Raw genomic sequence first — 60803 nt, forward strand, 5'->3', positions numbered from 1 at the left:
AATTCTAATTTTATAAGCCTTAGGATATAACAGCCGATGTGGCTTGTCTGTTCATGAGCTGAGCTTTAGGAAAAAAAGGTAATAATATGAAAAGTCACCTTAAAAATAGGCAGCATATAGCTGCCTTATACTGCAGATTAATAGGAACGTAGGTGCCTGTTTAAAAAAAGTGATGTTTTAAACTTATTTGTTTCAAAAAAAAAAATTTATACACGAGATATTTTATTCATGTACAATTTTAACTTCACCTTCGTTGACTGTAGTCGGTCCCAAACCTGAGAAAAGGAGGAGGATTGTAACTTTTATTTAATTTATAATTTGTATAAATTGCATAATTTTTAAATTCTTTGAAAACATGTTAGAATTGTCAAAAATTTAAATAAAAAACCTCGAACTAGATCAACCCAAAAGCTCGGGTCAAGCCTAGATTCAATCTGCTTGGTTCATAGCTCGAACCAATTTTATTTGAGTTGAGCTCCAGCCTTAATTTTCGGTTCGAGAGCCAGCTCGGCTCCACTCGTTGACATCTCTATATAAGCCTTTAATCTTCCTTTCAAACACTCTAAAGACGTTGATGAAAGATTTTGTGATTCTTTAATAGCCACCAATACATGATCTACTTGGGAGAAAAAAAATGTTTCTTGAAGAGCTGGGTTTCTCCCATGAAAAAAAAAACTTTTATTAAATCTTGAGTTTTGATATCTTATACACTTGAACTCCGGACTTGAAATCTTCTTGAATTGTATCGAAAGCACCTTGAATGTTGTCGAAGGACAATAATGTTGTCTGCATTTGTCAGCATCATCTTTTTGAAATAATGTCTTTACTTTTATAAAGCTTCTTTAATAAAGCTGATGGAATCTTCTTTATTAAAGTTACTTCATTAAAGTTCATATATTATTGGTTTTGATTGACTGTAATGCTAGTAAGAATAATTTTTGAGGTGCCAAACATAATTGAAAGAAAATATTTGTTGAGCTTTGAACCTAGTACCTCTGATATTCATTCAAATGGCTAGGTTCATATAATCATTTTGAATTTCTTTGATTTTCTTGATCAATGAGTTCATCATTGTATATTCTATAAAAGTCATCTTCATTACTCTGGGTATAATCAGTGTCTAAACCAGCTTGAGAGGAGCTTCCTTAAATTGATTTTGATTTCTTTGAAGTTGATTCTATTAAAAAAAGCAATTTTTTCCAAAATAATTGCCAATTTTTCTGGCATCTTACATTAATTGAACATGGCCGTAAGTCTTGATTTTTTAGCAAGAAAGTCAGTGTGTTTCTCTTAATCCTTCTTTGAGATTTTTGAAACGTCAATATTCCTTTGCTCTTGAATCCTAAATTAAATATCTTGAGGCAACAATTTGTTTCATGGAATTTTGACCACCATTTTACCTTGAGTCTTCAAATTATCTTTTTTACATTAAATTTGGAGTCTAGTTTTCTAATAATATTGAAGTCCAATAGAAAATCCATGAGATCTCGAGATTGAAGGCGGACTGGAACAAAATATTTTCTTCAGGCTTTAAAAATTGTTTTGCCTCTGTTTTGAAGTGTTCGAATCCTCAATGAGTAAGACTGTGTAAAATCGTCTCATCAATTCCAAAATATTCAAATCATGTTTGAAGCCATTTTGGAAAATTCGAAAGACATACTTGATTAAAAATTATAAATTAGGAAGGAGTTATTGATCTAAAGTGGAAGATATTGAACCAAGCGTCCTTATAATCAAAATAATTAAAATGGGACTCGAATGTTTCATCTTTTTATAAACGCGTCCGTTTTTCTTCCCATGGATTTTGTCCCCAGTCTTTGTATGACAAAATACTAATTCAAATAATAATAATAATAATTTTGGATTTTGAGTATATATTATGATAGCTGATCCTGATTTAATAAGAAAAGCATAAAAAAAAAAGGCTCTAGATTTTTTGATATTTCTAGGCATGAATTGAGATTGAAGGGAAATTAAATCTTGAGACGTTCATTTAGAGATGAATATCTATGTATCCATGAAGCTTTCATTTCGAAAATAGGTAATTGAATAGGTTTTGTAAAATAATGAAAGACTTTGAAAGGATTATATCTGGTAATTTTCCAGAATTGGTTTGAACAGGGTTTTTGAAATTGAATGGTTTTAATTCTTTTGGGATGGCCTTATTTTGAGTAGATTTTTCGAAAAATGTTTTTTAATTTTAAGAGGTTGAAGAACTTAGTTCTTCTTTCCTTAAATCTTGAAGATATTCATCAATTGAAAAGAGAGGAACTGAAGTCATTTTCTTATTCTTCCTTTGAGAAGAAAAAGCTATTGACATTCTTGCTATTCACTCAAGAGGAGATTTCCTTTGTATAAATTCTCTTGTAAGGAAATCTGCAAGAACATTTGATTTCCTTGTGTATATAAGATTTCAAAATTAAAATAGGACAAAATAGCATGCCATCTTGCAAATATTTATTTTGAAAAATGATTTTTGACATCTTTTTGTAGAATATCTTTTGAAGCTTTGCAATCAATTTTCAAATTAAAAATTTGTTAATTAAATAATCTTGAAACTTCAAAATACATAAAACCATTAATAAAATTTCTTTCTTGATTGTTGAATAATTCTTTTGAGGACCAGTCCTAACTCTTGAATGGAAACTAATCAACTGTTCTTGACTAGAGTCTTTTGGAACCTGCTTTAACACCCCTACCATACCCTATGTCTGAAGCATCTATCTCGACAATGATGGAGGTAAAAGGGTCTATAATTGAAAGGCATGGAATGCTTTTGACAACATCTTTTACTTTTTGAAAAGATAGAGTGTGCTCATGACTCCAAGATAGTGAATGCTTTCGTAGCTTTTAAAAAAGAGGAGCACATAATAGTCTTATAATTTTGACAAAATAAGCCACATAATTGACAATGCCTAAAAAGTGTTGCAAACTTGTTTTATCTTGAATTTCATTGGGAAATTTGTCAGTAAATTGAAGATTTCTTTGAATTGGTGTAAGTGTTTCTAGATGTATGTAATTCCCTAAGAACCTTATACATGTTTGACAAAGAACAAACTTTTTCGCTGAGATAGCTAAACCATTGTTCTCGATAACATGAATGAATGTATAAAGATGTTTGAAATCTTGTTCTAAACTTTCAAAATAGATTAAAACACCATCTATGTAACTTTGATAAAATTTTAAGAAGGATTAAAAATGACATTCATAATTTTTTGAAATTAAGAGGGAGAAATTTTGAGACCAAATGGTATGACATTCTATTCATATTGCCCAAATTGAACATTGAAAGCGCTTTTATATTTATCTTCTTCATTGATTTGAATATGCCAAAAGCCAGATTTCATATTAAATTTGGAGCAGATAATGGTTTTGAGTAATCTATTTAACAGATCTTTCTTTCGAGATAATGGATATCTAATCTATTGAAGAGCCTTATTGAAATGCTAATAATTAATAACGAGTCTGGGAGCACCTCATTCACTTTCGACAAAATTATTAACATAGAATGCAGAGCAACTTTATGGTGATTTACTTGGGGGGTAAGTCATTTTTCAAGTAAATCATTGATTTTCTTATTACAATGACCAGTAATTCTTCATTCATTTGAATAAGACGAGATTCTGTAAGAATCAAACTCCTAGGAATTAGAATTGTAAGGAAAAGAAACGACATGTTTCTTCACGTTCCATAAAGCATTTTGAATAGTAGAAAAAATTTCATTCTCAATTCTATTTTGAAATGATAAAATCTTCTCAATAATTCAGGGATTTTGTAATTGTTCCTCAATCGTTTGAAATATACTCTCTTCTTTAAGATATTGAATATGTCTTTTCTTTAAATTAACATTATTGATAATTTTCGAAATAGATGCTTCTTTTAAAGTATTAACATCTTTATAAGAAGGAGGACTTGTAAATTTGAAAAATATTTCTTGACTAAAAATATTCGTAGTAAGACCTTTTTTTTCTACTTGAAATGGATAAATTTAAATGAGGAAAGGGATACCAAGTATAACCTTTTGGTCTAAATGTTGACTAAGTAAAATATATTTGAACTGCAAACATAAGCTTTTGAAAGTTTATATTGAATATTGAGCTTCTTACTTTTAGCTTCCTAAAGGCGCTCAGTAGATTTTTCAAAATATATTGTAGGAATTAATACTTCCCTAATGCTATTTTGATCAACTTCAAATTGATTAAGGCTCTAGAAGTAAATTTGAATTCTTTATTAACTACAATGGTCAAATTACAGTACCATTTTTATAGTTGAATACGATTGGTGACATTGATCTTTTCTTCATCAGCTTGAGAGGTATCTTCTTCTAAAGAAGAGAAAGAGGAAGAGTCATGATTTGAAATATAATATTGTTCTAAATTTTTAGCTTCCAAGAAAACAATTTCTATATGAATCTCTTTCATTTGTCATATAAGAATAGAAATTTGAGGTTTCTTCTTATTAACTTCTAATCTTAATTTAGAACTAGACGTTTTTGAAGAATTGGGTATTTTGTTAAACTGATTTAATATATCTTTCATATTAAATGGTGCAACTGAAGATTTTGAAGGAGGAGGTAGAAGATGAGAACTTTTTCTTTAATTGAGGATATTCAATCTTTTCAATTGTATCTTGAATAATTTTTTCTTAGAAAATTTATGGTTTTATAACCACAAAATTCTTTTCCTTGACTTGAAGAGAGAGAAGAATTTGAACTTGTTTCAACATTAGAATTTTCTTGATATTTATAAATTTGTTCGAGTTCAAATCAAATTCTTCATCTGAATTGGAATTAAGTAAATTGAGAAGCTCAAGTTTAACATCATCTCTCATTAATCTTTCCCTTCGATAAATTTGTTCAAGTTCAAAATCAAACTCTTCAAATTTGAACTTGTTTCAACATTAGAATTTTCTTGATATTTATAAATTTGTTCGAGTTCAAATCAAATTCTTCATCTGAATTGGAATTAAGTAAATTGAGAAGCTCAAGTTTAACATCATCTCTCCTTAATCTTTCCCTTCGATAAATTTGTTCAAGTTCAGAATCAAACTCTTCATTTGAATTGGAATGAAGTAAATTTAAAAGCTCAAGTTTAACATCATCTCTTATATATTAATCTTTCCCTTCATAGGAATTTATTGGAGTAGTGACAAGTTTGTTTACATTTCAACAGGCAATATTTGAAGTTTTAGAAACTCGTTTCTTTGAAAAATTTTGTTTTTGAAAATATCTTTTCTCTGAGAAGAAAGAAATTTTTTTTTTCAATTTTGAAGATGGAAAAATGATTTTTTCAAATCCATATCGATTACAGAATGATCCGAATTCTTTGCAGCCTTCAGATCTCTTAGATTTCAGTTTTGCTTTAAGTTTGAGATCATTACATAATGCTAATCCTTTTTTATATACTAAATTGATAATTTCGCCATAAATAAGAAGGGCATATAGAATTGTATCATTATGTTTTAGTTTGATAGAATCCCTAACGCTTTTTGCAAAGAGTTTTGGAAGTCCAAAAATAAATTTTTCTTTCCAAAAAGATAGATTACAATCTTCTCGAAATAAGACTCTAGTAGAGAACATATCCTCATACCAGCAAAAGTCACGAAGTTTTGGACAAGTGAGATTTAATAAAATTTCAGATGTTTTATCTTGAAGAAGATCTGGGGTTCCAATAAAAATGTTTGAGAATGGAATATACAAGAGTATTGAAACTATCAAGTTGTTTTTGACCATCTACAGCTAGACTGATGATATTGCAATCTTCATCATTTAGATGGGTATTCCACCAACTTTTAATTTGTCTAGTGAAACCACAAACTAAATTTTCGAAAGCTACATCATGATGTATATCGCAACCCATATAGGCTACGTGACATAAAGCCATATTTTCAAGTAATTGTATTAATTAATATTATTTCAATTCATCAATATTCCATCCCATGATTTCATTACCGTTATAGAAAACTCATGATTTCCTCTTTTCCTCTTATAACATATCAGGATGAGAAGGACGAGAATAATAATTTGGAAGTTTTGAATTTTGACTTTTCAAATTTATTGATGTGAGATGGTGGTCCATTTCCAATAAATTGATTTTCGAGTTCATCTATAATATTAATAGTATTATTATTCTTTGATGATCCAAGTTTGGAAATCTGTTTAGCAAGTTATTGTAAAATACTGGATTCTTTAGTTAAAGTGTCTCTACACACCTTAGGAATTAATTTTGAATTAAGGGGTTTAAAAATTAAAGTCTCATTTGGTTTGGATGAGGAGACCTCATAATCAAAATTGGCTTCAATTCTAGATAATTGAGAACACATAGATTGAAGACCAATACCTGTATAATTGTTTTGTGATTGTTTTTGATATCCTTAGCTATATCATATTCTTGAGATCTATCAACAATAATTTCTTGACAGGTGATGTAATAATATTAGTGCTTCCATGAGAAACAACTATTTCTTGCATCAGAGGATGTTTAGATTGAAAACTTTGACTAGATGGAGTTTTTCATGTTTTCTTATTGACATGACTATTTTGAATGGATTTTGTTTTAGCAATTTTCTTGTTAAGAACTTTGAATTGTGCCCATTCATAAAAACTAAAATCTTTAGAAGAATCGTAAAATTCTTCCCATAAAGATTCAATTTTTTTTTTTTTTTTTAGAATGTGTCTAAAGTTTTTGACAGAAGGAGTTTGATCAGTCTATTAATTGTAGAAGAAATGACATTATATTGTTGATCTAATCTTTTAGATGGATTTGGCAACATGTCAGATAAAGTAGGAAAACTAGACTGTCTTGATTCATTTTCTTTATCAGAAGTGTATTGAATCTTTGGAATATTTGAGATAAAATAAACTCTTTTCAACTTATCTGAAGAAGTTGAAAATCTAGATGATTGAAAATAATTTTCAGATGTACTTTCAAATCTAGATGAAAAGGACCTTCGAAGATTTTTTGATGTAGAAGCTCTATCCAAAATCACCTTAACTTGTCCATCAGGAAATGAAATAATTTGATTTGGAGTAGTTTGGATAGGAGTGGGAATTGGGTTTTAAGCATTTTCAAAATTCAATTCAAGTCCTCTAGATTGAACATTCCATGGTATCCTTTTAGGAATCATGGTGTTTGAATGAAGAGGGTTAACTTCCACTAGAATGCTCTCTACTTTAGGAGACGAGCGAATAGCTCGAATATTGAGTTGAGTATTCACAAGCTTTGGAGCATTAGCAATAGTTGCATCATTAAGATTGATAGTAAATTTGGAAAACAATTTAGAAAATTGGATTGCTTTCAAATTTTGATTCTAAGACGGATAATAATGAATTTTCAAATTTGAGAAGCCTATTATCTCTAAATGTTAACCTAATTGGAATGTCTATACCCAGTCTAAACAAATGTTTAACTGCAATTTGAATAAATCCCACATGATGATATTTAAATTTCTTTCTATGGGATTGAATAGTATCTTTTGAAAATATATTTATTTGAGTTGTTTGATTTTTGATCGCTGGAGTTTTTTCAAGAGTTTTGATAACATAATCTTGACGGAAATCAAACTTTCCTATTTCACAGATAAAATATTTGTCTATACCTTAGAAATAGTCTAGTTATGAAATTTTTGTTCAATTTAAGCAATTTGAAGTTCATGAGAATGGAAAGTATCTATTGCAGATGCATCTTCTTGATCTAATCCTTCTTCATCATGAAAAGTGTTTGAAAAATTCTCAGTATTACATTTGATCTCCTAAACCAATTAGAGATTAAAGATAATTGATAAAATGAAATTATAATGATATATTACTGTATATGCAATGCTTAAAGGTTAGATTCAATCCAACCCAACCTACAACAGGGACATCCTTTGCTCACTTGACTTTACCGGCTGACCAACGTTATTCAACAAGCTCCAAGGCAACCAGTTTCTCCCTTGACCCTGTTCCTAGAACTATGTATTAATCATAAGGTATCTTTCTCATAAGGCATTTCCGCAACATGCTAGATGCAAAAATATTTATTAAACACGGACATGTAACTTTAATCAAATTTTAAGTGCAGATCATAAAAATGGTGCAAGTAATTATAATTTACACCGAATATTAATGATTCGCTTACCGTATCTATTAAAAAAAAAATGTGAGCACTATAAGTGCCACAATTTAAATAGTGGTAGCATAGACTTCTGTTCAAGTATAAAAAACTTAAAATCAAAGAGAACTAAGAATTGTATTATATCTAATTGAGGAATATACGATTGTATATTGGCACAAATAGTACAAAACTAGGCATACATCTTAATAACCGACTATTCAAATCTTTTCCAATTTTGTTCCGTTATTTGTTTTATTGAAAATGTGCACGATTTTTAAAAGTACACGTGTTTTCAGAAATGATATTCCTTGCAAATTAAGAAAATTGGCAACCTAAAACATTTCCAAAGTTTCTTTTATAATGTCTCCGTATAGCAGAAATGCAAACCATAAACATACATTTCCACAAAACTCACAGAAATACTTGTTGTGTTGACTAACTTCCATATTCTTGATCTGCTTCCTTAAACTAGCACCATAAAACAGCTAAAGTGATACAGAAAATGTAGAACTCAATTTTGAAAGAATCCCAAGTTATCTACCATGTAAATTCATTTAACTAAATTGTTGTACAACAACTGCTCAACGGCAAACTTGAAACTTGGGATCATACTGAACAACAATTAATTAATAATTGAAAGAGCAAAATCATTTTCTTTAATTAATCAATCAAATTAATGGAAGGTAGGAAAATTACCTAAAATTCCGAAGGCCAAGCTATTTAAATTTAAAGATGTTCAATTTTAAGAATTAAAAAAAAAAACCCCAGAAATAAAATAAAAATCATTTTCCTTTTCCTTATTTGTGTCATCGCACCTTTGAACCATATGAGGCTGGACCAAGATACCAAAGGCTTGCAAGACCTGATAGAATTCCAAAATAAAGGGAAGCCAGGCCAACAGTATCTCATCTCACAAACAAGCCATTTGTATCAAGTTTTTGGCCTATAAATAAAATAAGAATATCTTTCTATTATTATTATTTTATATCTAAATAATAGAAAGATATAAATAAAAAAAAGATTCGATGTGCTTTTCTTTTAGCTCCCCTTCTCGCAGGTGAGGGCAGTAAACTGAAGTGTGAAAAGTAAATAGCGCGGGAATTTATATATATATAATGGAGAGCTTGACTCAGCAAGAAAAACCATAGTAGGCGCTCGCTCCGAGATGCTTTTTAAAAGCTATATGAACGAGGTCGGGCATGGGAAAGAAAGGCGGTAGACAACCGACTGAACAGGGGAGCCTAAACGGCATTGAGGATGAGTCCAGTTGAAGTAACTAACAACTTTGAATTGAAGTAATAATATTATTGAATCATCAGAACTATTTTGATATCTCTCTTTTTCGTTTATGCTAAGAATATTCGAAAAAACTTGTCCAATAAACAAATGAATATTAAAACCATCGAAATTCCCATTCTATACAGACAATGTACATAAACAACAGTACGAACACGAACAAAATCTATAGCCGAAAAATAGAAAATAATAAAAAAATCCCTTGTCGTTTAATCCTAAATTTTCTTATGTACCAAAACAAGTAGATTTCCATGTGCATAAAAGAAGGTGCCATTGTAGGCATGGGAACCAAGAGGCAGAGATATGTAGAGCGAGAAACAAAGACCTTAGATTTGGCACTGCCAATGCTTCGGGCCTCCGAGAACAGCATTTTTGTTTTTGGCTTATTAAAACAAGCTGGCAAGTGCAGCATTGTCAAGTTGCAAGGCAAATTTCCCCACAAAAAGCTTAAGGTGAGGTGATAATCTGGGCTCCTCTGGGCTAGAAAAATCAAAGCCATCATTTTCTTCTCTCACTTGTTCTTCCAACTCGTCGAACGAACGCAGAAGACACATCAACTTTTCTTTTGGGAATGAGTAAGCCGTGTTTGAGGGATGAGTGAGATTACTAGAGACTACTGAGAGGTGAAGACAGTGGCAGTAATTAAAAATCAACACCTCATTCACATACTGCTGTCGTCGATGTCAACCGAACAATGCCCATACAATGTGGAGAAGAAGTAACTATTTTGTCAAGGCTAATGTATTAAACCTCGTTTTGATCGGTTTTTCTTTTGGGTCAGGTCGAATCCACTTGATGAGAGATTTACAACATACAACAAACATTGCGATAGAGAATATTTCCGCAACAATGAATGAATGTTCCAAAAAAGTCATATTAATAGTTCTACAAACATGCAACAAACATTGCTAAATATGATCATTGTAAAAGGTTTTAACAACAAGCAGAGTACGTTGTTAAAGAGTTTGTTTCCGCAATAGTCAAGAACGTTACAAAAGAACCTCATATTAATTGTTCAGCAAAAGAAATAGTGCTAAAGGATGAAGTTTCAAAAATTGCAAAAAATGCAAAATATTTAAAACTTTTAGCAACAATCAAGGAACGTTGCAAACGGAAGCATTAGCAACATGCATTTAGAAAATGTTCCCAAATCTCAATTATGTTAACCAATTGTAACATAAACTTATTAAAATGTTGCAATAGATTCCTTTAACAATACTCAATTAACAAATGTTGTCTTTTGTGTGTTATAAAAGGTCATTTTTGTTGTAGTGACTCAAGAGAGATAATTAAACGAATTGGTATGTTGTTGTATTAAAATGGATTAATAAAGGAAGATTCAAAATCTTAGTGCATGTTTTGACCGATTTTACAAAAGCTTTCCTAAATTGCACATTAGTTTCGTTAGATAACTAGTTGTAGAAATTCATAATTAAAACTTGGACATTCGATTGGAATTCATATTAATTAAAACTAGATTAAGTACATATACTCCATGGAATGATACTTGACTCACTATTTTATCATGTATATATGATACCATACACTTGCAAGATTTCATCAATCATGCATAATGTGAAACATACTCCATTATATATGTTCTTTTATCAATAAGGATAAAGGACGTGTTGTATTCTCTTCCATTGTCAATAATAATTTTCTGATCCATCAAAAAATATAATTGTCAGTAATATAGCTATGGAATGGGCTACAGAGAACATGAAGCTAGAGAAAAAATGCTAGTGACACAAGGATGCTACTCATGATATTGAATATCCAAATCGATCCATCAACGATCTGGCCTAAAAACTAGCTATTCACCTAGTGAACCAAACCAAGTTGCATTATTAGATGTGGAAATTACACCCCACCCTATGTTTGAAGATCAATATTCTAAAATTAAGTAGGAGCTTTCACTTTCAAAAATCAGATGTTTTATTTTAATTAATATTTTTACTAAATATATATACTTAATACACACTTAACAAACCCTAATTATCTCTATCACATTTCTCCATTCTCTCTCTATCCCTCAAGACAACATCACCATCGTTGTCATTGTGAAGACGCCACAATCAGAACGACACGACTGTGTAGCAGCTGGCAAGCTCAAATCATCTTTGAGCATTGATGATCTGAGTCGCGACTCTCAGTTCATATGGCGATCTAGCGTCCCTACTCTTAGCCGCGATGCTCAGTTCGCCGCTACAACAGTTGTGAACTGAGTGTCGTCGCAGTGGCAAACCGACTGTGAACTATGAGTTTTGGAGCAACAACCAAAAAGCATAGATTGTCAATGATGTGAGTCATGGCACTCTGAGTGCCCCTGATCTTTGATGCAATGATCAGTTCGTCGTTGCAAAGGTTGTGAACTGAGCAATGCTGTAGTTTTAAATCGGCAGCGATTTGTATTGTTTTGTGGTAGCTTGTGCTAATTAGTGGTGGCTTTTGTAGTAGTTTTTGAGGTGGGTTTTTGGTGGTGTCTAGCGGTGTTTTGTGATGGTTTTGCATTGTTGTGGTGTGTAGTAGTGATTTTGTGCTATCTCATGATGGTGGTCATGGCGGTGGTGTTGCTGTTGGAGGTGGTGGCGATGGTTCTAGTGAAGACAATGGTGGTTATAGTGGTGGTAGTGATTCAGTGGTGGGTTAGGGTGGTTGTTAATGGTGGTGGCACATGTATTTTGGTTCTAGTATGTTGGAGTGTCAATGTTGGCGGTAGTTTATTGGGGTTGGGCGAATTTTTTTTTTTAAATTTTTTTGGTTATGATTTTGTTGTTATTTTGGCGGTGATTGTGGTTTTGCGAGGTTTGATGGTGCTAATTGTGATACTGATGGTGGGATGAGATGGGGTTGAATTCTTGTGACCTATTATTTGGTTCATTGTAACTAATAATTGGTTAATTTATAATATGTGAACAAAAAATTATGACTGTGACTCACAATTGATTAAGTTGTAATCGAAAATTAATCGTGATCAATTTATCTAATAATTTGCAATGAATAAATAAGTTGTGACCAATAAGAGTTTTGATTCTGTGATTAATGAATAATTAGTGACATATAAAATTTTTGATTTGTGACCAAAAAATAATCTGTAACCTATAACATTTTTTATTTGTGATAGAGAAATAAGTTGATCAATAATTTGATAAGTTGTAATTAGTTATAGATAACAGTAATCAAATTATATAGAATTGTGACTTCAATTTATTTAATTAGTAAAATATATGTTTAATAAATTAATTTATAAATAAAATTTTAAAATATCCGATTTTTGAAATTTGAAAATTTGCTTCTTAATTTTGAATTGTGCCATACCTAATCTTTTATTTATGAATTTTTTAGTTATTAGATAGATCACAGTCTGGACCATATATTAACTACCAACTAGCGGACTAGACTAAGCTAGATTGCAATTTAGCAATGTTTTCAATAGGCGTAGATTTTAAGAGAAGAAAAGAGAGAAAACTTGGATAGAATTTTACAAGATTGAGGTTGTTCATTTTGGGTATAAATTCAAAGTTATTTTCTTTCTTGGGGATTAACTTGAGGCTTGTTCAAGTAATCCAAACACATTGTTCTCCATTTATCCATTGAAATCATTTCTTCCCCATTTTCTTGTTCTTGAAGTGGTTTGGATTTTTTCACATTGTCAACTTTGTTTGATCTTGGGCAATCTTTGGGAGGTGTTTTCCCAACAATTTGGTATCAGAGCTTCTTCCTAAATCAAGGTGGTTAAGCTTCAATTTTGGTGAGTTGCTTGAACTTTGTTGTGCACACAAGGTGTTTGTGAAAATTTCCAAGTGAACTTTGGTGGTTTATTTTTGGTAAACAAGTGGGTAAATCATGTCTACTAGAGGAATGGTGAAGATTGGGAAGTATGAGATAGAGAAATTCAATGGGAAGAATGATTTTTCATATTGGAGAATGCAAATGAAAAATTTGTTGATTTCTCAAAAGTTGCACAAGGCATTGGCGGGAAGGGAGAAGAAGCACGTTGATATGTCGGACGAGGATTGGGAAGAGCTAGATCTTGAGGCACGAGCGTCTATCATTCTTTGCCTTGAAAGAGATGTTGCTTTCTTGGTTGATAGTGAGGTAACGGCGGCGGAGGTGTGGACAAAGTTGGAGGCGAACTTTATGATGAAGACTCTAACAAATCGGATCTATTTGAAGTCCAAATTGTATACTTGCAAGATGGATGAAAGTACACCAATCCGAGAGTACGTAAACAAGTTTGATAGGATCATATCAGACTTGAAGGACATTGATGTGGAAGTAGATGATGAGGATCAAGCACTTCTACTACTTTTTTCACTGCCAAAGTCTTACGAGAACCTAGTACAAACATTGATGCTTGTGGGTGATAAATTTGTGATGGAAGACACTAGAACGTCACTTCTAGCGGATGATCTTCGAAAGATTGCAACTAGTGGCATGTCTACCATTGGTAACAAGGAGCAAGCTCAAGGATTGTTTGTGAGGGGTAGAAGCAATGTGCGACTAAAGGGTAAGGGAGAAAAATCTAGATCGAGTTCTAGACCTCTTGTGGAAAGGTCTTGTTTCAAATGCGACGAGCTTGGACATTTCAAGGCGAACTGTCCTAACAAAAAGGGTTGGAAGAAGAACAATAAGAACAACAACAACGGGAAGGTGCAAGTCAAGCAAGAGGTAAGCTATGCCTCGGAAGGAGGGGAAATCGATGAGTGCTACACCATCTCTTGTGATGAAGAAACCTCCGGTAAGTGGATTCTTGACTCTGGATGCTCTTACCATATGTGTCCAAATAAGAAGTGGTTTACTACCTATAGAAGCACTGATGGTGGAACCGTATTGATGGGTAATAACCATTCCTGTAAAACGGTGGGGCTCGGTTCAATTAGAATCAAGATGCATGATGGAGTGGTTAGAACATTGATGGATGTTAGACATGTTCCTGATTTGCGAAAGAACCTTATCTCTGTTGGTGCCTTAGACTCCGGTGGTTGCAAGATTGTAACATGGAATGGAGTAAAGAAGGTTGTTCGTGGTTCTTTGATTGTGATGAAGGGTATTCGTGAAGGAAATCTCTATGCTCTTCAGGGTACTACAGTTACTGAAAATGTAGCAGTTGGAACAAGTGGAAGTGGTGGAGACCCATGTGAGTGCACTCGGCTATGGCATAGGAGGCTTGGGCGTATGACTGAAAAGGGGCTAGATTTGCTAGTCAAGAAAGGTTTGCTAAAGAACTTGAAGAAGCCTTGCATGGATTTTTGCGAGCATTGCGTGTACGGTAAAGCATGCCAAGTTCAGTTCTAGCCAAGCAAACATAGAAGCAGAGGCATTCTTGACTATGTGCACACGGATGTATGGGGTCCGGCTTCTGTCACTTCCAAAGGCGGTTTCAGGTATTTTGTTACATTTGTTGATGATTATTCTAGATATGCTTGGATTTATTTTTTGAAGCATAAGAATGAGGTATTCGACACTTTCAAGAAGTGAAAAGCAATGGTTGAAAACAGAACAGGAAAGAAATTGAAGACACTGCAATCTGATAACGGTACTGAGTATACATATGGTGCTTTCAAGGAGTTCTGTGGTAAGGAAGGCATTGTGAGACACTGGACAGTTAGAAATACACCGCAACAGAATGGGGTCGCGGAAAGATTGAATCGCACATTTCGAGAGAAATCGATGTGTATGCGATCCTATGCTGGTTTGGGCAGAGAATGGTGGGCAGAGTCGGTTGCAAATGCTTGCTACATAGTGAACCGGTCTCCACATTCAAGGTTAGATGGAGATGTACCTTATAGGGTATTGACAGGAGAACATGCAGATTATGAGAAACTCAGAACATTCGAATGCACAGCCTACTATCATGTTAACGAGGGAAAGCTCGATGCGAGGGCCAAAAAGGCTATATTCTTGGGGTAGGCAGCAGGTGTTAAAGGCTTTCGCCTTTGGTGTGTAGAGGATTCTAAGTTCATAATCAGCAGAGACGTTACTTTTAATGAGAACTCCATGATAGCTTCGTTGAAAGCTACAGTGCCCGGTGGTGATGATGTTGAGACTACAATGTCTCAAGTTGTTGACATAAAATCTAGAGACCAACCTGATTCTAGGCATGTTCAAGAGGAGCATCAAATAGACACTCAAGATGAAAATGATGATGCACTTGAACAAGAGGCGATTCAGCAAGAGAATGTACAGGCACAGCAACAGCAGCAGCTTGCAGATAACTTGGCTTCCTCTAGGCCACGCCGTACTTACAAGCAAGTTCTAAAGTTGGGGTCAAACGAGCCTTTGAGGCACTATGGGCAGACAAATTTGGTTGAGTATGCACTCTAGGTGGAGGATGATGAGCCTACCACTTTCAAGGAAGCTATTTTAAACAACAATAGTGAGAGTTGGTTGGCAGCAATGGAATAAGAGATGGAATCACTTCACAAGAACCAAACATGGGAGGTTGTCCCATTGCCCATAGATAAGAAAGCTATTGGTTGCAAGTGGTTGTACAAAAAGAAAGAGGATCCTACCAAGCTCGGTGGTACAAGATTTAAAGCAAGGTTAGTGGCTAAGGGGTTTGCACAAAGAGAAGGAGTTGACTACAATGAGATCTTTCTCCTGTGGTCAAGCACACTTCCATTCAGGTGCTATTGAGTATTGTTGCTCATCATGATCTTGAGCTGGAACAACTCGATGTCAAAATCGCCTTCTTGCACGAGGACTTGGATGAGGAGATCTATATGCATCAACCTGAGGGCTACAAGGTTGAGGATAAGGAACGTCAGGTATATCGCTTGAGAAAAGCACTATATGGATTGAAGCAATCTCCTCGGCAGTGGTACAAGCGATTTGACTTCTTCATGCTAAAGCATAGTTTCTCCAGAAGTGAGTATGACTGTTGTGTTTATATTCGGAAACTTCGGGGAGGTAACAATATCTATCTTCTATTGTATGTGGATGACATGCTTATCGCTTCGAAAAGCAAGGTGGAGATAGATAGGTTGAAATCTCAACTTGGTAAAGAGTTTGAGATGAAGAATATGGGGGCTGCTAGGAAAATACTGGGTATGGAGATTAGAAGAGAGAGGATGAACTGGCAAATGTTCTTGATTCAGAAAGGCTACATTGAGCGGGTTATTGCTAGGTTCGGGTTGCAAGGTGCAAAGTCGGTGGTGACTCCATTGGCTCCACATTTCAGGCTCTCTGGTAAACAGTCTCCTACTACAGCGGAAGAAAAGGTACGCATGGATCGTGTGCCTTATGCTAGTGCAGTTGACAGTTTGATGTATGCTATGGTGTGTACACGCCCAGATATTTCACAGGCGGTTAGTGTGGTCAGTAGATTCATGGCGAATCCGGGGAAGGCACACTAGGAAGCTGTGAAGTGGATCCTGAGGTACTTAAAAGGTACTGCGGATACGGGTTTATGTTTTGGTGGAGATGCATGTCATATAAGTGGGTTTGTCGACTCGGATTATGCAGGTGATCTAGATAGACGACGATCTACTACTGGATATGTGTTTTGCATACATGGTGCCCCAGTTAGTTGGCGATTGATGTTACAGGCTACAGTTGCTCTTTCTACTACAGAGGCCGAGTATATGGCCATGGCAGAGGGAGTGAAGGAAGCATTGTGGTTATGGGGTCTTCTAGATGACTTGGGGATTGAGCAGGATTGTGAGGACTTGTGGTGTGATAGCCAGAGTGCAATTCACTTGGCTAAGAATCAGGTTCATCATGCTCGAACCAAGCATATCGACGTCAGGTATCATTTTGTGTGTGATGTCATAGAGAAAGGTGATATTTCACTCTCGAAGGTACACACAAATGAGAACCCAGCTGACATGTTAACCAAAGTGGTAACGGGTAGCAAGTTTCAACATTGCTTGGACTTGCTTCACATTAGTCCATGTTGATATGCCCGAGTGGGCATGGCCCTTTGAGGCGGGGTTGAAATGAGGTGGAGAGTTTATGAAGGTGGAGGTGAACTACGAAGGCTTGATCCCGAGTTTTGGGTACGTATTCAATCATGGTTTGAATGGTGCAGTCGAGTTTTTTGGTGCTTGCTACTTCTTCTTGTGGTCTTCCAAAATTTGAGGTCTATCAAATGATGTACGAGGTGGAGAATTGTGAGAAAAGAGAAAAGTAGAAGAAGGAGGAATAGAAGAGGGAAGAGAAGAGAAGTGGCATGGCACCTAGGCGCCACTCAAGTGGTGCCTAGGCGCCCCAAGTGCTGGAGCAAATCAGAAACATGGCGCCTAGGCGCCACTCTTGGGCGCCTTGGCGCCTCGATAGGTATATATATGGCCAGTTTTTTTTCCCTCCTTGATAAACACAAGACCTAGAGCCCGATTTTAAGAGAAGAAAAGAGAGAAAACTTGGATAGAATTTTACAAGATTGAGGTTGATCATCTTGGGTATAAATTCAAAGTTATTTTCTTTCTTGGGGATTAACTTGAGGCTTGTTCAAGTAATCCAAACACATTGTTCTCCATTTATCCATTGAAATCATTTCTTCCCCATTTTCTTGTTCTTGAAGTAGTTTGAATTTTTTCACATTGTCAACTTTGTTTGATCTTGGGCAATCTTTGGGAGGTGTTTTCCCAACAGTCGTGATATATGAAACCTTGGTAATTTCAATCGCTTGAATCCTCTTTCTAATTATTTACGTTGATTTCATTTACTCATTGTCTTTTTCTTTAGTTATTTCAAAAACAAACTCGAATGTTTTCAACTAGACTAGAGTTATAAATAATTTAGATTAAATTAGGCTTTCAATACAATCTTTATGGGTTCGACGTCATTGCTTACTTTTCCATATTCTAAAATAGATTTGTATGCTTCCAAGTATTTAGATTTTATATTTCATTTACTTAAATATTTATCGTGCGAAATATTGGAATATACTTTGCTTTCTCTCTAGTTTGGAACATATGTTGCTGTCCTCCCAAGTATGGAACATATGTTGCTGTCTTCCCAAGTATGGAACATATGTTGCTGTCATCCCAAGTTCAGAATATCTTTAATATTATATATATATATATATATATATATATATATATATATATATATATGGTGACAAAGAGATTGATTGGTGAAACATTAGTAGTATATAAAATGGAAAAGCATGAAGGGACTACACGCTCCAAGGTGCAATCGAGTGAAATGATACCTGTTCCAATTCTTGAGAAAGGAGTTTTTCGTTTTGACTGTTCAGTGGAAGATAGAAATAATACATTACCGAGCTTATCTTTCAAAAATCCAAAATGCAGGGATACACCAATTACTAGCAGTGACGTAGATCCCACCTACACTCCTACATTTGAGCTTGTTAATAAAAAACAAAGAGTCAATATTGAGGTAATACTATTTATCATCGCTCTTTCAGACTTTTACATACTTGGATGTCGTTAAAACATATTGATTCCATAGTTTTTATAAATTAGATATCATAATATAATGGATCGAACTTTTCTGCGTTTTAGTTGCCGCCTGGCACCTCTTTTTATGGAACTGGAGAAGTTAGTGGGCAGCTGGAGCGAACCGGAAAGACAGTAAGCAACTCGATCCAGCTTTCAAGTAACTAAGTATAGCTGTATACTGTTCTTCAAGTGCGTTCTACCTTTATTATAAACAGATTGTTACTTGGAATACTGATGCGCACGGCTATGATGAGAAGACAACTTCCTTGTATCAATCACATCCTTGGGTACTAGCGGTTCTCAGTGATGGAAAAGCACTAGGGGTTCTTGCAGATACTACAAGACGATGTAAGGTACTTGTGAGTTTCTCGGTTATTTTGTGAGATTAATTATTAGTCAAATAGCTTTTTAAAAGTCAGGTTGTTGCTTGAGCAGATTGACTTGAGTAAGGAATCCAATATAAAGATCGTAGCTCCAATATCATATCCTTTGATCACATTTGGTCCATTTGATTCACCAGAAGATGTTCTTATGTCTTTCTCCCGTGCCGTTGGTAATTACGATCTTTACTTTCAATTTCCATTCGTTCCAAATATTTTTTACGTCTCTACTTAGGGGTATTTGGGACTGTATAGAGCATAATCTTACTGATCACTAGGGGTTTATTCACATTCATAATGTTTCCTTTTCTGCTCCCTTTGTTACAGAAATTCATAAATTCTGACTTTTATCTGTTGTTACATAATTTTAAACCAAGAGTACGCTTTTGCTTGTGCTCTAGTCTTCTTGTAATCTTCCCCTTCCAACTAGCCACAAGTTGAGTTGCAGGTAAAAATAAAAAATAATGTTGCGTTCTTACTTTCCATATTATTTGAGTTATACAAAAAGTCTAATGTGTCAATACTTTCCATATTATCTTTCGTCATATGCTATTATTGTTTTGCTCTGTCTACGTACCTTCCCTGCTGCTTTTATTTGATTGAGGAATTTTGCTACCAGGTACTGTTTTTATGCCTCCCAAATGGTCATTGGGCTATCATCAATCTCGTTTCAGCTATGATTCTGATCAACGAGTTCGTGAGGTTGACTATATATGGTGTTCAGATTTCTTATTTGCACATACTCTTACTTCTTTCTCCATCATTTAATTCTTCTTTCCGTTTTTGAATATGTTAGTTTTCTTAGTCTTAAATTTGTTGTCCTCTTTAAATGCTATGAACTTTCTTGTGTAACACGAACAATTTGAACTTGGAATTTTGTTATGAGGAAGCTCATTTGTTATTACTGTCGTTAAATTTCAACTAGTTTCTTCAAGCATGTTTACATTTAACGTTAAGCTCATTTTTCACTTGCCCAATGCAGATTGCAAGTACATTTCGTGAAAAAAAAATACCTTGTGATGTCATATGGATGGACATAGATTACATGGATGGTTCTCGATGTTTCACATTTCATAAGGCATGTTCCATCTACTTAAAAAGTTGATTTGTTCTAGAGATGAATTACAAAACATACTTTTGTTGTTTATATCTATCTTAGGACCGGTTCTCGGATCCAAAATCTCTTGCAAACTATCTTCATCAAAATGATTTCAAAGCAGTCTGGCTGCTTCACCCATGGATCAAACATGAAGATGGCTATATCATCTACAACAGTGGTTCTAAAGAAGATATCTGGATTCAAACTGCTGGTGGGGAGCCTTTTGTAGGTACTTGAAATACCTCCATCCCTTCTCACCACATTGCACAAAACTGCGAAAAAAAAAAAAAAAGGAAGAAGAAGTAAACTGGAAAAATGCACGAACTCGTGGTCAGAGGAAATATTTTGTTTGTTTGAACTTTTACTTCTTTTTGTTCGATAATATTAATTTTATTTGCTTCTATTTAGGGGAGGGGTGGGTATTTCCAGATTTCACAAAATCAGAAGCCCGTTCATGGTGGGCTAGTCATGTCAAGGACTTCGTTACTAATGGTGTGGATGGTATATGGATTGATCTGAATGAACCGAGAGTTTCGGAGGTGAAGTTCAAAATTTTTTAGAAGTGCATTTCTTTAATTTCTGGTTTTGTGTAACATATTTTCTTGCAGACGACAATGCCTGATAGCATTATTCATAGGGGAGATCCAGAATACGGTGGCAAACAGGACCATTCACACTATCACAATGTACTACTTGGCCCTTACTCATGAAATTGATAAGCGTAGCTGAAGCTTTTTAGTTTGCCTAGTACGAAAAAATGAAAAATAATGTAATAATTAATGATTTTCTTTCACATTATGTATAATATTATGAGTTTTGATTCACTGATATCAGTTCCTTATTTCAGGTTTATGGTATGCTGATGGCAAGATCAACATATGAAGGCATGAAACTAGCTAATGACAAAAAACGCCCATTTATGCTTACTCGAGCTGGGTTTGTGGGAAGCCAAAGGTATGCTGCTACTTGGACAGGAGCTAACAGGTCTAATTGGGAGCACCTTCGTATGAGTATCCCTATGGTTCTTAATCTGGTAAGTGGAAGATATTACGAAATATATATTTGGAAACTGTAAATTAAGGAGACACCATAGTATCCTTTTTTTTCTTTTTTTTTTTTTGTTTTTCAGTGTTCCAGACTCAAAAACTTTTTTACATTTTGGTGTCGTCGGTAGTTAAAACTTGGGCTCATTCACCTCCAACAACACATTACCAAACCTAACAATGGATTATTTTGTGGAATTCTTTTCTTTAGCTTACATAATATTAATCCTCCATATGGACCTTTGCAATTACCCTTAATGTTAAGAGCTAATAGAGATATATAACACAGTATCGCCTCAAAAAAGCTTGAGAATGGACAAAATGAGTAAGAAATGCACCTCAGATAGTTATATCATTTGTCGTTTATTCACGTAGTTAAGGGATGTGAAAGAACAAATTAACATCTACAGTAATTAAAAGATGAATAATTCACAACTTTGGAGGAATATTTTAACAGGTTCATTTCAGCTTCCCTTACAGTATTTGTATGCTATCAGTAACTGAGAAATACTTTTGCTGTCAATGGTAGCAAGATACCAAATTATTGGAGGAGATCACCTGAGGGAGATCGTAGGATATCTCTCATGGGCACAGGATGTTAGATTTGTTGCTTGTGTTATTTATCGATGTCAAATGTGCATACTTCAAGCCCACGAGGAGGGATTTGGAAGCATGTTTCTGCAACTGACAAGCCTCATGAGGGACTTGAAAGCATATGCTAATACTCGTGTATGCATGCACGTGTGAGAATGAATTTATGTGCATGTGCTAAGAATCTATAATCGTAAAATATGTGCTTTTATTCGAGTATTATTTTGATGGAAGAGGGAGATAAAAAGTGAGTCCGGTACTTATCCTTTCTTCCTATGATATAATGATATTTCTATTTTATTCTCCAACTTTTATCGTCTCGGCACAGATGCTTGGGAGAGTCTGCCTTACTGAATTTTTCATTGAATTGAAAAAATGCTGCCAATTTTAATTTTTTCCCCTCCCGATAGTTGCTCACATTAATGAAATTGTGTCCAGGGGCTTAGTGGACAACCATATTCAGGATCAGATATTGGTGGATATATTGGGAATGCAGAATCAAAGCTGTTTAGAAGGTGGATGGGTGTGGGTGCTATGTTTCCATTTTGTCGTGGGCATTCTCTGAAAAATAGCGCTAATCACGAGCCTTGGTCCTTTGATGAAGAGGTTGGTCCTCTGTTCACAAATTAGTGAAGTTCATATGTGAGTTTTTTGTTAAATGAATTTTACAAGAATTTCACGTAGTTAGGATAAACTGACTCATGCTGTAAGGTTCATACGGTGCATTAACTATGCAAAACTCGTGCATTTTGTTAGCGTCCACATTGTCAATAGGTCTCTTTACAATGATATAGTATATGTAAGTGCATAATTCATTCAGCCCCTGTTTGGTGGCGATTAAAATCATGTTAAAATTTCAAAACAACTTTTCAACTAAACATTTCACCAACTTTTATCAAAATTTACTAAAAATCGTTTAATAAAAAATTTCAAACGTGATAGAGGGTGTTATGGCTATTTGAATTCTTTTTATAAGCATCAATTCTTTTAAAAGGCAGTGACTTATATGTAAAAAGTATCTTACGAAATTAAATGATGGAGTGTGATATACATTCATTTTAGGCAGCCCTTCAACTACTGAGTTCCATCTCATCTTTTATCTGAATTTTTTAACATGTCAGAGTTAGGTCATTCCAGGTGGTTAACTCTGTTTGGGTTCTCAATTATGTCTTCATTTAATTTTTTGAAGTTGAAAAATCCATGTAGATAATTTCTCGTATTTTAAAGGAGCATAACAGAATTTAGTGGAAGAAGAAACTGAATGCCAAAACTTCTTTGTTTATTATTTGTTCTCTGGAATTTAGCACAAACTCAAATCCTAGCAATACCAAGTATGGAAAAGCCACCTGAAGTGGCAAATCAGTGATTTAGTTTTACCTGAAACGTTATATCTTGTGCATTGTACTTCTATTCTCTATGTTTGATCGAAGCTATCTTCTTGTACTGGGATAGAAATAATATTATGCTATTTCAACTGAATTTCTATTGATACATCCTAATTTTACTAGTCGTGACATTGTCATTGACTTAGCGGAAATATTATAGGAAAGATGAACAATCACAAATTGAAAAAATTCTTAAGGAAGATTTTATTGAATTCTAGAACTGCTGCCTCTAAGGGCTTACAACTGATTAAATAGAAGAAAAACCTAGGAGAATCCAGAAAATAAAATAAAATAAAATAAAAGATATTTTTTTCCAAAAATGGAAAATATGAGATAATTATTAAGATGGAAAATACTTATTTTCAGGACCATCCTCCAACAAACGGAATCTAAATCCGAATTTCATGGAAAGAGATATTGCAAAAATGAAAATTACCATAAATAGTAAAAACGATTAAACGAGGGCCTAAACGGTGGATTTTGCCCGAAATTGGCCTTGCATCAGGGCCAAAGGCGCTGAGTTTTATTCCTTGGCTCGACTCCAATCAAATTAGACTAGCGATTTGCCAAAAACGAGCAAACCCAAAGTCATCATGAAATCATTTGCCCCTCTTTGCCAACTTTTGCCTTGTGATGGTCCCATTTTGCCATGAACTCTAATCCCTTATACACTTCATTAGTCATCGATGCATTTGCTTTAAGATTACTGCTAGCTACTCTTCATTTCCTCAAGTGCGAGTCTTTTATCTCTCTTAGTGTGAAGAAGTTTGTCGATTAGCATTGAGGAGGCGGTATCAGCTTTTACCTCACATATACAATCTGTTTTACTTGGCACATACACGGGGTACCCCGGTGGCGACTCCAACCTTTTTTGCTGGTAAGTTCCTATGATGGTCAATGAACTGGACTTCTTGACATTTGCATTAGAATGCATTCACCTGTATTTGGTTATTAATGTTATGATTCTTTTGCAGATCCCAAAGATATGGGGTTAAGAAAACAAGATAATTCATTCTTGTTGGGACCAGTTCTTGTATATGCCAGGTTCTCACCTCTTTTGAGCTTAAAGACACTGGTTGATTCCATATTTGGAATTAACACGTGTATTGCCATCAAATATGCTCTCTTTTACGAGTTAACTTCCCTCTTAGGTGCTAAAATAGGAAGTATTTTTTTCTTAGTTCTGTTGTACTGTATTTGATTTCGCAGCACCAGCGATGCGTCAAATTATCAAGAGCAGCACGAGTTGCCTAAAGGAATATGGATTAGTTTTGATTTTGATGATTATCATCAGGTACTTCTAAATGACCTATTATATGACCTTTCATTTTATTTTGAATTTTCTTTTATCAACAATTTGTGCCTTTTTAACTTCTGGTTGCACTAGGATTTGCCATTCCTGTACCTAAAAGGAGGATCCATCATTCCTTTGGCTCCTCCTTGTCAAAATGTTGGTGAAGCTAAACGTGAAGATGATATAACTCTGCTGGTGGCTTTGGACAAACATGGTAATTTTTCCGGTTTATATATTTTGCAGGCACGTATCTTTACTTCTGCTGAAGGTTGCAAACAAATAATAATTTTGTTTATGCAGCTGGAATAATTAAATGAATGAATTTTTTCTCTTTAATCACAGGTAAAGCTGAAGGTTTTCTCTATGAAGATGCTGGTGATGGATATGAATACCTTAATGGAGAATACTTGTTGACAACATATGTTGCTAAACTTCAGTCTTCCGTGGTAACCATAGAAGTTTCGAAAACTGAAGGGTCTTGGGAGAGACCAAAGCGCCGCTTAAATGTGATCTTACTGATTTGCACTGGTTCTGTGGTATGTATTTATTTCACAGTATTTCATTATTTTCCAGTCAAGATTTTGCTTCACCAAAATGTAAAATCTTCATTCTGTTGAATCTAATTGTTGTAATATTTTTCGGTTTGTCAAATAGCTTGATGCATGGGGTATTGATGGGGAGATTGTGCAAATCAAATTTCCCACACTAGGTGGTGCAGCTTGAAGAAAGTGCAGAAAGGTTGGTTTCAGCTGGAAGTTGACCCTCTGAACTGAAGCCATTCTTTGGAAGACAAGAAAATGCGTCCAATAATTATGTCCAATTTCATATTTTATTTTCCATTACTGCAGGTGTGTTCAATAAGGTTTATATATGCAATAATTCTGGTTTGTAATAAGGGTTTAAAAACCCCACCTCTGTTTACCATTGAAGGCAGTGAATTTGAATAAAAAATTATAAGAGTTGGGGAGCAGACTCCCACTCTTCTTGATTGTTAACTCTTCCTTCTATTTGTATCATTGAGTTGAGGTCGTTAGACAGCGTTGTTGGTTGCCTTTTAAGCCTCTGTTTGACTATGGATGGTAATAGGGCGAGTGGGGCCATTGGGCATTTTCCCGCCCCATACCTACCCTGTTACCCATTTAAGGCAAGGCAGGGAGGGGTGGTGCCCCATTTACGTATCCATTTAATTTTTTTTTTATAATTCTTTTTAATGCCCCAATTTATTCAAGTGAAACAATAATATAGTTACTAAAAATTTTAATTAGTTTGTTAATTTTTAAAAGTTAAATTATTCGAATATATTTGATAAAAATTTCACAAAAATCTATAAAAATTTTAAAATGAAAATTCATAGAAGTCTACTGAAAGACTTCCACTAGTTCCGTATAAATCTATAAAAAATTCACAAAAGTCATCACTTAAAAATAGTCCATCAAAGTCTTTAAAATTCTCAATTCAATACACCCCCTTAGTTACCTATTCTAATAGAATTAAGGAATTTCTTGGAATTTTTCTAATTTTAAAGTATTAAATTCTTAATAATAAAAATTGGGGGGGGGGGGGGGGGGGGGGCTGTCAACCGAACCCACACCATACTGGCCTCGGGGTAGAATTCCTGCCCCGTTTAGGACGAGTCCCTGCGGGTATCAAGTTTGACGAATATTTTTGCCATCTCTATATTTGACGGCCAATTTATAAATTGTTTATAAACTTAGTCAAAGTCAAATATTATTGTTTATAAATTGTACCCGAACAATAGAAAAGGCTAAAATAATCCAAATAAAAATTTATCTAACAACCCCGTCAAACTCAAGATGTAAGTATAGAGTTCGTCAAAAGGATAGGAGGTAGAATTATTTTCATGGAGCACCTTCCTTCAGGTAACACTTACATTTTTCCATCTATTGAAGAGTCCTATGTTATCTTTCCCTCAAATTCTTTATTGTATTTTTTTGCTATGTTTCCGGGGATAATATCATTTTACCATATAGACTTTGAAGGATATTGTTCCTTGTAGCATATGTTCAATATTCTGAAGGGGAAAAAAAAAGGATTTTCTCGGGTAATACGTTTTCCATCTTAGCGTTTTATATTTTATGTGCCTGTCTATAAACTCAACTTACTCACACACACATCTCCATGTTTTCGATTGAAAAGTGATGCGGCGCAAGTGTTAACAAACGGAAAATGCAAATCAATACTTGTTGATTCACGTAAAATGTCGGGAAGTGACAATAGGACTAGCTGATTCGTGCGTGAATATTGAAAATTTATTGATATCGTTGATTTATAAAGAATATTGACAACACACTTGCGGCCGGTAATTAAAGCGCGAAATTTAAGGTTAATTGAAATTGCATAATTGGTCCCTCAATTCATGAAAATTGATAATAATAACTAATAATAAATGATAATAAAAATTGTTAAAAACATTAAAATAGACTCAGTCGAACTCTTCTTCATCATTCTACCCGAGTTGGACTAGATTCATCCTCGAAACTTTATTCACCTTGGGGTTCCTCCCCTCAAAACATCGAAATCTTGCTTACTCTTCGTGTTTCAATGCTAAGAGGAAGCCTAGTTCAGTGGTAGATTTATTCCTAGCCTGGAATTCCAGAGTGCTAATTCTGCACTTTACCTGCAACAGTTTACTCTATTTCCTAGCATACTTCTACCATAGACCTTCTCTTCATTTGTGTTCTAAGATGCCTCCATTCACTAAAAAAGGAGATGGCTATCTAATGGTCCTAATTCCTTCAAAATAACCAATTTTCCATTCTTTTAGATGACTACTCCCACCTACCCGTGGTGATATCTCTTTAATTCCCGAAAGGGATAAAATTCGAGGGGAGGTGGATTACTACCTTCCTTCCTTCCTTTCTTAAGTCTCCCCCCTTTTAGGCCAAGACTAAACTCCTTAGTCATTGGTACGTAATCATGAGATCACAAAGCGGGCAAAGTACGCATCCATATGTGACATGAGGATGTAAGTTGAAACTGCCTCGAATTTATATGATTGTGACTGGTGAGAATGAACTTAATTTTTATAAAAATGGCTGGGTACACCTAATATTGTAGAAGTGGTAGACATCCTTGAATAATTAGTTCATATAGTTAAAAACCCTAATTATTATTAAAATATTCTTCAGATAATGATCGAAATGTTGTACCTAGTTAGTTGAGCAAATAACTTAGTGGATAAATCAATGTCAAAGCCCAACCCAGTTTGAACTGAGGCAAAGTGGAGAACGTGTAACAGACCCTATTCAACCCAAAAATTGGCTTTGTACCATTGAACGAATCTCTGCATATAGTCAAATTTCAGAATGGCACAATGTCTACGCTTATCATCAAAGGTAGTGTCTGCAATCCGGAGGTACCGAATCAGTGCTATCATCTACGGAGAAGTTATCTTGCTTTATTAAGAGTAGGAAAACCTGTCTAGAAGTTCCGAAAAAGTAAATAGCATAGAACTCAAAGCCAAAATTGCAGAGATGCTGCCTTGGGTTCATGATCTGGTAGTTCTGGCGGAGCTTACCATGGCCGTTATGGCTCTTGCGAAGCACCAGGATTTTAATTAACATGCTCTTCTTTGTCAAAATAAGTACTCGTTTTTCTTTTTTTCTTTTTTCTCTATGCGTAACAAAATACTCGATGACTTCAGTCATCAATAGCAAGTGCATTCAGAAGATGGATGAGTCGTCTTATTTTGCTCAATTCATGGTCAGTACAGACGAACTTAAAATTGAACGTTTCTCAAGGGATTGTGTTGAGAGATGAATCGAGATGTAAGTATGGCACAAACTAGTGAAGTTACTTCTTCAGCAATAGCTGATCGAGCATTAGTAGCATAACAAATAGAACTAAAGATAACTAAAGCACAGGGATTCTAAATATTCTAGTCAAACTCAATTCTTCCTCACCGAATGAGGGCAAAAGAAGTAATCAGGCAAAATCCGAATGGAATGTAGTCGAGAGGGGAGGTTATAGTGTTCCGGATAAGAAGGTAAAAATAGAGAATTCAGTTACACATTCAACAATATCATCATAATTTTAAATAAGTACCGGTAAGGTGAACGTGCGTTGCACGTTAGGTAGTTAATGTTAAAAATAAATGTATTTAAATTTGAGAAAAAATCATTTATAAACATGAAAGATGTTTTTAGGCTAGTTTGAATTAACTTACTTTTCATCTCTTTTGTTTTTATATTTTTTGTTATTGATATGAACATTTAGTATTCACTATATTTACCTTCTCATTACAGCTATTTATTTATTGAGTTAGTTATATATTGTTTAAGTACGAATAGAAACTTAAGAAAAATTTCAAAAAGAATAGGTTGAGATTGAAACTCCTATATGAATCCAATATGTAACAGTTGGCAGATAGTCAACAATCGCAAAATATTGTCTACGGATGCTATTTCAACACCAAAACAAACGTGTTTCACTCCAACCTATAAATTGGAAGTGTTGATCTTCGAACTGAACCTCCATTGTTAAGAAATCAGCCACAATGGTAGCCTTCTATTGGTCACTGATGAATGGTTCTAGGCGAAAAGATGCAGCTTAGTTTGCTATGTATCAACATCGTACATCTCACTCCATGCCTGTACTTATTGACCAGGAAAAGGTATATACATAAACTTCACCACTTGATTCATATATGGAAGTGGCTAAAGAAGCTGGATTGCGGATACCATCATCTTCTCATTTGAGAGCTTGGATTTCACAATTGGCAACCCTCCAGACAGTTATACAACCTCATAAATTTCACTCCAAAAACTGAATATATGTCTGGCATAGAAATTAGTGGATGCACAGCCACTTGACAAGAATCACATATTCCTAAGTAAGAAATCAACATCTTCTTTGCAACAGTAGAAAAAGATACTCTCAATATTCTCAATCTTGAATCCAATTTAAACAAAAACATACCACCAACTTTACAAGAAAAAATAAAAAACTAACAATTAAGCATCTCATCAATGGGAGGGGGAAGAAAAACAAATTTAACTGTATTTAAATGTATATACGATCAAAGGTCACCCTCCAATTAAAAAAAAAAAAAAAACCACCATAGATATATGAGTAGCTTCCCTTTATTGGAAGTTGATAATTAAGTTAAATTTTAAACCCATCAATCAAAATCTATTCTTTTTATTTTTATTTTTCCTCAAAATAGCTAACTACACAAATTTTTCAACATGCGCATAAAAAAAAGAAAAGAAAAAGGAAAGGTATAAATTTGTGCCAGTGACCCGGTTCAAAAAATAAATGATCAATCAAACAGGTCATTCTAAATCACACCATAGAGAAATGGGAAGTCAAGATCAAATACATGTTTTTACGACCCAACAATTGATTAACATTCTTATGTTGATTTACTCTTTTTGCTCAATCAACCAAAAAGATATTCAACATAGAAGTTCAAGCGATAAACAAGAGCATAATATTCACCACACAAACATTCACAAATAGTAGAAAATAAAAGTATCAAAGCTGGAGTGATGGAAACAACACTGCAATCATGCAAAGCATATTTATATAGATATCGTTGATTTGTCAAGAGGTTTTTAATGCGTTGATAGTTGAATGTTGTGCCTTTAAGTAAATGAGGTACATGATTTTTCATTGAGTTTGCCCAATATAATCTAAGAAGGACAAAGAATTGCATCGCTGCCTATTTCTTAGGAAAGGGTGTGCAGGAGCAGCTGGTTTTATTCAAAATTTGAATTAGTTGAAAAGGGTAGTTTTGTTTTGTTAACTCCATCTTTTTGTCTTTGCATCAAGAGAAACGAATTTAGGGGATGTATTTATGTAGGGGAAGAGGTGCTACGTGTCTCCTACACCCAACAAAAGGGTACGAAGGTAAAATTCCAAAGTTCACTGACTAAATTGCAAATGTTCAATAGTTGATTTGAGCAAAGAATGAAGACTGAAGATTAAATGGATCGAATTGGATGAAATTAGAAGTTGAAGGACCAAAAGGAGAGTAAAAAGGACTTAGGTTAAGCAAGAGCGGAGTCAAGGAACAAGCTAAACGAATGGGAAAGTTAAGGGCCTATGGATCGCAAGCATAAAAATTGGAGAAACAGACCCCAACTACACTAAACTTTGTGATCACAACCCACAACTATGGTGCAATCGCATGGAAGGTTTCCGAGCAGAATTCTGGTTTCATTACTTGATTAAACTTTATCATGGAAAGTTGGAAACCACTTTAGACTTGAATTTTGACCTAATTTTGACTTATATAAATACAAAACTTCAGTCAATAATTGAAGACCTCATTGTCATAACCTCTATTTACGGGGCAGCGATTTTCTCGGAGGGCAATCTTCAAGACTTGCTTAGGTTTTGGTGGCGGCCGGTCATGACGGTGCTCGCCCAATCGGAAGTGGGGCTTCCACGAGGAGGGCCGGCGGGATCTACGATGGCTAACGATCGAGTGTCTAGGAGCCGCTCATTTCTGGAGGTCATCACAGCGCGAGGTGGAGAACAGCCGGCTCCAAAACAAAATCTGGCGATGAAATATCTGGTGGAGATTGATGGGGATATGGGCTTTAGATTTTCAAAGCTAGAAGTGAAGAAATTGGCAAAGGAGTTTCAGTTTGGATTGGTGCTAAAATTATTGTCATTTAGGCCTAACACTGACACGATTAGGCAGTCCATCAACAAGACTTGGGGATTGAGAGAGATTCCGATTGTCAGCTTTATAGATTCGAAGCATGTGTTGGTTCAATTAAGGAATGAGATTGACTATATTCATACATGGGCAAGAGAAGGGCATACTATTGCTGGGGGAAATTTTTGCCTATTCAAATGGACACCAGACTTTGATTTGAGCAGGGAATCACCTTTGGCTCCACAGTGGATCTTTCTTCCTCGACTTTCCCTACATTTATACCGTGTGGATTGTTTGAAAATTCTGGCATGGCGCATTGGGAGATATTTGTGTACAGATCACACCACATTAAATCGGACAAGAGCTACAGGGGAAAGGATATGCGTGGAAGTGGATTTGAGGGATGCACCAATTTCAAATTTTCTAATCGCTTTTCCAGATAGGATTATTTGGCAGGAAGTGCAATATGAGAAGTCGGGTTTTTATTGCTCAAAATGTGGTCGGCAAGGTCATCTTGAATTGGTTTGCAAAAGTGGCCAGAAATCTAGTCTTTCAAGGAAAGGAAGCAAGGCACAAATATATGAAAAGGGGAAAAACCATAAGGAATGGTGAATTAAAAATGATTGAAGATTGGAAGAGAAGGAAATAGGGGTGGAAAGTGTTGATTTAAGGGAAGAACCAAATTTAGATGAACATGATAAAATTGAGGAAAGTAGGGGACCTATACAATTGGTTGATTTGGTGGTGAATAAGGGAGGGGATATGAAGATGAAAGGAAAGGTTGGTGGAGACGATGAAAAGGAAACGAGTGGGGCGGAGAAAGGAAAAGAGGATATGTCTAACGAGAATTATGATAAGAAAAAAAACATGGTGGGGAATGGAGGTGAAGAAGATCAAGAAAAGGAAACTTTGCATAATGAATTCAGGTTGGAAGAAGGAAATGTTGAAGCGGAGAAGCACGTAAATTTGAATGTGGAGATGATTACTGTGGTTTTGGATGGAGAGGATGTAGGTGAGAGGGGAAACAACTGTGTGGCAAGGGCAGATTACAATTCAGATTCAGAGTTGAATGTTCCAGTACCCATCCACGACGATCATACTCAGAAAGTGAGGCATTCACAAAAGGCGCGAGCACGCCCTAACAAACTGGATTTATGATTGATACGCTAGTGGTGTGGAACGTGCGAGGGATGGGCACGTCTAAAGGAAGGCTGAGAAAATTGGTCAGGAAACATAATATTGCTATACTTACAGTGGCAGAACCTTTTCACAAGGAAAAACATATGTATTCATTTGCTAAGAAAATAAAGATGTTAGGATGTGTCTCTAATGAGAAAGAAGGGGGCAAAATTAGGATTTTTTGGAGGGATGATTTTCAAATGGAGTGGATTGGGACATCTTCTCAAGCTATACATGGTATAGTGACAAAGGGAGGACATAGCGTGGTGCTTACTTTTGTGTATGCTAAATGTAGTGCTTTAGAGATGAGGAGTCTTTGGGTAGAGTTAGAAGGTTTACGAGTGGTTGGTCTGCCATGGTTGGTGTCGGGAGACTTTAACATAATTTGGAATGATGCAGAATGAAGGAGAGGGAGGCCGAGACCCTTGGCGGCGATGGAATAATTTAATACTTGCATTGATACATGTGGATGGTGGAGGTGCCTTGTAAAGGTCGGAAGTTATCATGGTGTAATGGACATGAAGGTTTAGGTCAGAGTTGGGGACGTCTTGATCGTGTATTGGCCAATATTGATGTTATGCGACTTTTTCCAGATATTCAAATGATATATTTGCCAAAAACTATTTCAGATCATTGCCCGATGTTGGTCCAGTTTTACAAGACAATGGAAAACTATGGGCCTCCTCCCTTTTGATTCCAACGAATGTGGACTGAACATGAATTTTTCATCCCGTGTGTAGAGAAAGCTTGGAATTCAAATGGGATTGGTGAGGGGTTAACGGGTTTGTACAAGCTTGCTGTAAAACTGAAAACCACAAAAATTGCTCTGAAAATCTGGAATAAGCAAGTATTTGGAAGGGTGGAGCACAGGATGTCGGAGTTGGAAGAGAGGGTCGAGACACTAGAGGCTGAAATTGCAAGAGAACATCTCAGAGGTTTTGGAAAAGGAATTTATGGATTCTAAATCAGAGCTCTTACAGTGGCAGCAAAGGGAAGAAATATGTCTGTCACAAAGGGCAAAAAAAAAAAAGTGGCTGAAGGAGGGAGACAATATTACTTAGTTCTTTCATGCAAGTATTGTACAGAAAAGGAGAAGCTCAAGGATAGAGAAGATGATTTTGTCAAATGGGACAGTTTTATCGTCTCCCAAGGAGGTTCATGATGCAGCGGTAGATTATTTTAATAATTTCCTAACAGAGTCACATATGGAGCCTCTACCTGACCTGTCAGAGTTTATTGGGGAGACCGTTTCTTTTGATGAGGGGGATCAATTGTGTAAGGCACCTACTGAAGATGAGGTAAGAGAAGCTATCTTTTCAATCCCGATGGATAGCTCGCGGGACTGGATGGATTCAGCTCTGGTTTTAATATTAAATGCTGGGATATAATGAAGAAGGATATGATGAAGGCTGCGTGCGATTTCTTGGGTGGTAGCCCTTTGCCAAGATTTTATTCTTCTTCATACATAGTGCTTATTCCAAAGGTGGAGAACCCTCAAGGATTTGATAAGTTTCAACCAATTAGTCTGTGCTCAGTGGCGTATAAGATTTTTTCAAAAATCCTAGTGAAGAGAATGGCTAGCTTGCTTCCAAAAATTATAGCTCATGAACAAGGAGCTTTTCTCACAGGGAGGACCATTTTTTATAACATCACTTTAACATAAGATATAGTTCACTCATTAAATCGCAAGGTTCATGGCGGGAATGTAGTGGTTAAAGTGGATATGGCAAAGGCATATGACAGAGTGGACTGGAGGTTTTTACTGCATGTACTGCGCTCTTTTGGTTTTCCTCACAGTTTCTGTTCCCTAATTTCTGAATGTATATCTATGCCTTGGTTATCCATTATGATGAATGGAACCACAAAGGGTTTTTTTTAAGCCATCTCGAGGTCTGAGGCAAGGTGATCCTATATCCTCACATCTATTTATTATCATAGAAGAGGTGTTGACTAGGTTACTCAGAAAGAAATTCGAAGATGGATGCATAGATCTTTTTCACATCCTCGTGGTGCACCTTTGGTGTCACATTTGCTATATGTTGATGATATCGTAGTCTTTGCTAATGGAAGTAAAAGATCGATGAAAGCTTTAATGGATACTTTTCAGTTATATGAAAAATGGACAGGTCAAGTTATTAATAAGGAGAAGTTAGCCATATTCTTTGCTAAACATTGTGGGACAATTCACAAGCAAGAGGTTCTTCGATTAAGCTCTTTTAGAGAGGGTTCCTTTCCAATAATCTATTTGGGAGTACCAGTGGTGGTTGGAAGATTGACTGCTCACCATCTACATTTTCTAGTAGAAAAAGTTCAAAAAAAGATTGCTAGCTGGAAAATGCAGCTGTTGTCACAAGGGGGTCGTCTTGTTCTATTGAGACATGTTTTGTCATGTATGGAAACCCACTTACTATCCGTTTTAAGTATTCCTAAATCAGTTTTTAAGACGTTAAATTCCAAATTATCCTCTTTTTTCTAGGGTGAGTTTAATGAAAGGACTAGGAAAAAATGGTTTTCATGGGAGAAAATTTTTAAACCACTGATGGAAGGAGGTCATGGGATTCGTAAGTTTGACGAAATTCAAAAGTCTCTACAAATGTAGTTTGCTTGGAAACTACTTACTGCTGATTCACTGTGGACTCGTTTTTTCAAAGCAAAATATGTGAAGAAGGGTTTGGTGGATGTCGGAAAGTTGGATCATGTGGGATCAAGATTTTGGAAATTTGTGGTGGATTGCTTCCCTGATGTGGTTGCTAATAGTCAATGGAAGATTAGGGAAGGAAAAATATCATTTTGGTATGATAATTGATTAGAGGAGGGTCCACTTTGCCAAAGAGTGGATCAGATTGTTCAACCTAGCTTGAAGGTTCAGGAAATCTGCCTAGAAACTGGCTGGGATGTTAATAGGTTGGGTCAGTTAGTAGGGACGAATATGGCTACAAATATAATAGAGAAAATAGGAGGTCAAAAACCTGGAAGGGATATTCTCATTTGGAGACCAAATGCGCATGGAATATTCTCTACTAGTAGTGCTTGGGATGTGATTCGAATAAGGTCTTCTACTGTGAAGCGGGCGAAATGGGTATGGCATAACACTCTCCCTAAGAGGGCTTTAGTTGTGATATGGAAGGCTATGTCGGGGAGTCTTACTGTAGATGAGAGGATACGTCAAGTTGGAGTGGCTATGGTGTCTCGGTGTAATTGTTGCACAACAGGCCATGATGAGGATGCTAACCATGTTTTAAGTTCTAGAGAATTCGTTGATGAGGTGTGGAGGAAACTGTCCTCTAAACTTGGGGTTAGATGGCGAGAAAAACAAGCTTGGTGGGATAGGATAAATTTTTGGTGGGCTCGAGCGAAGAGATCCTCTCAACTAAGATGCTTGCTGGGGTTAATCCCATGTTTAGTAACTTGGAGGCTTTGGATTCAAAGATGTAGAGCAAGAATGGAGGAAGTTTATGAACTTGTTGAAGATGTTGTTTCGTCCATTAATTTTTGGCTATAACACTTGGCAAAAAATATTACAAAAACTAGAATATTGACACGTGAAGAGGAAAATATCCTAAAAGATATGGGCATTCCATGTGTGGTCAGTACACGATCACCTGTACATTTGGTGACTTGGAAAAAAACCAATGGCTGGGAGAGTAAAGATCAATGTAGATGGGAGTAGTTTGGGAAACCCAGGCCAAGCAGGTGGAGGGGGAGTGATTCGTAATGATAAAGGGATGGTGCTAGGGGCGTTTGCCACTAACTTTGGGATAGCAGCATCAAATAATGAAGCTGAGCTGAGAGCTATTATTGAGGGACTTAAACTTTGCAGCATATAGGATGTTTTCATGTTGATATTGAATGTGATTCCAAGATTGTTGTTGAATGGATGTTGAAACGCAAATGCACAACTTGGTATTTGTGGGATTTTTGGGAGGAGTTATTAAACTTAATGAGTTTATTTGAGATACAGGTTTCACACCAGTTCAGGGAAGGCAATCAAGTGGTGGATTTATTAGCAAAAATGGGTGCACAAGGGGTAATGCAGAGATTTCCATCTTGTGGTGACTTGCCTGAGCGGGCTCAAGGACTTGTTTGGTTGGATCACATTGGAGTTCCCTATTTACGTAAGTGAGTTGATTGGTCTAGAAAATTTTTAAATTCGCTATTTGTAAGACTATTTTGTCATCACAGTATTCCTCCGCCATAAGTGAGGGTTGTTTTCAATACAATTATTGGTCGATTTTAAAAAAAAAAATTTAAAAATTGAAGACCTCTCTCATATCTTATAATATACAATTTTTGAAGTCAAGAGAGGCATAATACCAATTTTTTTCCCCTTTTTTTGGAGAAATCAAGACACAAGAAGTTAATCCAATATTGAAGATTATTTCTTTGTTCTTAGTTTTAGAAGAAGAATGAGTAATGGGAGATTGATCAAGAAGACTGAAGAGATTCAAGACTTCGTGACTTCTCCTCTTTATCTTCATATATCTTAATTTCTAGTAATATCTTATTATTCCATTAGGATTTCTTGTGACTTTGCAATTTTAGGCTAAATTTTTTATCGCTAAAACATAGATGAACCCTTTATTATGAAGTTTGATATTAATTTCAATATTTTAACGCTAGATATTCATTTATCTTGGATTATTGTTATATTATTAACGGTTTTTAATCACCCAATCACCAATGGGATTCATATGTAACTTTTGTTATCTTCAAGAGAAACAATAAGAATGATAGCATGTAATAACAATTGGTGTGAAGTCTGATAATGAATAAAAATATAATGTTATGCCTTGCATGATTTCAATAGGTTTTTGGCGTTTTAATGCAAACCTTATTCACATCTTTCATAGAAATATAGGAAGGTCATATGAAATTGTGTTTTATTCTACTCAACAACAAAAATAACCTTTTGCAATGGACAAAAAAAAATGTTGTGAAAGACCGTGTGCAATATTTGAATATATGTTGTGGGTTTCAATGTTGCCATAGAGTGAAAATATACAACATTCAAAGACTGTTGCAAAAGATTTTCAAAAAATTTGGTCATTAGTTTTTTGCAATGTTCATGGCACGTTGCCGTTAATGCTTTAACAACGTTCCCATTAATTTTTAACAATATTCATTGCATTTTGCCGTTAATGTATTAGCAACATCCATTGCACATTGCCTTTTTACCAATTTTCTAAAAAAAAATAAAAATTACTATATATATTGTTATATTTATATATATTATTTTACATATATTAAACACATTCCACAATAGTCATAAAATTTATTTTTGCAATAACAATGAGTAATAAATTTGTCGTCATAAATCGTTCTCTCTTAATAAAATTATTTTTATATAAGAAGACAACTTAAAATTACCGTTTATGTACAAAATTAAGTTAATAAAAAGAAGATGAAGTACATCAATTAGAACGGCCAAACTACAACGGTCAAATCCTCATTTCATTTTGGATTGATATCCTTCTTTATAACGCAAGGCTTGTATATCAATTTGAAAACTAGAGTAAGAAAAATTGAAAGAAAATACATTGACGTGCTAGATGCTTTCATATAAGGTATCCTTCTCATAAGGTATTTCTGCAACATGATAGATGCTAAAACATTTATTAAGCAAGGACGTGCAACTTTAATCAAATGTCAAGTGCAAAGCATAAAAATGGTGCAAGTTATGCCACAATTTGAGTAGTGGTAGCACAAACTTCTGTTCAAGTATACAAAAGTTAAATAATCGAAGAGAACTAAGAATTGTATTATATCTAATTGTGGAAAATACTATTGTATATTGGCACATATATGAAATCCTTGAGTTACCAATACAGCAGTGATTATTCAGAGGCAAATTTGAATAACCAAGGTATCAATACCTAGTAAATCTGCAAGTACTTGTGTTAGCACTGAATTCTCGTAAGGAATGTTATCCTTCTTATAGATATAGGATGCCGAAACATCTCCCAATCTACATGTACAACACTCAATAGCTTATAATGGATGATAGTGGTAAACTTTAAAAATGTAGCTATCTCGATGATCAAAATAATCAACTCAAAAATATACTTACATTATCATCAAAGTCAAATGCAAATGCTGAAATAGTATCTGTTTAACTAGTTTGCAAATAATATCATATGCATAGAAACAGAAAAGAATTGGGAAAAACACACAACAACAATCGATTGTGGTCTTAATTGTGGAGTTTTTGCTAATTATTGGTTTGTCCCCAAGAAACATCCCCATTATAATGGGATGAAAAGAACCGATTAGAAAAAATCTTGGTCATTATACTACTAGTCTCATATTAAATACTGAACATGCAATAAGCTTAGAATAATGCTACTTGTACATAATGATTTATATACATATGGGGAAGTTTTTTTTTTTTTTTTTTTTTTTAAAAAAATTTTGCCCAATCATATCTCACTATATCATGTGTATATAAATCATTATATACATGTAGCACAGCCGACAAGTTTTATAAGATCATGCATTCATTGCACTACCATAGCCATAAATATATAAATCTATATAGTCCACAATGCACCACGAACTCTATAAACTCCAGCCTTCTTGGATAAATGTTCTATAGTTCAATCTATCAATTAATGGTTTATTTCTTAACCTTTTAATCAGGTGAATGGAAGCCGATCGATAAATGTGTTGGTCTCGCCTTAGTCAATCAGTTCGACATCAGTCAGACATACAAGTGTCTTGTACATTACGGTACAGGATGGTGAATTTGGAGCTTTAATTTGAAAGCTGACTCATCTTAAAGAAATCTCCACTTAAAATAAGGACAAGTACCGCATGGAATTGAAGCAAATGCACCCACTTTTGAACCCTTTGCTACAACTGGACAGCTATCAAATACAAACTATTCTTAAAAGAATGGATTAATACTCACCAAGTCCAGTGCTTTTTACCTCAATTATTTCATTGTCTAAAATCGTTGAGTTCAATATCTCAAAAACTTACTAGCTAGATCTCAAAATTCACTACTTGCTGCTTCTTCAAATGCTTGTGAACTCTCTCAAAAGTAGCAACTGTTTCAATGCGTATGCACCTTAAGCATGCAACTGTTTCATAACATTAACAAGCTCTTTGTCAAGATTTCCATCAACATACCATACACCTCCACTAACTTCTTTTGAGGGTTCGAACTTGACTGCCATGTAGTTTTTTCCCTTTGTATTGGAGATTTACAACCTCTTTTATCAGTTTCCTATCCAACAATGACTTGAGCAATTTGTTGACAACATGATCAGTAAGCTTTGTTTCTTGTTTGATGTCTTGTACCCAACTTCCCAAATATGTTTTACTTTTGATAGCATTGAGGATCACGCGCTCAGCATCTACAAGACCCAATGTATCCACCTCGAGTCTGTAAGTGTTATGCCCTAAATCCAATGGATTTAGTTGGTAAAAACTTTTGATATGTTTAATGCATTTATTTTTTACAAGATCTATTATTTATTTAAATTAATATTCTAATGAATAATATTAAATAATAGAGTCCGAATATTCAAGCTTAAATAATTTGTTAATCACAAGGAGTTGTGATTGTGATATGCAAATTACATACGATTGGATCTTGAATAATCCATGGCCATAAGTAATAACGAGATACGGATATCGTTATTACAGATAAATCATTATGTGTGGCATTCTTACTTGTGAAGTAAGTAGTTGATCTCACAAGCTAAAGGGTGGTGACACTTAAATGAATGCGTGGGTGTTTTGTTATAGAACGAAACATTGGAGACCCGCTAAGAGATTCCACATGGATAACTATCTGAGTATCAGTGGTTAATCTCTAACGTTCGGTAGTGGAATTGGTCCTTTGATTTGAGGCGGTCACAGTGCCTTGTATGAGGACAGTCATGCTTTGATAGTGTTGGATGTTGCTCTGCCAAGGGCCGCTAATACAGCATCGTTCGGGTATGTCAAGAACCATATGAAGGTTGTGAATGACTAATAGATGATTCATTACTCTTAGATAGTAAGAGATTGTGATTTGTATTTTGTTCAATTAAGTCGATAACGAAAAGGAGTTTTCGACTCATATTAACTTAATAATAGAATGAAAGATATAATCGATAATCAAAATTGACACACTTCCATATCTCGTAATTCATCGGATCATATTGATGAAGGAAATATAGTTTCATGGTAAACGAACAGATTTCATTTTGTCATACCACGTGACATTTCTCGTCACATGTGTTGCCCCGATACATTGCTAGATGTCAATCTGAGACGGCGAGTGTGAATTGGTGATAAATTGAAAAGGTGTTTTAATTTCTCAATTTTGATTAGATCAAAATAATATTTCACGTCATTAGGCATCGTGATCGGGAACCTGATGGGTCGTACACAAAAGAGAACTGGAAGATTACAATTTGTCAATTAATTAATTTAACAATCGTTGGATAAATTAATTAATTGGATTGGTTATTTATAGGCCTGAATTAATTAATCCAATTAATTAATTCGAGGACTGAATTTAATTAAATAGATTAATTAAATATTGGATCGGGTCAAGCCAAATCCTTTTGGGCTTGTATAAATACGTGACTAGAGTTTTCAATTCAGTAGAGGATCTCATATTTCTTGCTAGCACGAGAAGAGAAAACCCTGGTACTTGCAATCTGTTTTCTGTGTAGAATTCATTAAAAGCTGGACAATTGGATAGCTGTGGGAGGCATATCCAAGTTGCTGGAACAAATATACCGCAAAGGAGTTTGCAAATCTAAGAAAATGTATGACTTTTATCACAATTCCTATCTAAATACGAAGATGAATCCCTGTGAGAATTGAAATTGTTCTTATTTCCACTGTGCATGTTTAAGTAAATTCCCAACAGAGTATTTTCCTCTTAAGGTATGAAGCCAATGTTTCCTCTCGAGCATGAATATTAATATAACGCAAACAGAAGGGTTTCCAACTTCCAAAAACCCTAATTTCTAAAAAAAATCTATGTAAAAAAAATTAAAGATATGCTGATTTCTCAGCAATAATAAACATATATTAATGTAAAACCAATCAGGACTTCAATTAGACAAAATTTTAGTCTCCAAAACAACCATAAAGTCTTAGAAAGTAAAATAAAAAAGGAATTTTACAAAAAAATCCGTATTTCCATTTTTTCGCCAACATAACACAACCAATTTTGCTATTAAAACCATCATGTGCAAAATACACGAGTAAATTTTCGACCACAATGCCATAAACTCCTCACGAGTTATATTCAGATTAATCATAAACTCTAGAGAAGAACTTGATAGTGGTCCTAATTAGCTAAGCAGGCTCTAAACCAGCAAAGTATTTTTCTACTTTTAACTCAATGTAACCATAAAATGATAAAATATGAAACCTTACTAAAAGTTAGTTAAAGGTTGTCAAATATTAATTATTCAAGAACTCAAGCTATTAGAACCATGAGTCACTGAACTCATACAGTAGATACAAAATTCTTCAAGGGTGATCTTTCATTTGGAGTTCATAAGAGCATGTGTAGAAAATGCTACAAAAATTCAAAATCAAAACTATAAGTTTTTTAATCTGGAAGTGATTAAAAGAAAGCCATAGAATCAATTAAATGAATCGAAATACTTAATTAGTACTCTTAGCAACCAAGCGTAAAACCCAAAAAGGGTGAAGTTTCTACTTTTTTATTATATTTAATCAGCTAGGTAGAAAAAGGAAAATTCGAAAAATTTCACATTAATATAGCACAAATATCCAATAAATATATTTCAACAAAAATATTTCTGGAAAAACAAGCAACGTGCAATTATAAGAACTTTAAAAGAAAATAAATCGCTATATTATGTGCACTGGATTACAAATAAAAATTAGAACCTAAGATATAAAAAACGAGGAAGTTCAACACTTTACAATAAAATCACACACAATAGACCAACAAACCCTGAGCTGATGCACTAAGGTATCACTTTGAAGTATATAAATTTCAAAAGCCTAGTAAAATTTAATACCTCCTACAAATGTATTCAGACGCCTTGGAATAGGAAGAATTGGTGGTTTCGCCGCCGCCCCAAGCAATCGTAGCACCATGGTACTTTTCAAATTGGCTGATTCAAAGTGTCGGTTTTGCACTTTGACCATTTTTTTTATTTTGCATTCACCACGTTGGGCTCTTGAGTTAAAAAAAGATAATTGTGCCCTTATTATGTTCTATAATTACAAAAACATGTAAATTCATTGAAGGACAATAATACCTTTAAAAGTTTAAATAAATTCAATCACTTCTAGGGGTGGCAGTGGGTCGAGCCGAGCCCACGAGCTCGGCTCGGGCTCGGCTCGTTGCTTGTGGGCGAGCTCGGCTCGGCCCACGAGCTCGTGTACTCACGAGCCACGAGCTCGTGGGCCGGGCCGGGCCCACGAACGGCTCGTGAATCGAGCCGACGAGCGGCTCGCGAGCTCGTGAAATTTTATTTTATTTTTTTTTTTTTTGCAAATTTTTCAATTTTTATTGATAAAATTTCAATTTTTTCCATTTTTTTGGACGAGCCGGCTCGTGGGCTCGTGGGCTCGGCTCGTGAGCTCAGCCCACGAGCCGCTCGTCGAGCTCGACGAGTCGAGCGGGCTCGGCTCGTTGGAATCGACCCCCCGCTCGGCTCGAGCTCGGGCTCGTCATTTGACGAGCCCGAGCAGCCCACGAGCCGAGCTTGATGAGCCGAGCCGGCTCGGCCCATTTGACATCCCTAATCACTTCCCCACGTAAATTTCAAAATCAATTTTGCTTATCAATTTCTCCAATACAGTTAAAAATAAATTTTCTCTTCCATCTGCTAGAACATTGAAATCTCACAAAATTATCAAAGGTTCAACAAAAAAAACATTACTCACAGTCGGCACTAGAAATTGGTAAGTGTAAATAAGTATTTTTAATTTTGTTTTAGTTAAATTAGTATATTGTTTGAATCTTTAAATTTTATTTCAATGTAGGCGGATGAATTATTACAGTATTAAACAGATGTCTAATGTTTTTAGTAAAAACGGAGAAAAAAATTCATCTGTATGCATATTATTTCAGGAAAAAATCATAGTTATCTGTAAATAAATAATTAAACATTATTTGCATGAGAAAAAGAAAAAAAAGACCGGCGTATATTTCCATCCAGTCCAGACGTACGAGCCGACTGTTTCCAATCGGCCCTTTTTTTTAATGTTTAAGTATTTATTTTATAATTTATTTGTTCATATTTCATGAATTATGTTAATTGTTTATATGTATATTATTTATTGAAGTAAATATTAATGAATATTTAATAATAATTGAAATAAATATTAATGAAACAATTAAAATAATTAATGAATTATTTTAAGTAAAAAATTAGATTATATATATGAAATGAACAATTTAAAAAATTATATATTAATTCCTTATGTTTAATCTATTTTCTAATATTTTTAATTTGTGGCGGATATGGCATCAGCATGTGTCCCAATTTATTATTTCGGTGAATTTCAAAATAATGAAAATGCTTCGTGAGAATGGAAATGGACGAGTGAAGGAGATGTGGTTAAAGCAATTCTTATAACAAGTACATATTTACAGAAATGCACCATGATATTCAGCCTCCTCCAATTACAGGCTTCTCTTCTCTTGGGAATCCTAATTTGGTATGCAAGCTCAAGAAAGTGATTTACATTACGGCCTACGACAAGCAAAAGGGGAGACACCAAGAACAAAGCTCACAACTGCGTTTGTCCAAGGTTTAATCTCATATACAAAACATGCTTAACGTCGATCCCTCTCAATATGACATGGAATTGGGATTTTTATTTCATAAGCATTCAACCATTCCGATTCCACCTATAAAAGTTACTTCTGAAGTGGAGATGAAGCATCTAATTAAATTGAACCAAGGCCGAAAGTCGACTCCTATTTGCATAACTTTATTGAGGAAGAATGTCCCTGAGGGTGAACACGATGTTTTCAATGAAGAGAATTGTAATGTAAATGTTTGGGATACAATTTAGATTGTTCATGAAGATGATGTGGTTATTCCCGAGATCATTGCTACTCACCATGATCACACTGTTACGCTCAAAATTCCATCGGCAGTTGAAGACAACAAGAATGAAAAACGCATTTGCAAATGAAAATTTGATTGCTTTATCCCCGTATGAGGCGTGAGTTGGGTGGGATCTCACAAGCCGAACTGTGTACACGGTTCTCTAATTGTTCGCGTGTGGTTCCCGATGATGAAAATGTATATGACGAGCAATCGTTCGAATCAGAGAAAGAATTGCAAGATGCTGTGCACCGGATTGTTTCAAAGCATAACTTCAAGTTTAAAGTAAAGATATCAAACAAGTCAATGTACACAATTATCTGCGTTGATGAAAGTTTCCATTGGTGTTTGCGAGCGATGAAGATGGAGACGAATGAGTTCTTTATAGTTATAAGTATGCATGGGAACATACTTACGAAGTGGGTATTCATCGAAATGATCACATGCAAGCCCGATCATAATTCATTGGTCGAGAAATAATTCACAAGTTCCAAGACCCACGAACGATCTACAGACTTCGGACATCATTAATGACATGCGGTGAGAGTACAGGGTGGTCATGAGCTATCTGAAGGCTTTGAAAGCCAAAGAATGCGCATTGGAGGACTTGATGGGTTTGACCGAGGAGAGCTATGCTAAATTGGCCACGTATTTCATTGTTTAGGTGTTTATTTCTTTGTTATTTTAATTGTTAATTATTTTAGTTCAATTGTTTATGTAATTATATAATTCAATTGTTTATTTAATATGTAATTAATTATTTAATTGAATTGTTTATTTTTCCGTTAGTTTAATATTTAATGGATTATCTAAATTATAGTTATGTTTACTTACATTGGCTAAGTATTGCTATAACATGAAAAGAATTTATACTGAATCGGCATTTTTTATTGAGAATGATGATGAGAATCGCTTCAAGTATTTCTTTATGGCCTTTGGACAATGCTTTCGGGGATTTCGAAACGCAATGCGACCTCTAATCCTAGTCGACGGTACAACCCTTAAGACGAGATATGGGGGCAAGCTGATTATTGCAACATGTCAAGATACCAACATCCAAATTTATCTTCTTGCGTTCGGCATAGTCGACGGAGAAAATGATCTAGCGATGAGTTGGTTTTTCACGAAGTCGAGAGAAGCAATTGGGGATGTTTAGAACCTTGCATTCGTAACCGATCGAGGGCAGTCAATAATAAATGGTATCCCCGAAGTCTTCCCGGATGCACATCATAGTTATTGTATGTACCATATACAGGGAAACCTGAAGACCAGGTATCGAGGTAAGGGCATCATTGCATTGTTTAGGAGAGCTGCAGAGGCTTACAGTTTTGAAGAGTTTGAGAAGTTCATGGTCAAAATAGACAATAAATCGCATGCTAGATGAGAGTATCTAACAAAGATGGGGATCGAATATTGGGCACGATAACATTTTTCAAGACGTCAATACAACATGATGACGTCGAACAATATAGAGTCGCTTAATGCCTTATTCAAGAAGAATCGAGAGTTACCAATTCTCGCAATGGTTGAGAACATTCGTGACAAGCTAAACAGTGGTTTCATGATCGACGTGAAGAATCACAGAGTTTTACAAGTGTGCTAACATCAGCTTAGAAAGATAAACTCTTCAAAACTCTAGATGTGACGAGAAAGGTATATGTAGAACCACTGGATAAGTTTCACTTCTCTATAAGATGTGCACGTAATTTTGGATACATCGTAGACTTGAATGATAATACGTGCACGTGTAGACAGTTTCAGTTTAAGAGTTTTTCGTGTACACATACAGTAGGAGTAGCTATGCATAGAGAATTTTCACCACACACCTTATGCAGTGCTTATTACATGACTGATTATTGGAGAGTGACATATGCCAAAACAATATTTCCTATACCAAACGAAGTCGAGTGGGAAGTTCCCGACCACATTCTCTCACTGAATAGCTTATTGCCACTAGCAGTTGGACCACGTACTCTTGGACGTACACGTACATCTAAAATACCATCTACTGAAAATATTGACAATGTAATTATTTATAACATTGACGTTAATTATTTATGCATATTATATATGTTAATTATTAGATTTAGTTTTTTATTTAAACATTTCATTCATTAGTTGCATTTGTTACCCACATTATTTATGCATATTATTTATGTTAATTATTTAAAATTGTAGTATTCGAAGTTTTTTTAGACACACTGTATTCTCCACAATACACACAAACATTATAAATAAAAACATAAACTATAAAATAAATAAATAAATATTACATAAATAATTAACATTTTATAGTTCCTTCGTAATTACAAATGAACGACTGAAATATACAATATTTAAATAAATGTAAAAATATGTACAATTATTTAAGGATCACCATTAAATTAAAATAAATCACATGCTAATTTATTTCTGCAATTTTGTATCCATGCTTGGTTGATTGCATCAACCTTATGTACTACACTAAAAAATTCTATGTACTTGATGACGAAAATGCCGCAATCACCCTTACAATTAAATAATATTGTATTAGCACATCACCGTCTAGCTAGAACCTAAGTTGTAAATTAAAAAAATAAAATTGCAAACACTTACGATATTTGCTGCCTCACCGTCGTTATGTCCCGCACGGTGGCCAGTCTGTCCTGCACAGTGATGCTCGCTCATCTAGCCATCATGGGAATGATCACAGACACTGACTCCAGATCTCGCTCAAGCTGACCTTGTGTCAGGCATGAATGATCGGGGTCGTACACATACATAGTGGAGTCGACGAATACGATCTCCACTACAATGTAGTGATGATTAGGGTTAGGCAAATCTCCTGAACCGAACCGAACCGAACCGAACCCGAACCCGACGGTTCTTGTCAAATTAAATACCCGAACGAGTATCTGAATTGAGAACCGATGGGTACGGTTCGATTCTCGGTTCTAGACAAAGAACCGAATCTTTATAATTTTTTTTACATTGAGTAAATCAAATTATTTTAATTTTAATTTTTTCTAAACAAATTAATAAATTAACAATTTTTAAATCCAAATTTTTGGTCCAATAATTTGTTTCATTTCTAATTTTTTAATTTTTGACCCCATTACCCATTTTATTGTTTCATTTCTTAGCCTAACAAGATGCAATCCACTAAATAACTCTAAACACCTACACTAAAATGCATAACGTTGTCTTGACTCTCGCACTCACTCTCCTAGCCTCACTGACATTCTAAAACCTATACAATCATCGGCCAATGCTGTGACCTCTGATCGAAGCTGTTACCTCCGCCGACCGTAGCGATCATTTAAATAAGGTAGTCTACTAGTATATGGCATTCCAAAACCATTGAATGTATCATTAATTGTTTTTATATAATGTTGTTATAAATGTTAAAAAATTTAATTATAGTACAAAATCGAATGAAACCGAACTGAACCGAATGGAACCGAACCCGAACGGTTCCATAATTATTTTTGGACCCGACGGTTCCATTTACTAGATACCCGAAAATTTTGGTTCGGTTCGGTTCTAAAGAAAACCTAATCGACCCACGCCCACCCCTAGTGATGATTCACACACACTAGCATGTACAGATGCGTACAGCCCTCCCATGTCTTTCCTCCGACACTCGATCACATCCCTTCGACCCACTCCATCATATATGCCGGCACCGTGTACTCGTTACCTATAGCTTGGAGCAACTGGTATTTAATATCAACGGCACGGATGAACTCGATGTTCAATATGAGTCAGCCAGGAATGTCGAATGATTTTTGTTGTCTTTCAGCTCGATCTCATAGCAATCCATGACCAAGTCGATGTACTATATCAAGAAAAACACCAATAAAAAAGGAGTTATTTCATGAATTTGATTCAAAAATCAAAATTGAACACACATAATAAATAACAATATTTTAATTTCGCTTACATCGTCAGCGAGCCAAGCCCCCAAAGTAGTTATGTCGTGGAACCATTTGTAAGCGTTTGAGATCGTATTCTAAGCAATCGTGCGGCTGGCCTTGAAAAAATAAAAATAGAAATTGTAGTTACAAGAAGTATACATGTGTTAATGTCTGCGTACAGTACTAATTCTATAAAATACAAAACTTACCCACGCCTAATTGATCTCCACTCTATCTCGAAGGTTTTCCACTTGGTGTGGTCTACCTCCCTGAATAAATTAGGGTATGTCCCGTCGACGAACCTCTTCCTCTTCGACTCTGCGGTAAAGGGAGAAATGACGTACTGTGATGGCACCCTCGGCCTCTTGCCAACCACTAGCTCCAGCACTTCAACAGTACGCGTCCTCTTCTCCTCCATTTCGAGATCTCCATCTCCTCGACCATCGGGACTACCCCCTCGCCCGCTATTGGGACCACCTCCACTGACATAAAAACTATGTCATGCAAGTCTGACGGCCTCTCGTGTACCAACTCCACCTCCGATACCCTCTCTGCCTCTGGTACCCCCTCGACATCCCTGGGTATCCCCTGCACGGGCACCCCCTCCTCTTCAGGTATCCCTCGACCTTAGGTGGCGTCCTCTCGGATACCACCTCCACCTCCGATACCCCTTGGCATCCCCGGCATGGACACTCCCTCCTCCTGGGGTACCACCTCCCCCTCGGATATCCCCTCTCGCTCCTCCATCTCTATCGTGTCATTCAAAAATGAATCAAATCTAGCAACAGATGGCCACTATGAGTCAACATACCCCATATGACCCCCTCACCTTGATAACTACTCGTCCCTCCATCATGATAGTCGCCAGCTCCTCCGTCACCCTCTCCGTCCCGATAGCAGTCAGTCCCTTCGTCGTCCCCTCCGTCCCGATAGCAACTAGTCCCTCCACCATCTCCTCCGTCCCGATAATCGCATGTCCCACGCAGGTCTGCTATGTCTCCTTGTATCGCTGCAACCTTAGCATGAAGGTCTCCTATCCCGGCTCGTAGCATCGTGACATCATATCGTAACTCGGTCATGTCTCCTAACCCGGCTCGTAGTATCGCGACATCATCCCGTAACTCTTCGATGTCTTCTCTCATCTCTGTCAGGAGTTCGAACAAATCAATCGTCGAAGCACGGTGACTAGGTGCAGGAGGTAATACTGGACGGCTATCCTGAAAAAATAACTATTGCAAATGAATAACTTAACATAAAAGACAAAACAACAATTGACAAATTATTTTTAAGTAACATACTCTATCTCGATCGGCACTAGACTCAAGCATCTAAACCTTTGGCGTAGGTGACATCCTCGGCAGAGGTGGCATCCTCGATGGAAGTAATGCTGAACGACCCTCCCAAAAAAATAAATATTACAAGTAAAGCACTTAATTACAATATCAAAGCGATATTCAACAAATCTTGCGTAGTAACCCTATCTCGATCCACGTTGGACTCAAGCATTTGATCATCATGCGCAGTCAGAATAGACAGTTTGTAAATGTAAAGCTGATTCTCCTCCTCGATCGACGATGCCAACTCAGTGAGAACTTCAAGCTGAATTTTGACATTTCAGAATTAATGGCCATGTATTGAGATTGTAAAAGGACATACAACATAAATCCCAAATGTATAATACGTACCTCAGGATCATCGAGGAGAGTCGATAACTGTTTGACAAACAGCTTGTCTTGTGCCCGCCAGTTATGCATCCGAAGGCAGTGTATCTCCCTCTCCTCGCATACCGACTGGCCAATATGCGGATAGTCTCATACACCATTATCTACAGCAATTATAGTTATTATGTATAAAATGTAATAAAAAAGCATAGGTAGTTCATTAACTTAAACATATACCTGCAGTGCCAACGGCAGTCCATATACACCGTACTTGCGCTCGGGCTTATTCCCCTTAGACATCGAAAACCCCCTCCTAAACACGCGTAATGTATCTACAAAACATCTACGGCCCCATGGGTAGTTGTTGAAGGCATCAATGTCATCAACAACCTCCAAATGGAAAATGACAATCGATGTCTTCTTGTAATGTCACCTGAGTACGCTCTCGATGATAAGCACCAAGCCCAACTTCAGCCTATCAGACATCGGATCACATCACCTTAATGCATCTCCCAACTACATTAGAGTAATTGTGTTTGCCCACGAAAATATTCATTCAACAGCCTCATGTTCCTCGAAATACGGGTTCTCGTCGCTTTTTCGTTCGTACATCGCAGTCCAGTGACGAGGACAAACTCAAATATGGAAAACATCACTGCCTTGGCCCCAAGACCACAATGGAAGGCATCTCCGTCAATTGGCTTCAGCAATCGACATAGCCCAAACCACTGTACGTCATGCAACGAATACAATGGCCATAAGCATGATCAACGTAATATGTCTGCGTGCTCGTCATCTAGCAAATCTAATACCAAAGTGAAGTTGGTAAAGTTACAATTCGACATAACTTTAACAGTGATCTACCTTACAACATCATCCAGATGATATTCCATTATGCAAAATTTCAAATATTATAACTCTATGCAATAGATAATTGATAAACCCAATTTTTTTTTTTATAGGTAATTGGTAAACAAAAATATTAAGAAAATAAACTAAAACACTGCTACTATATGCAATAATCAACAAAGAACAGAATAAAGGAAATGAACGTAAATTAATATTTTCTGTATACTTAATTTGCTAATTTGATTAATATTTTAATTTCCTAATTTGATTGCTCAATTTAATTATTTTACTAATGTTTAAATATTTATTTAAATTCTTTATGTATATTACATATTTAATATTTAATTATTTTACTAACGCTTATCTTAGTCGTTTATTTTAATAGTTTAATTACTTATTTTAATTATTTTACTAATACCTAATTTAATTGTTTATTTTTTATTAATGTTTAAATACTTATTTTAATTCTTTATGTATATTGCATATTTAATATCTAATAATTTATTTTAATTACTTTGCAAATAATTAATTTGATTAACATTTTAATTTCCTAATTTAATTGCTTATTTTTATTATTTTACTAATGTTTAAATATTTATTTAAATTCTTTATGTATATTACTTATTTAATATTTAATTATTTTACCAGCATTATTTTCATCGTTTATTCTAATTATTTTACTAATACATAATTTAATTGTTTTTTTAATGTTTAAATACTTATTTTAATTCTTTATGCATATTGCTTATTTAATATTTAATAATTTATTTTAATTGCTTTGCAAATAATTAGTTTGATGAATTTTAATTTCCTAATTTAATTGCTTATTTTTTTATTTTACTAAATTTTAAATATTTATTTAAACTCTTTATGTATATTAATTATTTAATATTTATTTATTTATTTTAATTATTTTACTAACACTTATTTTGATCGTTTATTTTAATATTCTAATTATTTTACTAACACTTAATTTAATCGTTTGGGTTTCACATAAAAAAATTGATTTTTTGACCTTTATTTCACTATTCCAGTCGTCATTTTTTACTTCTTTTCTCACAGGTGACCCCACTTTTCTCTTAATGGTCCAAAAATTAATTCTCAAAATCCTTACCGAACAGGCCCTTATTTAAATTCTTTATGTATATTACTTATTTAATATTTAATAATTTTTTAATTGCTTTGGAAATAATTAATTTGATTAGTATTTTAATTTCCTAATTTAACTGCTTACTTTTATTATCTTACAAATGTTTAAATATTTATTTAAATTTTTTATGTATATTACTTATTTAATATTTAATTATTTATTTTAATTATTTTACTAACACTTATTTTGATCATTTATTTTAATATTTTAATTACTCATTTTAATTAATTTACTAATACTTAATTTAATTGTTTATTTTATGTTCAAATACTTATTTTAATTGTTATTGTATATTACTTATAATATTTCATTATTTATTTTACTGTTACTTAACATAAAATAAGTAATTAAACTAAATTAGCAAATATTAAATATTTAGATAAATAATAAAACATTTATATTAAGCATTTCAAAGAAATAATTTTAAATACATAATATATATTAAAGTTAAACAATTAAAATAAATAATTAAATATTAGACAACAAAATATAAGCAACTAAAATGAATAATTAACTTCAGTAATTAAAGGAAATAAATAAATATGTAATTAAAAACCAAAAAAAAATGGGTGGCCCAAAAAGCCTAGTCAACTGGGCACCCAGACCAGAGGCCTGGGGATTGCCGGAAACTCCATACCATTTTCGCCCTCCCAAACATTATTTGTCGGTGTCTGGGTCGACGTTGCGCCATTAATTTTCCTCTTTCCTTACTGTCTTATCTCTCTTCTCGAAATTGTAAGGGTAAATTTGGGTTTTTCTTGATTTTCAAGATTTTAAACATTTTTCCTTCTTTTTTTTTTATTGGTCAAAGGCCTCTTTGGAAAAATGGCTGGGTCAACTGGCCAATGGCCACTATTTCCTCCTTAGAGATGGAGGCAGAAACGGATGTTTGGTCCACTTTATGCGGGTAAAATGAGAGCTCAAATTCAAACTTATCAAAATTTGCTAAAAATATGATTTTTGGAAAACCAGAGGCTAGATATGAAAAATAACATACTATCTTTTTATGGTAGAAGTGCTCTATGACACTCATGTAGTTTTGTCAATGTATATTATCTAGCATATCACCTTAACTATACATGTTATTGAAAACGTTTATATACGAGCATGGACAGACACTATTTCTTTCATTTGTTGATCCTTAACTCTGTATGTATCATGTTTACTTGCATAACGTATGTACATCCCAATGGTAGAAGACGGCCAAAGTTTTCCCACCACAACTGATGAACAAATTAACACCATACATATCTTCAATATTAATAAATCAGAATTTTAAATTTTGATGTTCATTGAGAATAATACAAAGTGGACGATATGATTTTGAACGAATATAATTAACAATACATGTAACACAATAGACTTCATGCAACATTTGCATCACATCATTGTTGAAGAAAAATGAGTGATTTGTGTATGAATTTTATAATTAGCACAACAACATAATAAATATAATACAACAATTAAATGATAGAAATTCAGAAAGAAAGCCTTAGAAAGTCACATCAAGAACATTGTTCTAAAATTGTGTGTCTTCCCCTTCATACATATACTTTCATCACTATAGAGAAAACAAGTTATTTGAGTGCAAACCAATGTTTGCAACCACATCATTTTTCTTCTTTATGGTGCAAAATTTATCAATAAAGTGAATGTCAAAATACTTCTTCATTAGATGGTCAACACTTAGAAACTTACTACGCAGTCCAGGCAGATAATATACCCCAAACATCTTCTCAACCTACTCAATTTTTGTTTTGAAAGCAATATCTCCTGCACCTTAAATTTTGTGAGACATAGCATCTCCAATTGTCACCTGACCATGGTTAACTTCTACAAGTTCTGAAAATAAATTATTGTTATTTGTCCTCATATACAAAGTCGAGTTCACGTCTTTTCTTTGGATATTTTATCCAGCAATCACTAATTTTATAATTAATTTTATGGCAATGAAAACATTCAATATAGGCATTTTACATTTTTTATGCTAAGAGTCAGACCCTCTTCCTCCATGAGAATGATGAAAGGATTGTTTCTCTTCTACTTCTTTTGACTATTCATTTCGTTTGCCTCTTCCATGTTGATCGTAAAAATATCTCACACCTCCTCTTCCTTGTCCACGACCTCTTCCATATCAACGATGAGAGCCACAACCTCCAGTAAATGTGAACTAAGACTTTAAAGCTTGATCATGAAAAGAAGTAATTTTAGACTTCTTTAAATAATTCTAAATTTTTAAGCCTAAAATCTTCCTTTCAAGCTCTCTAAAGATATTGATGAAAGATCTTGTGATTCTTCAATATCCACCAATACATGATCAAATTTACTTGGTAGACTTCGCATAATTTTTTCGATGGTCTTTCGGTCTCCATAATTTTTTCAATTGATACCTAATTGGTGTTCTAAAAAGCATAATGATTGGTGATGTGTGGAGGCCAAGTTTTGGTTGATGCATGCCTGTTTAGGCATAAAAAAACATTTTTATTTTAAAATTATTTTAAATTTTAAATTTCAAATTTAATCAAATAAAAAATCATTTAACGTTATGTACAAATTATAGTACAAAATGCAGTTTTATGAGCTTAAAAAAATAAATATATTTTTAAAAAATAAAAAAATATTATAATAATGCTAATTGACATATTTGGAGAGTTTTTAATTTTTATTAATTCGAATAGAAAAATGATTAATTAACCTAATAAAATATAAATAACTATTCATACAACAGTACAATACACTATAGACAAATCAAAGGTACAATACATTGTAGCCAAACCAAAGGTACCATATATCATAGCCAAACCAAAGTATAATGTATTACAGTCAAACCAAAGGTACAATGTATTACAGCCAAACCAAATTTATTTTTCTCTCATCGAAACTTTACTACAAAATCCTTAGAGAAGCCGTCTATAAATTAGCGGACTAATAAATGTATAAGCAACCTTTTGGGCCTTACAATCTACTAGCCTAAAAGTTGAAAAACTTTATGTAGTGTAAAAAAAAAATAAAAAAATAACAATAATACGAGTCTAGGCGTGCCTATGAGAGCCTAAGTGAGCCTTAAAGAGATCCACGCTACCATTGATTGCTAAATTAGCACATAGGTCCCCGACGTGTGTATTTTTGTCATGCCTCGTGCCTTCGCGATACTTAGGCGCTATCAAGGTGCGTCATTTAGAACACTACATCTGATTCATTATAGAATTAACTCTTGTAAAATATTATGATATTTTTCATAGTCTTTCCTCTCCAACATCTCAAAGTCCGCCCTCAAGGATTGCAAATGAACCTTCTTTACTTGATTGTGGCCAGATTAAGTTGTCTCAAGAATTTTCCACGCCTTTTGGAAACTTTTTGCCTTGGTTATTTTCTCATAAACCGCAATTTCAATTGCTTGGTATATTTGAAAAACTATTTCTTTTGGAAACTTTTTGCCTTGGTTATTCTCTCATAAACCGCAATTTCAATTGCTTGGTATATTTGAAAAACTATTTTTCTATCTTTTTGTCTCTTGTTCTTCAAGAGGTTTCTTTGTGCTTTTAACAATTGGTTTTTATTTTTAGGTGGTTGGACTCCTTCTACAACACTCCATAAGTTTTGAAATTCAAGACATAACTTCATGAGATTACTCCAAGAATCAAACTTTCCTCCATTAAAATGAGGCACGAGGGATACAAGATTTGATGCTGGAATTTTATTTTTATTTTTTTTGGTTCCAGGCTCTAATACCAGTTTGAAGGCAATATTATTTGGATAATTTGGAGAAATATAATCTGAAAAATACTTCATATAGCCTTAAAAAATACTACAACATGTGGTCCTTTTTATACATATCAAGATGACGTAGGAACCAACAAAATATTTAATGCACTTGACTAGATTTTGTTAAGTTGGTGCTTAACATCTTGGCCCAATGATGCATCCCAGCTAAGCCCATTTGTTGATAATGTGACTTGGTTACTTCTAAATTGGACGGAGTCGTGTTTTTTGTTGAACGCATTTTAAAATGGATGGCTTGGATAATGCCATGTGTTGTCCTTATGACCTTTGGATGCATTATGATTATATATATGCTATGACCCTTCATTTTCTGAGATACACAAGAGTTCTAGGGTTTTCTCATCTTTTTCGTTTCTGGTTTCTCTCAAAAGGAAAACCTCTGGTTTTTCCCATAATAGTTGTTGTCTAGATATTCTTCATAGGGCTAGGTAAATCTCTCGAACCGAACCAAATCGAACCCAACGGTTCTTGTCAAATTAAATACCTGAACGGGTATCTGAATTGAGAACCGATGGGTACAGTTCGGTTCTCGGTTCTAGATCAAGAACCGAAGAACCGAAAAAGAACCGAATCTTTCTAATTTTTTATATTGAATAAATCAAATTGTTTTAATTTAAATTTTTTCTTAACAAATTAACAATTTCTAAATCTAAATTTTTGGTCCAATAATTTGTTTCATTTCTAATTTTTTAATTTTTGGCCCAATCACCCATTTTATTGTTTCATTTCTTAGCCCAACATGATACAACTCACTAAATAACCCTAAACACCTATACTAAAGTGCATAACGCTATCGCGATTCTCGCATTCACTCTCCCAACCTCGCTGACATTCCAAAACCTATACAATCGCTGACTGAAGCTGTGACCGTCGACCGAAGCTGTAACCTCCGCCGACCGAAGATGTGATCGCAGCGATCATTTGAACAAAGTACTCTACTAGTCTCTTACATTCCAAAACCATTGCAGTTATTTAGAGCTTGGATTCAAGGGGTTAAATCATGTTAATAAGATTGGTTTTTGGCAGGTTTCTATGCAACATCTATGAGGGCATTGAGATAGGTAATAAAATATATGTTATATTTTTTTTTTATTAAATCTTATTAATTGAATAAATTTGAATTTATTTATATTTGTTAATAACTTAATTGTGATTTTTCAATTTTTTCTTGCAGAGTTTCTTAATAATGAGTATGGCAAGTCAAGCAATTAATGGAGAGTTGAAGTTTTAGTATTAGTATCTACTCTTTGGTATTTGTAAATTGTAAGCATTGGTAAATTAATCTTGTTGAACTACTTGTTATTAAATTTGACTATGTTAATTTGTAAAACTAAGATTGAATGTGTCATTAGTTGTATTTATATAGTATTGTTAGAAATGTTAAAAAATTTAATTATAATATGGAACCGAACCCGAACGGTTCCATAATTATATTTGGACCCGACGGTTCCATTTACTAGATACTCAAAAATTTTGGTTCGGTTCGGTTCTCTATAAAACTGAACCGAACCGAACCGAACCGACCCGCGCCCACCTCTAATTCTTGGTGAAATATAGTTAGGCTATGTTCATGAGAGTTTATTTCTGTTCTTGTTGAGCAATTATTTTTGGTTACTTGGTGTAATTGATTAAGTTTAGATTTTTGAGAGAAAAAATCAGCATGAGAGCAAGATCCATGTGATTCTTAGTACTGTAATCCTTGTATTGATACTTTGCTAGTTTCTTTTAGTGGATTGCAGCAATAACCACTTCGGTGGATGTTCAACGTGATGATTAGCCCATTTTTGGATAAACATCCGAGCTTACGAGCTAAAAATCTCGTGTTCGTTAATTTCTATTAATCGTTTGGTTATTTGGAACAAATATACCTAAAGTTGTATCAGAGCTCTTCGATCTATGCCTGGAAATTTTCAATTCAATTTTCTCTAGTGCTTCTTGACTGAGATCTTCAGATCTATACACTACTAACTTTTTTCAAATCATCGATCTGTAGAAAAAGTAAAATAGTTTTGGTTTTCACTATTTTACACTGTAAAACAAGATCCCTTGGTAACGATTCTCTAACCCTTTCTCTAAAATTGACTTTCGATATTTTTCTGGTAATTTTCTTTGAATCTTGGTCGAAACCCTCTTGGGTCTTCCTTTGTCTAGGGTATCATGCGAGAACCTTAGAACCGGAGGGGACTGAGATTAATAGTTTCTTCAAGATCATCTAAGTGTTGATTATTCGAAAGTGTTGTATTTTGTAAATTGGTTATCTCCTGTTATCTATTTCTTTAATTGCTTATATTGTACATCTGTATGAAAATCTTTGCACGTTGACACTTGGTGTGTTTACATTAGCCTGATAATATATTCTTCTCTACATGGTGTATTTTTTCAAGATCTTGTGGAGTTTCTTTTATACTATAATCTTACGTTTTTAAAGGTGATTTTAAATATGGGAAGTACCAAAATTGACATTGAAATTTGGAATGGCAAAGGGGATTTTAATCTCTGGAGTCTAAAAATGAAGGCACTTTTAGTGCAACAAAGATGTGTTAAAGCCATCGATGAATCATGGGATAGAGAGATTACTAAGAATAAGAAAACTTAACAAGGAAAAATTGCATAGAGTACAATTTTCTTGCAGTTATCTTATAATGTCATTAGAGAAGTAGGAAAGATTAAGACTGCTGTTGAAATCTGGACTAAACTTGAATCTCTTTATAAAACAAAATTACTCCCTAACAAATTTTACCTATGGAAACAATTAGTTTCAAGTTTGATCCAAGTTGTGACCTTCAGACTAATCTTGACAAATTTAATAAACTATCTCAAGATCTCACATATAATGGTAAGACACTATATGATGACCAACAATCGGTGGTTGTTAGCTGATTATGCCCAAAGTATAACGCAATGATTATAGTACAACTTTGAGGTGTCGATTCCACAAAGAGATGGAAAATTATTGAAAGGATACATTAGTTTGAGGGTTTTGTAAATTTTGTAAAAAGAATTTATCAATTTGAAATGAAGTTTAACTATCAATGTTTGAGATAACGAAGTCTAAATCGATATATGAACTAGTGAAGTACCGAAATTCCCTCAATCGGTTCGGATTAATAATACCAATCATGCATTCTAATACTCAATTAAAGATCTTTTATCCTATTACTTTAATTGGAAGATAAAATAGTGAACACCCATTTAATTTCACCATAATGCTATATTAATTCTAAAATCCAAATTTCCCAAGAGACCTAACCACTTTAATCCATTGAAATAAGATTCAAAAGAAATTATATACATCAAGCATATAATGGTAGAGAATCACACCAATAGGATAATAAAAATTGGAATTCAACCAATACTTTAATTCTTCAATGGAAAGAACATGATTAGATCCATGAAAAACTTAATGCCAATTAAATCAATTTCAAAATACATTAATAAAACAGGAAATCCAAACCCTAGAATTGTTTATCAATGAAAAATCAAATTACATGCGTGAAATGACATTAAAATCACCGATACCAATTGAGTTCGTTCGTGGCTTCACCAAGAATTCTCTAGTCTTTCGTGGAGTTTTCTTGGGTCAAAAGTTGAGAAGAATGGTCTCAGTTTATTTTCCCACATTCTAGAGCGTTTTTGCTTAAAGAAACGTGTGAAAATGTATTTCCATAAGTGGTAGCATCAATTTAGGAAGCTGAAAATTCAACCTCGAAGTATGACCATTTTTTTCCACTACACAGCTTTCAGTAGTTTGGCCATAACTTTCTCTCCCCACGACCGATTGAGGTTATTCAAGTTGCTTTGGAAGCTAACATGAAGGGATATAATTTTGGTACAAATAGGATTTTTCTAATTTGGCCGTTTACTAGGTCAAAAATTGATTTCAATCTCTGACTGAAAATCTAAAACATTCTTATGTGGTTAGAATTTGGTTTGTAAAGATGTTATGGACATATTTCACTTCTCTTGACTTCAAATTGCACCCAATTGACTCCTATCTTTCTCAAATCACCATTCCATTGCCTGTCACATCTTTGGATTATTTGTAATTTGGTCCTTGAACTTTCACTTTCTTTTATTTTTGTCCTTGTTCGCTCTTTTCTTTTAAATTTTACATTTTCTACCAAAATGCTACCTAAATCAAAACATTAGTATAATGAATGTATTTTGGTATCAAATAATCACACAAGTGCAATAATTAAGAGAGAAAATATTATATTTTACACTCTTATCACACCTCCCAACTTGCTTATTGCTAGTCCCTAGCAATTCAATGCAGAACAAGCAAACGAATGATTAGACTATGATACAAGTGAAATTATTAAGTTCCAACTTAATCGCAGTTCATGTTCTTTTCAAACTCAACACCACAAGAACTTAATAATCCCATGATTATCAAGATATCAAAAACACTTTCCAAATGTGTGAGTGTGTGTCAAGTCATAACCATCTTACCACCTACCCTAACATATGCAACATCAAGTATGTCTCAGGCTAAAGGTTCAGCCCCATAACTCATGGGTACCAAAGTGTTTAGTGCGGTTTTTTTCTCTTTGGAGCTAAAAAAGAGTACACATCATAACTTGGAGGCTTAAATATTTATGAATAAAAAACAAACAAACATTGTTCTTGTGATAGGCATACTTCCAAATGAGAATTTTGGGATCAAAGCAGTCAATATAAAGGGTTGTAATGCAGTTTGAGTTAAGCTATATGAAATGAGGGATATAATGATTCAAAAACTTCCAAACACATAGCCAAGTGTCGCATCAAGCCTTTCAATGGATCACATCAACACATTCTTCACTACTTTCAACCCCCAAAATCAATCAGAAGTTTTTCCTTTTTCCTTCTCTTTTTTTTTTTTTTTTTTTTTTTTTTTTTTTTTTTTTCTTTTTCCTTTTTTTTTTTTTTTTTTTTTTCTCATGGTAACCATTCGAGCCGACGAAATTAGTAATATTATCCGTGAACGTATTGAACAATATAATAGAGAAGTAAAGATTGTAAATACTGGTACCGTACTTCAAG

General features: G+C 34.5%; 3 protein-coding genes across 3 annotated transcripts; all 3 read left to right on the forward strand.

Annotated features, from left to right (window-relative positions):
• Nucleotides 1-18461: 18461 nt before the first annotated feature.
• Nucleotides 18462-25583, forward strand: LOC111387364 (alpha-glucosidase 2-like). The gene is made up of 17 exons (XM_023011921.1): nucleotides 18462-18734; nucleotides 18860-18928; nucleotides 19012-19149; nucleotides 19232-19349; nucleotides 19796-19878; nucleotides 20159-20254; nucleotides 20336-20504; nucleotides 20684-20814; nucleotides 20884-20961; nucleotides 21123-21308; nucleotides 22348-22515; nucleotides 24051-24171; nucleotides 24269-24338; nucleotides 24504-24588; nucleotides 24682-24802; nucleotides 24931-25124; nucleotides 25243-25583. The coding sequence occupies exons 1-17, from the start codon at nucleotides 18492-18494 to the stop codon at nucleotides 25309-25311; spliced, it is 2139 nt and encodes a 712-aa protein (XP_022867689.1). The 5' UTR covers nucleotides 18462-18491; the 3' UTR covers nucleotides 25312-25583.
• Nucleotides 25584-33507: 7924 nt separating this feature from the next.
• Nucleotides 33508-35897, forward strand: LOC111387334. The gene is made up of 7 exons (XM_023011889.1): nucleotides 33508-33693; nucleotides 33789-33971; nucleotides 34086-34163; nucleotides 34350-34775; nucleotides 34872-34956; nucleotides 35047-35188; nucleotides 35300-35897. The coding sequence occupies exons 1-7, from the start codon at nucleotides 33508-33510 to the stop codon at nucleotides 35895-35897; spliced, it is 1698 nt and encodes a 565-aa protein (XP_022867657.1).
• Nucleotides 35898-36027: 130 nt separating this feature from the next.
• Nucleotides 36028-36518, forward strand: LOC111387335. The gene is made up of 2 exons (XM_023011890.1): nucleotides 36028-36123; nucleotides 36216-36518. Exons 1-2 carry the CDS (start codon nucleotides 36028-36030, stop codon nucleotides 36516-36518), a joined length of 399 nt encoding a protein of 132 aa, XP_022867658.1.
• Nucleotides 36519-60803: the final 24285 nt, after the last annotated feature.

The sequence above is a fragment of the Olea europaea genome, unplaced genomic scaffold (genome assembly GCF_002742605.1).
Source record: "Olea europaea var. sylvestris unplaced genomic scaffold, O_europaea_v1 scaffold399, whole genome shotgun sequence".
Classification (NCBI taxonomy): Eukaryota; Viridiplantae; Streptophyta; class Magnoliopsida; order Lamiales; family Oleaceae; genus Olea; species Olea europaea.

Bases quoted from the DNA above. Each gene is read 5' to 3' on its own strand.
- LOC111387364 (XM_023011921.1), top strand. From the start codon at position 18,492: ATGGAAAAGCATGAAGGGACTACACGCTCCAAGGTGCAATCGAGTGAA. The intron at 20,962-21,122 runs GTACTACTTGGC...TCCTTATTTCAG, and splicing joins ACCATTCACACTATCACAAT to GTTTATGGTATGCTGATGGC. The intron at 24,339-24,503 runs GTTCTCACCTCT...TTGATTTCGCAG, and splicing joins CCAGTTCTTGTATATGCCAG to CACCAGCGATGCGTCAAATT.
- LOC111387334 (XM_023011889.1), top strand. From the start codon at position 33,508: ATGATTTTGTCAAATGGGACAGTTTTATCGTCTCCCAAGGAGGTTCAT. The intron at 34,776-34,871 runs GTTTTGTCATGT...TCTTTTTTCTAG, and splicing joins GTCTTGTTCTATTGAGACAT to GGTGAGTTTAATGAAAGGAC. The intron at 35,189-35,299 runs GTATGATAATTG...GGATGTTAATAG, and splicing joins GAAGGAAAAATATCATTTTG to GTTGGGTCAGTTAGTAGGGA.
- LOC111387335 (XM_023011890.1), top strand. From the start codon at position 36,028: ATGGCTGGGAGAGTAAAGATCAATGTAGATGGGAGTAGTTTGGGAAAC. The intron at 36,124-36,215 runs GTGCTAGGGGCG...TAAACTTTGCAG, and splicing joins TTCGTAATGATAAAGGGATG to CATATAGGATGTTTTCATGT.